A 72,089-nucleotide genomic window follows, 5' to 3' on the forward strand; every position below is an offset into this window, starting at 1 on the left:
AGAAAAAAATCATGGATAATTTGGGTTACAATCAATTTTGCGTGATTTTCATCTGTTTCGTGACTTGGTCGAGTGAATTTTTTATGCAATGAGAGTGATCAGTCAATATTTTTTAAACATTAAACCTGTCAGTTTCATCTATTTTATAACCCTATACACATATTTATGTTAGACTTATCTTTTTAAATTTATACAACATACAGCGTAAAGCCAAAAAAAAGAATTTGAAGACGATTCTTACCTTTTGCATGTGTGTTTATTGTTTTGATCACTCGCAAGAGGAAGACGGGTAATACAGTCGTTTATAGGGTGTGGGTACCGGATAAGCTCAACGTCTCAAGCTAATTCTAAATGTATTAGCGCAATATTATTTGTATATTTACCTCGGTCTAAAGTTGAATTATAAAATTTGAAGACAAAACAAATATTGGGAGAGAATTATTCACATATATTCTCATGTGCTTGTTCCTTCACGAACACCCGGAATAAACTTTGGCGATAGCTGTTTTTCTATAGTTTTTTTAAGCAGAATATGTCAAATAACATTTCTGTTCAAGAGATAAATGTATTATCTACAGCAAATTAAAATATTTCTTTCGTTTTTCATACTATAGTAGTATAAGAAAGGATGGTGCGAGGACATATCTGACCCCACTTGACATATGACCCTTGACCTAAACCGACCAATGCTGACCAATTTCAACAAATTTAAAACAAATTTTAACAAATTATTGTTAAAACCTGTAGTAAAATATGATTAAACACTTCTGTCAAATTTTTGCCAAAATCCTGCCAAGTGGCAGCAATGTGACAATGTCTGCCAACTTGGCAAACTTTTGGCAAAACTTTGGCAAACACAAATTCAACCAATTAAAAACCTGCCATTTTTCTGCCAAGTGGCAGCAATGCGGCAATGTCTGCCAACTCGGCAAACTTTTGGCAGAATGTTGGCAAAGTTATTTAATGTACTTAAATTTGATAAAACATATATATTTAAATTTCTGCCAAATTTCTGCCACGGAGACAACAATGTGGCAGTGTCTGCCAACTTGACAAACTTTTGGCAAACTTTTGGCAGATTATTTTTATTGATAAAATGTAAAGGTATTTAAACTTATTTTGAATTAATAACTACATTATTAGTCTTTAAATAATTTTAAATACATATGATATAGATGAGTTTACAGAATAAAATATATTGTTTGAAAGAAAGAAGATTAACTGATAATATAAATCCTCATTATGTTATAACAAAAAACGGGAGAAAAATGATAAAGGCTACTTGTTCATCTTGTGGAAAAATGAAATCAAAGTTTGTTAAAAGTACAGGGGGTAATTTAGATATTCACAAAGCAATGTTACCTTTATTACCTAAGAAAGGTTTAACACTTCCAGGATATAATTATTGTGGGCCAGGAAATCCCCTAGATAATGGACCTCCTGTCAATGAACTGGATGCAGTATGTATGGACCATGATTTTTGCTATGACAGTGGTGTAAAAAAGGGTACATGTGATAAGCAAATGCTTTCCAATTTAAATAAAACTAAATCAAAAACATTTGGAGAAAAGATTGCAAAACATTTAGTTGTAAAACCAGCTATCAAAACGAAATACACACTTGGGTTGGGACAAAAACAAAAGTCAAAAAACGGGAAAAGGGGGTAGAGTATACCCCCGGAATCACATGGAGCGATGAATTAGCAGAAGAATTACACAAACCAATTAAAAGAAAATTTAAGAAACGAAGAGTGATTGTTAATGATATTGATGATACTTGGTCAGCTGATTTAGTTGACATGCAAGCTTTTTCAAAATATAATAAAGGAGTAAAGTACTTGTTAACCGTTATTGATATATTTAGTAAATATGCTTGGGGTTATTCCATTAAAGAATAAAACTGGAGAATCTGTTACTGAAGCATTTGAAAAAATAATTTTAGAAGGACGATTACCAGTAAATTGTATGGGTAGATGAAGGAAAAGAATTTTATAATAAAAAGTTTGAATCATTTTGAATAAAAATAAGATTAATATGTACCATACATTTAATGAAGGAAAGGCTGTAGTAATAGAAAGATTTAATAGAAGTTTAAAAAGAATAATGTGGAAATATTTTACAGCAAATAATACTTATACTTATTAGATAAGTTGCAGGATATGGTTGATAAATATAACAAAACAAAACATTCTAGTATAAAAATGACACCAACCGAAGCTAGTAAAAACTTAAATAAAGGTACTGTTTACTTTAATTTATATGGTGATTTAAAAATACCAAAAAGTAAAACAAAATTTAAAATTGGTGATCGAGTTCGTTTAAGCAAACTTAAAAGACATTTTGAAAAAGGATATACACCAAACTGGACAGAGGAAATATTTATAATTTATAAAATTAATAATACAAATCCCAGAACGTACACTATTAAAGATTTAAATAATGAAATAATTCAAGGTTCCTTTTATGAACAAGAACTTTTACCTACTACACAAGAAGTTTTTAGAATAGAAAAAGTTATTAGACGAGACTATAAGAAAAAACAAGCTTTAGTAAAATGGAAAGGTTACAATGAAAAATTTAATAGTTGGGTTCCGTTTAGCGATCTTGAACAAATTTAATTTAGAAAATAAAAAAGTTTAATTATATAAATGAGCAATAAAAATCTAATTTCTAATAATGGAATAGAAACAATAGATCAGTTAATCATTCACTTAACTAAACTAGCTGCTGCTTACAGAAAAAGTTATAAATTTTGTGGGAGAGTAAGTACCGGATTATATATTACAGCAGGTGTTTTTGGTTGTTCAGCTGCATTAGCACTTGTTCCAGCTATTCCTATATTTGTAGCAGTTGCTGGCGCTGTTCCATCAGTAATTACCATATTTACTAACAGACTAAAACTTGACGACAAGAAATTTATTTTAAAAGCACATCATCACAAAATAAAACAACTAATAACAAAAGCACGGATTGGAAAAGTAAATAAAGAAGAAGAGAAACAAGTTATTCAGGATATTTTTACAATACTATTAGAAATGCAGGAAGAAAAAAAAATATTCAATGCCTTTTGAAACGTATATGAAGGAATTTAAACTTAACGGATATAAAAGTAAAAAAGAAGAAGAGCTGTATTAAATTTTACGTGTGTTTTTAGAGATTTTTTTCTATAAGTATATTATATATAGATGGTTAATAGAAAGGTAGATAGAATGATTATGTCAAAATTATCTAGCACTTTAGGAGAAATAATGAATCCAGATAAAAATTCATATAAGAAAGTTCTTAAAAGAAGAAATGTTATTAAAATCAAAACTTGATCAAATAGTTAGCGATGAATATAAAAACCATGTCATTGATAATTACAAATGTTATAGATCCTTATCTTTTAAAAAATAATTTATTTGAATGGGACTGTGGTTGTCTATTAACTGAAGAAGAAAATGCTGTACCCTCGAGTACTAAAACCTCTAGTTTTAAAAAGTTATGTGATTGTCCCAGACCAAATAATATTCGAAACAATCCTAAAAAAGTTATTGTAACCGACTGTGATACTAATGAAGAAAAAACATATAAAAGCAATTATGCAGCTTCTAAAGACCTTGGTATTAATTCTGGGTTAATAACAATGTGCTGCAAAGGAGAAAACCGAGTAAAATGTGGAATATCAAAAGTTAATGGAAAAAGATATAAATTTAAATATTTTATTTCTTCTTAAAGATAATTTAAAACTTTATTTATTTTATTATTTTTTTAATCCTTTTTTGCTTAACGAATTTTATTTTCTAAATATAATATATAGATGGAAATCGAGAGATCTACAAAACAATATTATAAGAAATTTGAAATTAAAATTACATATAGACAAGATCCAAAGAATCAATTATATTTAACTATAAACGACTCTTATGAAATACTTAAATCTGAACTTAAAACTTAAAGGTTATAAAAATAAACGTTGTTTTAAAAATAACTTTTGCAAAAATGGATAAAACTGATACAATATATAAATCAGCTTATTTTCAATCAAAGGCTTTAGAAATTATTAACACAAACGAAATAAAAAAAACTTTACATCAAGCTTTTGATGAAATAATAAATAGAATTGGTAATTGGATTTCTGAAGGAAGTGGCTGGAGAATAGAGTCAGTTGATGCTCATTATATAAATAGATATAAGTATAGTCCATTGGCTGCTTCAAGTTATTTAGAATTACCAAAACCATTACAAAATTCAATGAAAGGATTAATAAATATAAAGAATGATGATAACGAATGTTTTAGATAGTGCCATTTAGCTTACAAATTTCCTGTAACAAAACATTCTGAAAGAGTTTCAAATTATAAAAAACATATAAACGATCTTGATTATACTGGAATAAAGTTTCCTGTTACATTAAATCAAATACCTAAAATTGAAGTTTTAAATGAAATATCATTTAATATATTTGGTTATGAAGAAAATAGTATTTATCCATTGTACATATCAAAATATCAATACGAAGAACACTGTGACATGTTGCTAATTACTAATGATAAAATAAATGATAAAATAAATGATAAAATAACTGATGATGACTGTAAGCCCTCAAGAACTGTAGTCCAACATTATGTTTGGATAAAAGACTTTAATAAATTAATGTTTAACAAAACAAAACATGCAAATAAAAAACACTTCTGTAAAAGCTGTCTGCAACATTTTTCTCAAGAAAGAATATTAAATGAACACATACCAAATTGTTTAGCTATTAATGGTATTCAAGGTGTTAAAATGCCAAAAGAGGGAAGTAAAGTACAATTTAAAAATTATCATAAAGGTTTAGCAGTACCTTTTGTAATTTATGCTGATTTTGAATCAATAACTAAGAAAGTTTTAACTGCTTTACCATCAACTGAATCTTCATTTACTGAACCATATCAAAATCATATAGATTGTGGTTACGGCTATAAAGTTGTTTGTTGTTATGACGATAAATATACTAAACCAACCCAGATTTATAGAGGTCCTAATGCAGTTTATAAGTTTATTGAAAAAATGCTTGAGGAAAATGAATATTGTAAAGAAATATTTAGTGTTAACTTTAACAAAGAACTAAGAATGTCTAAAAATGATTCAACCGAATTTAAAAAACAAAAGTTTTGTCATATTTGTGAAAAAGAATATATAGAAGATTCAATCAAAGTACGTGACCATTGTCATATAACAGGAAAATTCAGAGGAAGTGCTCACTCAGAATGTAATATTAATTTTAAACTAACACACAAAATTCCTGTTATTTTTCATAATTTAAGAGGTTATGACGGTCATTTTATTATGCAACAAATAGGAAAATTCAAAAAAGAAATTAATGTTATTCCTAACAATATGGAAAGATATATGGCATTTATGATTTCCGACTTAGTCTTTATTGATTCATTTCAATTTATGTCTCAATCATTGGATAACTTAGTAAAAAATATTCCAGAATTCAAATATTTATCTCAAGAATTTGATTATATTAATTTATTAAAAACAAAAGGTGTTTATCCATATGATTACATGGATTCATTTAAAAAGTTCAAAGAAACAGAATTACCTTCTAAAGAAGAGTTTTATTCAATTTTAAATGAAACACATATATCTGACAACGAATATGAACATGCTAAAAATGTTTGGAATAAATTTAAAATTAAAACAATGGGAGAATATCATGATCTATATTTAAAAACTGACGTATTACTTTTAGCTGATGTATTTGAAAATTTTAGAAAACTATGTTTAGAGTACTACAAATTAGATCCTTGTCATTATTTTAGTAGTCCTGGGTTAGCTTGGGATGCAATGTTAAAAATGACTGGAATTAAGTTAGATTTAATAACTGATATTGATATGTATCTTTTTATTGAAAAGGGACTGAGAGGAGGAATAAGTTATATTTCAAACAGATACAGTAAAGCAAACAATAAATATATGAAAGATTATAATTCAAAAGAAGAAAGCAAATACATTACGTACCTCGACGCCAATAACCTTTACGGTTGGGCCATGTGTCAACCTTTACCCTCTGGAAACTTTAAATTTATATCCGAAAAACAATTCAAGAAATTAATTGCAAAAGGTAAAACTAACTTTATAGTTGAATGTGATCTTGAATATCCAAAAGAATTACATAAAACCCACAACGATTATCCTTTAGCTCCTGAAAAAATTAAAATACCAGATCAATGGCTTTCTGATTATAGTAAAAATATTAAAACAGAATTTGAAATAGGAAAAAGTAATGTAAAGAAGTTGGTTCCAACTTTAATGAAAAAGCAAAATTATGTAGTTCATTTTAAAAATCTTGAACTATATACACAATTAGGGTTAAAAGTAACAAAAATACACAAAATATTAACTTTTGATTCATCTCCTTGGTTAAAAAAATATATTGACTTTAATACTCAAAAAAGATCTAAAGCAAAAAATTCATTTGAAAAGGACTTTTTTAAGTTAATGAACAATTCTGTATTTGGTAAGACGATGGAAAATTTACGCAAGAGGGTTAATATTAAATTAACTCATGATGAAAATATTTTATTAAAATACATAGCCAAACCTTCATTTGTTAGTTCAACGATGTTTAACAAGAATTTGTTTGGTATTCATAGAATAAAAGAAAGTTTGTTATTAAACAGACCTTGTTATGTTGGAATGTGCATTCTAGATTTATCAAAATATTTAATGTATGATTTTCATTATAATTACATTAAGGAAAAGTACGAGGATAATTGTAAATTATTGTTTACTGACACTGATTCATTATGTTATGAAATAAAAACCAAAGATGCGTATAAAGACTTTTATAAGGACAAAGATTTATTTGATAATAGTGATTATGATAGTAATTCAAAATTTTATTTTGATAATAATAAAAAAGTAATTGGAAAATTTAAAGATGAAGCTGCTGGCATTCCCATTGTTGAATTTGTCGGATTAAGAAGTAAAATGTATTCTTATTTATTAGAAAATGAAGTTAATGTTAAAAAATGTAAAGGAATTAAAAAACTTGTTGTTAAGAAAACAATAGTTCATAAAAATTACAAAGATACTTTGTTTAATTCAACCCAAACTAATCACACCTTTAAAGTTATTCGTTCTGATAAACACAATCTTTCCAGTTATGTTATAAATAAAACATCTTTATCATGTTATGATGATAAAAGATATATTCTTGATAATGGTATTGATACATTAGCTTATTCTTAAATTAATTCTTAAATTAAAACTTAAATTAATTCTTAAATTAAAACTTAAATTAAAACTTAAATTAAAACTTAAATTATAGAACCATAAATTGTTAACTGAATATTCATAACGTTTAAAGAATTAATATAAATAACATCATTTATTTTAAATTCATTTGCATAATTAATAGAAATAGATTCATTTTTTCTATTATTTTTTACATGATAACTTTGAAGAATTACATTTTCTTTATTTTTTATTTGTAATTTAGCTTCTCCTTTATCTAATTTAATTGCATCAACAAGAATAATTAAGATGGAATTTTGTTTAATTGTTACATTATTACCATTTTGAACTAAACCAGGACTAGCATTTACAGTTTTCCATTGAAATAATCCACCATCGGTATCTTGGGTATAACATGTTAAAAACAATGGAGGTTTTCTTATTAATTGTCTTTCTATTTTATTTACTTTCTCATTTATATTATTGAATATTCCCATTATATTAATTATTCCAGTTAAATAAATGTCCTTATTGTTTAAAATAATTTATAATAGTTTGTTCATTTTGTTTTACATTATTAATTTTTAGTATTTTATACAATAAATCATACAACGGTACTCTGTCTTGTAACATTTTAATGAAAAATAAACAATAATATCCGCAAAGCATACTTGTTTTGTCTTGATATTGAACATTGTTGTATTTTACATTTGGTATATACTTAATTACTTCTTTTGGTGGAGGAAGTCCAAATGGGTCGAAATACATGTTATTTACATAACAAACCCAATGTGTTCCAGGACCAACAGAGTCGTCCAAATTTATAATTCCACACTCGTCCTTTTCTTTTAATTTTGGTAGACCTGTGGTCTCCGAGAGTTTCACTCTTGGTAAGTTATTTCTACTAAATACACCCCTAAAGTTTTTAATTTTTAATTGTTTTACCCATTGTTCAATTTCAAAGTTAGAAATAGGTTTGTTTATAAATTTTATTTTTTTTTTACTAAATTTTATTTTTTTTTTACTAAATTTTATTTTTTTTTTACTAAATTTTATTTTTTTTTTTACTATAGGAATTCGTCTGTAAGGTCTCCGTTGAGAATCAATCTGTAGTCCTTTTCCACTTAACAAAGATGTAATCAAAGGTATTCCTAGACTAGCAGCCAACATACCTAAAAACCCACCGTCTTGTTTTTGTTTTTGTGTTAATTTAATCACTCCAGATCCTACTAGTTGCTTTCTTTGATTAGGTGTAAGATATGGTGATATCATATTTCTCTTATCATTAGCTACTGAAATCATACCATTTCCAAGTATTTTACTAACACCAGTACTGGCTAGCCCAGACAAAGCGCCAATGCCTAAAGGGGCTAATATTTTTGGAGCTATTTTTGCTGCCATTGGAAGAATTGTTTTTCCTAACAAACCAGCTAAAGCTCCTAAAAATCCACCATTTTGACCTTGACTGGACATTTGGCTTTTTGAAATTGTAATTTCTAATCCCTTATTATTTGCAACAGCTTTTTTAATTTGATTAATTTGTGTTTTTGTTAAAAGTAAAGGAAAGTTTCCATGTAATTGTTCATGTTTTAATCTAAAAGTATGTGGAATTTTGTTGTTGTAGGCTCGGGCTAAATTTTTCTTTTGTCCATCTGTAAGGTTAACTTTATATTCAATATAATTTGATGTCATTATATATAATTTATATTTATTTTATTTAATTTATATTTATTTTATTTAAACAATGACAATGACAAGTTCATTTAAACAATGACAAGTTCATTTAAACAATGACAAGTTCATTTAAACAATAACAAGTTCATTTCCAATAGTATTTATTTCAACTGTTTCCTCATATAATACAATTGCGTAAATACGAATATTAGCTGCTGGTGGAATATTTAATTTAGCTGTTAATGTAATATGCTTAGGATCTTCTGTAGTTACTTCCTTTTTATATTCCAAGTTAAAATGAATAAATCCAAAATATTTATAAAAATTTGATCTATTTAAAAGACTTCCAGTAGTCTTATTATTTTGTTTATAATAATAATTAATTACATCATCATATATTCTTGATATACTTGTGTATTCTGTTTCTGGATAAAAAACACCATTACCAACTTCAAGACGACAGGAGCTCAAAGTGCAATTTTCATTTGCTGCATTAATTTTAAATGTATCTAACAAATGTGGATTATGTTCTTGTGAATTACTTTTATCAGGTCGTTGTAAATAAACAAATACATGTTGTGGTTTTGTTACACCAGCTGTTATTCTAAAGGTTATATTAGTTTGTTGTGTATCAGTTGATTGCGTCATCATTTCCCTAAGGTATGACCATCTTGCTTTTGTAAATCTTTCAGTAGCAATTAGTTCAAACCCAAATTCATTAAAAACCAAACGTGGAACCCATAGAATTAATTTTGTTACAATTACCCTACCTGGATCAGCAGCATTAGCTCTAAAAATTAATTCATCATCATCTGTCAGCTGCAATGTTATTTGAATTTGACTTGGAGGTATAATATTAGTTTCTAAACCCTGAAAAAATGAATAATTATTTAATGGAATTTTAGCATTTACCTCTTTACCACCCTGGATCAATAAATTCCTAGAAGCAAAACCAGAATTATATTTAGCTTGATCCTTCCTGCTCTCAGCATTCTCATTTATATCTAAATAAATAAACTCATTTGTTCCAGTTGATTCTGCATAATCATTAGATAGTTCAACCAAACTCTTTACATTTGTTACTTTGTATAAATTATTACAATCATATACAATTTTTCCATTTTGTTTAACCACTAACTGATCAATTAATGAAGCTGCATTATTAATTAAAGCAATTTGATTATCATCTCCACCATCACCGTAATTATTACCATTAGCAAGCTTATTTACTTTAAAACTTACTTCAAAATAACCATTAAACCAATCAAAATATGAGCTTCTATCATTAATTGTAAAGTGATAACCGTTTTTTTGTTGCTTAACATTATTTCCCAGGACAGATATTAAAGCTGTATCTAATTGAATAGGAGTTAATTCATATCTTTCGCAATATTGTTTTGTTCTAAACATGTATATATTATATATTATTTTATTTTTTATTTTATTTTTTATTAAAGTTAAAACTTTAGTTTTTATAAATTAATCTGTTAATACGTTTACGTGTCCCAGATCCTGACAATATTCTATTTATTCTCATATGAATATCCTCCTCCTCCTTACTATTTTTACTGTTATTCTTTTCTTGTAATTCCTTGGCAATTAAATTACCAACTGCCGGAGCAGGTTTCTTTTTAAGTTTTTCAACAATTTTATCAGCAGCTAAATTTCCAACTTCTGTGCCAACCTTTTTTGTTCCACTTTCAAGTGCTGCTTTTCCTGCTGTTTCCAAAGCTTTTTTTCCAGCTGTGCCAATTGAAGATGCAACTCCGCTTGAAAACAATTTCGTTAAAGTGTCAAAGATACCTGTTCCATGTATGATTTCTTTTCCTGTGTGAGCATCAACATAAATAAATATTCCTTTATTTTTGTCATAAACTTTCTTGTACTTATATAAAACTAAAATTTATAATTTCATAATTTAAAGTTTTAAAAACTTTAGTTTTAATTAATTTCTTTTAAAATTAGTGTAAAACTTGTTTCAACCTCATTAAAATTAATTATTCTACCAAATCACTCTGTAATATATATTCTAATTGAATTTATAATATATTTATTAATTTCAGAATATCCAACTCTTTGTGGTTCTTTTGTAAATGGATAAGCTCTTGTTAAATCTGCAGTACTTAAAGCATAGATAATATCACTGAAATTACCGTCAACAAGTGAATTATCAATAAGATCACAATGAATGTAAATTGTATCCACAGAGTTAGTTATATTTGGTGTTGTAGTTCCCCATTCAGTATTTCTCAATTTTTTTTTCTCAAATCCAAGCAATGTATGAAAATTTGATACTTCCAAATCCAATCCAAAATTATCTGTAATTGAAATCAAAATCTTAAAACTACTTAAATCAAATTCCAAACTTATTGGAGCAATTTCTGATTTATTAAATTCAAAATCATCATTACTTATTAATGTTTCCCTAATATAATTATTAATATCTGTGTAACTGTAAGAACCATTTGTAAATATAATATCTTTCCATTCTTTACCATTATGATAACGAATTTTTTTATTGTCATATTCATCACTAATATTATGCCAAGAGTAGGTCATAGTGTTAATACTATCCAAACCAACAACATAAGTTTTATTTTTATCTAAAATTAAAGAACGACTAAATCTGATTGTAAAATCACTCGGTTTATTTTTATTATCTTTAACTGTTTCAGAACTTAATACTATTTTTTGTTCCATTTATATAATTATTAAACATATCTTTTTAATTAAAAACTTTAATTAAAGTTTAAATTCAAGAAAAATAATTTTTATATAACATTTCATGTTGTTCTGGTAATAGTGAATTCATTTTTAATAGTTCGTCAATTATTCTAATACCTTCATTTTTTAGTTCTTCATTATTATTTCCAGCATCAATTGAACCACAAATTAACTCCAAGTCATTAACCAATTCTTTTGGATTACATGGACAAACGTCATAACCTTGTCCTCTAATTACTTTTTTAAATTTCATAGATCTTTTATTGATAGGTAATCCTGATTTTTCTGTTAATTCTTTAAATATTTTTCTTGAATGAATTGAATGCTTTTTCTTATTGTTATATCTTTTATTAATCAAATCAATCAAATCATTATCTACTTCAGTATTAATTACTTCTTTTCCAGTTATTCTATCCTTAGCAATTAACTTATTTTGACCATAAAGTTTATTTAAGTTAATAATTAAATTACCATATTGTCCATTTGGTAAAACTTTATATGGATTGTGATATCTTATTCCTTTTCCTTTTTTAAATACCTCTTACTCATAAATCATTTTTGATAAGCGTTCACCATATATTTTAAGATTTTTTTTGTCTGATTCTAACTCCGAAACATACTCATCTGCAGTCATAGGTTCTGCATCTGTAAATTCAATTATTTCATCTGGTTTTTCTTTACTATATTTATTTATATTACGAGTACATTTCTTTAATTTTTCGGTAACCTTTTTTCTTGTTTTTATCCAATCATCTTTACCTTTGTTTATTACTAACTCTGATAATACAGGTAAATTCCAATCTGATAATACATCTTTATCAATATTTGCATCTAAATTTATCACAAATTTTTCTTCTGATTCTTTAGTTGTATCATCAGTGTCTTCAAACACATCATCTTCATCATCCAAACCCATATGATCTTTCGGCGGTATTAATCGTGTCGATTCTCGGAATAGCTCTTCCAAACCCATAGTATCTTCCAGCGGTAATGGTTGTAATGGTTGTGGTAGTCCCGGAGGTGGTGGTTTTTCCATTATCTCTGTCGCCATTTTTAGATTTTCTATTTCATGTATCTTATCAGCAAAACTTTTTGGAAGTAACGCTAATTGCTCCTTAATTCCAGGTAATGCTTTTAACTGACTTGATAATTGTTCTTTTTGACTTTCTATTTTTTCAGTAATTGGCTTATAAATTTCAGTGTACATATCCCGATTTGTAGCTTTTCTTATTTTTTCTCTCATTATTTCTTCTCTAAGAGCTCTCATCTTTTGCCCAACTAATTTTTTTCTTATTATCATTTCATTAAGTTTTGATTGCATTTATATAATAATGTAAGATAATGTAAAATAATGTAAAATAATGTAAAATATTGTAAAATAATGTAATATAAAGTTTTAAAACTTTAGTTTTTAATTATATAAATGGAAATTCCAAATTATGATACAAAAAGTGATAAATCCAATAACTTTAAACAATTTTATCCTTTTATGCCAGATTCATGTTTTAGAATGTTAATATGTGGATCTTCTGGATCTGGAAAAACAAATACATTAATGCATATACTTCGAAAACCTCTTATATATTATGATAAATTATACTTGTATGCTAAAAACCTAGAACAATCTAAATATCAAGATTTAATTAACCACTTAAGTCAAATTGCAAAAAAAATTAAAGTAGATCCAAATGAAATACTTGAATGTTCAGCTGATCCCAACCAAATTGAGCCTTGTGAAAATCTTGAATCAGAAAAACAAAAAGTAGTTATATTTGATGATTTTGTATGTGAAGATAAAAAAGTTCAAAATGAAATAACAAAATACTTTATTCAAGGACGTCACAAAAACTGTTGTGTTATTTATTTAAGTCAGTCTTACTATAAAACACCAAAAGATATTCGAATTAACTGTTCACATTATATTTTGTTTGAAAGTCCAGGTAAACGAGAAAATGATATGATTTGTAATGAACAAAATATAGATCGTGATTCTTTTGCTAATGCAACAAATCAAAAATATGATTTCTTATATATTGACAAACCAAGGAAGTTTTTAAGAAAAAACTTTACTGGTAATATATAATGGGAGTTTTTAATAATATAGAACAAATAAGTGAACCTGAAAGTGTAAGTAAAGTTAAATTTGATATTGATTTAAGTGATTATGCTACTAAAAAACAATATAAAAAGCTTAGAAAGGACATGGAATCATATCTTCACAGAAATAAGGAACTTGATAACACAATGAACAGAGCATTAGATATGGGAGGTAATAAAATAATTAACCTAGGAAATCCAGATAAATCCACCGATGTAGTTTCAAGACGGTTTGTGTATAAAAAAGTTCAAAGTGTAATAGATGACTATAATCTTGAAGATATTAAAAGTATAAAACAGACATTAGAAGCAGAAGTAAAGAATATTGAAGAATTAACAAAAGATTTTAAAAAGAATTCATTATTGATAGTTGAATTACAAGGTAAAATTGAAGAAGAAATGAAAGCTATGGTTGATTCTATTAAAGAACTTGAAGAGAAATCAGATTTGACAGATGATAACATAAAAGAAGTATTTCGAGTTAATTTAAACATTTTATTCACCCAAATTCAAGAATTAAAAGATAGTATGATTAAACATGAAGAACTAAAAGACAAGATTATTGAAGCTGAGAAAAAGTTACAAAATATGTATCAGTTAGAAATCAGAACAGAAATAAATAAACTAAATACTGAAACTGAAAATAAGCATAAAGATTTATTAGAATTAATTTCAAATAAACTTGCAGAATATAAATCTGAATTGGAACAGGTAGCTCCACAAAGAGGTGATGATCATGATACAGCATTAGAGGATTTTAAAGAAGAAATTAATTCTAAAATAGATGACTTTAAAAAACAAATTCGAAATTGGATTAGTATTGTTGACAACCGTCATAATTTAAAGTATGCAGACTTAAGTAATATTACAAAAAAATTACAAGAAGATATGACTCAGCTTAATGCTAAAGTTGAAGAACATAAAAATGAACTGGACTTTGTAGTTGAAAAATCAGTTAAACAAGGAGAGTTAATTACTGCTAATACTGAAGCAATTACTGCTAATACTAAAGCAATTAACACAGTTAATAATCAGATAGAAAATTTGAAGAAACAACTTGTAGACTTGATTAATAATGTTGATGCACGTCACAATATAAAGTACGAAGAGTTAAGTAAACTTAAAGGTTTATTACAAAAAGATATTAATGAATTTAATGATAAATTTAATGATAAAATTAAAAAAATAATAAATGATTTGGACTGCAGTTAAAATATCGGATAAACAAGGAGAATCAATCACTGCTAATACCCAAGTAATTACTGCTAATACTAAAGCAATAACCGCTAATGTCGAAGAAATTGCTACTAATGATGAAAAAATTTCTAATAATTGGGAAAAAATTATAGAAGTAAAAGATGCTTTCTTAAAACAAGAAACACAATTAGCTAGAACAAAAAATACTGTTGACAATTTATCTGCTTCTAAAGTTGCCACAACAAAACGACTTGATGATTTAGCTGAAATAATTCTTAAACTTAAAAAGAAAGACAAAAAAATAAAAGAAGAATTGGAAAAAGAAATAGAAAAATTAAGACCACGTGAAGTGTTTCTTTTTGAATATAACAGCGGTTATTATGATGAATCAAAACCAGAGCCAACAAACTTTAATCAATATAATATAATAACAATAAAAAAATATTTCGATAGCCAAGGTGTCTGGATATATTCAACATATAATAATATATTTGGTAATGATGTGGTCTATTTTGATATGATTAATTTGGAATCTGGTAATGTCGCAGATTATAAAGATTTTTATAAACACAAACCAAGAATATAAACTAGTTGTACCGGTGTACTATTAAAAATGTGTTTCAGTCAAAAAAAACCGGAATGTATATAATAGTATCAGGTTTTATTTAACGGCGACCGCACAGAAGGAAAAATGTAAAGTATCACATTTTCTTTTTAGGTGGTGGCAAGATGGTTTTACAGGTACATTTCCCCATGGGAGTGTAAATATAACACCCATAGTCGGTGAATTTGGGCCTGAAACGGATAGTGTATGTTTATATCAGAAAAAAATTAAAATTTATTTAACAGAAAGGACAATGTTTGATATTCATCCTTATGACGATTCAACATATACAGAAGTATCATTTATACTTTTGTCGGATAGTTATATCAGATTCCACATATTGGAGGAATATATAAATTATAAAAAAAGTAAACTTTTGGATTAATCCCTAGTTTTAATTACTATGTGTACCCTAATAATATACTTACTAATTCAAAATAAGAACAAACACATTACATTTTATCAATAAAAATAATCTGCCAAAAGTTTGCCAAAAGTTTGCCAAGTTGGCAGACATTGTCACATTGCTGCCACTTGGCAGAAAAATGGCAGGCTTTTGATTGGTTGAATTTGTGTTTGCCAACGTTCTGCCAAAAGTTTGCCAAGTTGGCAGACATTGTCACATTGCTGCCACTTGGCAGGATTTTGGCAAATATTTGGTGGAAGTGTTTAATCATATTTTACTATAGGTTTTAACAATAATTTGTTAAAATTTGTTTTAAATTTGTTGAAATTGGTCAGCATTGGTCGGTTTAGGTCAAGGGTCATATGTCAAGTGGGGTCAGATATGTCCTCGCACCATCCTTTCTTATACTACTTACTATGAAGCTTAAAATTGATATGAGCCGCGCCATGAGAAAACCAACATAGTGGGTTTGCGACCAGCATGGATCCAGACCAGCCTGCGCATCCGCGCAGTCGGGTCAGGATCCATGCTGTTCGCTTTTAAAGCCTGTTGCAATTAGAGAAACTGTTAGCGACACTAAAATGGCTGCCTCCATTATCAGCCGTTTTCTTAAATTTCAAACTGCCACTTATTTTTCAATAGTGGTCCGATTTTAAAAAATTCTTTCAGCATTATGAAAGGCTTGATGATGGCTTTCATATCAAGTTAACTTATTTTCAGGCTTTCCTCACCCTTGAAGTATATTCTGCAAGGAATTTTCTATTATTTATAATTCATATTCTTTCGCATTCAAGTGTAGTTCCGTACCAGTAAAAAATAAAAAAAAAAAAAAATTTGATATTAGTTTGAAACAGTGAAAATATCAATTTTATTTCACTTACTAGTATTAATTTCAGTATTTTGCTAAAGAGCATACAATAAAAGTATCTTTTAAATTTCAGCTATGGAAATAATCTATGTTTTCTAAACGAATGTACACTAATGAGATATTGTTGTCGTCAAGACTTTCCATACTGAAAAGTAAACCCATTCATTGTGTATAAATGTAAAGTAAATCCCAGTGACATTTCAAAACACAGGAGATCAATGTATTACCATCGTCACCCTCTTGTTTCATATATCTCAGTTGCTCCCGTGACTTATTTTCCCGAGCACACGATATATCATCATCGAGTCAACGATACCCTATCTCCAGTGCAGGACATTGTAGTTCGGTGAAACATCGACTAGGGGACTTGAAACATAAAAATACCATTTATTTCACGACCCCAAAATACCACAAATAGATGTCTTTATTTTCTACCATAAGACTATTTCTGGTGGGAGTAAGTGATAATTAAATATTGAAAAAAAAAAACGTATCAAGATTATTATACAGGTTGTGTGAGAAAACAACAACAACAACAACAACAACAACACGAATTTATTACTATTGTGGCAAAACTTATGAAAATCCATCGTCAATTTAAGAAAAAACAAACATGTTAATACCTATTCCCTTCTTGTTGTATGAAATAATTCGCTTAATCCATGTATTGATTGACCATATAATAGTCCAGCCGTCAACATTAGGTAAATGGCTCGCGGTCAAATTGCATTCTTTTTGTTAAAGATTGAAAATACGTTTAAACGGGTTTAGATTGTCGAAGTGGTAGTGCGGTCAAATAGTATTTTATATTACACTTTTATAAGAAGTGACGGAGTAAAAATGGTTACTGGATTCATTAATAGGTAAATATTTTACTTTCTATTCTTTTCTTTTGTTTCTTAGTGGTTTTAAATGAATATCATTGAATACAAAAATGTAAAAAAACAACAACAAAAAACACATGTCGCAAAAATCATGTTCCTATAAATAAAGTATTTGAGAGATTTACATCAACATTACTTTATTCTATCAAAATATAGATAATGATGGTAAGTTTAATGCTGTTTTTAGCTCGACTATACGAAGTATAAGGAGAGCTATCCTACTCGCCCCGGTGTCGGCGTCGGCGTCGGCGTCTTTCCGCGTCCCCACCTTGGTTAAAGTTTTGGTGCACTTTCTCTTTTTTCAACTTATCTCTGTAATTACTTGATGGATTTGATTCAAACTTGAAATACTTATTCCTCATCATCATCCACATCATCTGATATAAGGGCCATAACTCTGGCACCAATATTTCATGAATTATCCCCCCTTTTCACTTAGAATTTCAGGTTAAAGTTTTGATGCACTTTCACTCTATCTCTGTTATTACTGAATGGATTTGATTCAAACTTGAAATAGTTGTTCAGCATCATCACCCACATCATATGACACAAGATGCGTAACTCTGGCACAATTTTTCATGAATATTTCCCCTTTTTACTTAGAATTTCAGGTTAAAGTTTTATGCACTTTCACTCTATCTCTGTTATTACTGAATGGATCTGATTCAAACTTAAACAATTGTTCAACATCATTACCCTTATCATGTGACACAAGTTGCATAACTCTGGGACCAATTTTTCATGAATTATTTCCCCTTTTTACTTAGAATTTTGGGTTAAAGTTTTGATGCACTTTCACTCTGTCTCTGTTATTACTGAATGGATTTGATTCAAACTTAAAATAGTTGTTCAACATCATCACCCACACCATATGACGCAAGGTGCATAACTCTGGCACCAATTTTTCATTAATTATTCCCCCTTTTTACTTAGAATTTTGGGTTAAAGTTTTGATGCACTTTCACTCTGTCTCTGTTATTACTGAATGGATTTGATTCAAACTTAAAATAGTTGTTCAACATCATCACCCACACTATATGACACAAGCTGCATAACTCTGGTACCAATATTTAATGAATTATGCCCCTTTTTGCTTAGGTTATACTTATATAGTGTTTTGATACATTTTATCTTTACCTCTCTTATTACTTTAAGTTGATATTTTTGACATAGACTCAGGCTATTGTGCAATATCTTCATCCACAATTGGATAGTTAAACACTCCTGTGACAGCTCTAGTTTCCTCAGATGTGCCCAGTTTCACTATCCAGCATCGAAATAGTCGAGCGCGCTGTCTCCTGTGACAGCTCTTCTTTTTTATGTTGTTTATATCTTCGTTTTATTTGGTAATTATGGTGGCATAAAACTGCCACAACATAGCTATTAGTTTTCATGAAAACTTTCGCCAAAATAAAGGAAGTTGTCACTTTAATAATGGAAGATTTCATTAACATAGAACATGTAAAAATATCTTAACGCGAAATTATGCTACTTAGAACTATGAAACTTTGCAAATACGTGGCTCTGAGGCTGTGATTTTGATGCCCTGTGCTTCCGAAAAATCTACCCTTACCTATTATCTTTTGTTTTTATTTCTAGTAAAGTAGACTAATTTATTTCTCACGAAAAACTTTTCTCAGAAAGTAAAAAATATCATGACAAGTTTACTTTCATGAAAAGTTAACTGGTATCTTAAAACTTTATCTTGTACGTATGGTGCCATATTTCTGACACGAGATAGCTAGGTAGCTATCGCGATAATATTGTTAACGTTCAAGGAAATATGATATTTTCTAGATATTTTATTTGTTTCCTGAAAGTATTTTAGCGCAAAATTTCGCATAAGTGCTTGAAACTACAACGAGATACTTGGTAGCTATCATGATAATATGCTTAACTTTCCAGAGATGTTGTGCATTTTTCTGAAAACATTATCGCAATAAATTATTCTTCTCAATATCCTTTTTTATTTCCGCGAAACTTTTGGCAATTAATATAAACTTTTCAGAAAATTACGAAATATCAAGATAATTTTAGAAAGTATCGAAATAGCTAATCTAGGTAATAAATGGCAGTTGTGGGCACTTACACAAAAGGTATTGTGATTATAATGCAAATTATCGCAATAACATTTCCAGGAAACCTTCCAATATTGAAAAAATCTTTTCAGAAAAGTTCGCTTTATCAAGATAATTTATTGAAGTATCGCGATAGCTATCAAGCTATCTCGTGGGAGAAAAATGCCACCATAAGTATGTTGTGGCAGTTTAAAGCACCAAGCACTAACTAGCACATTTTCATGTTAAGATAGTTATCTTGCATTCATGAAAGATGTATCTGTTTTCACGATATTTTTTAGTTTTCATTAAAACTAGATCTACTATCGCGAAATTTTTCATTAAAAGTGATAGTTAAGTGGTGGCAGTTTTATGCCACCATAGGTAATGCTAGGTATTTCTAGCCATATGAGCAATCGTGAAACATCGTGTATTTCCGTATCCTCCGAATTGCAACAGAAGCTGAGCGTTTTAGCGTTATGTAACCTTTTTAACCATTATAATGCCGGACATGATCAGTTCTGCCTTTGCGGCCAATGTAGAACATGATCAGCCTGCACATCCGTGCAGTGTGATCAAGACCTGCACTGCTCGCCATTTATTCAATACCTTTTTGGTAAACACCCCCTTTAACAGTTAATGGCACTGTCCAAATTTGAAAGATGGACAAGTTCATTATAGATATTTATCTCTGTTAAAAATATATCTTTGTAATAAATTAGTTTAATTGGTCAGCAGCTCCAGCCGCGCAAGGAATTGACCAGCAAAATGTAAACAAATGGACATTTTTTAAGATTTCTCTAAAACTACAAAATGTCATGTTCTCAAACTTTACAAAAATGTTAAGAAATCTATTTACAATATATTAATATCATCTTGTAAAATAAAAATATGCATTTAGGAACATGTATTAATTTTGGTTTTTACAGCAACAGTGTTTCCGAGTCGCAATATGTTTTTGCCTATAACTTTATCAATACCAGCCCGATTTACTTGAAACTTACAGTAAATTTGTGTAATAAGATGCTCTCAAAGCTACTGTCCTTTATACAATGCAAAACAGTGACTTCTTAAAAAATATTCACTGAAAGCAAAATATTTCTTTGCCAAAACACAGGTTTACCACAATAAGCACGTTCTGTCACACGCCTCATTGTTTAAAAATAGTTCCTTTGGTGTCTAGCTATGTTGTAGTAATAATCAGTACTGCAAAATAACCTAACTCTTGTGGCTAAAGTGCTTTATATGTGGACAGTAACAATTGCTTTCTATAATTTCAGAATATCAACAAAGAGAGCTTTGTTCATTTTCATCGCAACCACTCTGGTATTTATACTCACACTGGTAGTTGACAACAGAGACAACTCAGGCTCAAGCTTTTCAATTCATCAAATACCATCATCAACAACAAAAACAACATCAATACCAAGAAGACCAGAAGCGACCGGACGGTTTATAAGGCAAGTATTTGTTCTTTCATGAAGAGATTAATCCTGACCTTCATATATTAGGTTTCTTTGCACATTAGTCGTTAAAAACTAAGGAATGTTTTACTGAAACGTTTTGTTAAATTCTTATTATACTTGTCATCTCACAACTGAATGAAACTTCACACAGATTTCCGCTTTTACAGTTTAAACGCAATGAAGTACATATAATATATAATATATAGTATATAAATAGGGTTATAATTTTACCAAAGCCATTTTTAAAACCATATACAATGTATATGTATATGAAACCCTTTTTGTATAAATATATATGCTCTATTAAGTTGTATTAGTTGTCTATACTCATTTTTATAAAAAATCTGTTCACAAAGAACAAGCCAGTATCTATATCTTCACCCATCTTATATGACACTAGTGCCATTACTCTGGAATCATTTTTGAATTTCACGTTAAATTATTTATGCACTTTCACTCTCCGGTTAATACTAAATGGAATCACATCACCAGTAGCGTCGGGGGTATTAATTTGTTTGTGTGTTCGGGTTTATCGTCTTTTTCAACAATTTTTCAGTCATATGAACGACAGTGTCTACTTGTAGCAGTGAGCACAATGCCCAACTTTATAGTGCTGCCTCACTGGGATATCACGCCGTAGACACATGACATGATACCCCACACAGTCACATTATACTGACACCGGTCTGAACAGTCCTAGCGAGCGCCAAGCGAGGAAGCTACCAGTACCATTTTTTTTTCATCTTTGGTATGACGCGGCCAGGGATCGAACCCACGACCTCCCGCACTCTAAGCGGACGCTCTACCATAGGCTACCGAGGCGGTTAATTAGTTTTCTCAAATATGCCCAATATTATAGTCAGGCATCGAAATAATCGAGCGCATTGTCTCCTCTGACTGTTCTTGTTTGTTTTGTTTTGGAGGTTTAAATGGTCTTTAAAATACAGAAGCTATGTTATGTTCCGTCCGTCGAACCGCGTTTTCGCGTATTAGCACAGTATCATCGCAATATGATGAATATCTTCCTTTCCGCTTAAGAACGATATATTACACTTTCGTATCGTTATATCACAAAGAAAATATTATAGATTATTTTCTATACATAAAAACGTTTACGCTTAAATAGAATTGTGGTATTTATCGTATATCGCAAAAAAAATATTATTCATAAACAGCGCCAAAGCCTTTATGTAAAGGAAATTATCAGGAATTCTATTTAATTCTTGTAATACAGAAATATTTTATTTCGCCCTCTTCGCGATAATACGATGCGAAAGTGTGATATTGATATCAGGTCTTCGCATCATGTTTTCGCATTTTCGGATCGTAATATCATGTCATTTCACCGTAACTCCGCGTCTTGGCATCGTATCATCACAATGTCATTCTTACTAATATTAGCCGGGGAGCCAAGGCATGAAAAAATGGATTTACCTGTCCGGTCATGCTATAGTCAGTTTCTATACATATTATGAAAGTGCAAAGTCTCGCGGATCAGAAAAATCGGGCCTGCAAAACATAAGCGCTTGCGAAATTCGAGAATATCAAGGGGAGATAACTCTGTATATTTGCAGTTTTTTAAGATTCAAATCTTTTTTTTACTAACAAAACCTGGCATCATGTTTCTAAAATCAGTTCAAATATATATATTTCAACATTGCTTTTACGCAAAAGGCTTGTGGTTTAAAATTATGCAAAATAACTATGGCCATAATGGAACCCCGTATGAAACGTCTTAGTAAAAACTTTCTTTAATTTCATTTAGATCACAACCGTTCTACTATGGCGTTGATGGCCCACGTGATCCAAGGTTTTACAATATCATACCTGAGGAGGAAGCATTGACGTTTCCACCATGCAAAGATATAAATCAAGCGGCTTCAACACAGTACTCAAAAGTATCACTAGCAGGTATTGTTTCATTTTCGCTTTCGGTTGATTGAATTGGAGACTGAAGGAGGCGGAGGTGGGATATTGTCATTTCTCATTAGTATATCATATAAATCTATTGGTCAGTTAACGCGCGCTGTTTATTTTTTATTTATTTACTTATTTTTTCTTTAGTTTGTGTCCTCTACAAGCAGATGACAACCTTCCACATATGATTTTCATTAAATACTGTTAATTGAAATTTTCATTGGCATTTCGATAGTTCAAAATAAATATATGAATGTAATTTTCGCTCAAATCAGATGCCATTCTAGTCTCGTTTATTTTTCAAGACCATTCCAAAGACACGTACGCTATTGGTGAAACAATACGAGCTGTTGTCACCTTGTACAACGGCTATGGTAAACGCAAACATTCCGGAGGAGATCAGATTAGAGCTACAATCGAAAGCAACATGTTCTTGGCGTCGGCTCCTTGCGTGGTTACAGACAACAGAGACGGGACTCATGTGGTATTTTGTGAAGCACTGTGGAGTGGCGATTCAAAAATAAACGTTTCACTAGCATATACAAGAGAGGTGATAACACGGCTTTATGGCAGAAAACTAAAGGTAATTAGTAAAAGGGACATAATTATGTAACTAGAATTTACGTTCGGTGAAATGATGTTAATGTAAGTGACCTTTATAGAGATTTTTGTCTGATATGTGAACACTTTTGAACTTCTTCAAAAATGAAAGCTCAAATATGTGCATTAATTAAAATATGAGTAATACATTTTATTTACGTGTCTTAAAATGCAAAAACTCCGCTTTGAAAATGTAACCAGATTTTTCTGATATAGACTCACCATGACAAAATATCAACTGGTCTACATAAACCATGAAAGTACAATTTTAATAGGGAGGTCTGAGGACTATTTTCCGTGCGCAGTTACATATCTGACTAGTCAGGAAGTGCTGCTTGATTAGCTATTTACTACCATGAATAAAATAAGGCTAAATTGGGATATAGGCTATTTACCGTATTTATTTTGTATCATACCACATTTATATAGCACTCTTTTCATACACATGTACACGTTCAAAAGTGCTTTACAGAATAAATTGCAAACAATACAAACAAATCATATGCGTGACGCATACAAAAATAATGCATTCCACATTATCAAAAATCACGAATGTAAAGCATAAAGATAAAACAAGATAAACATACATACATACTATTATTTAAAACTATTTAAGTGACTCTATGATAAAATACTGTTCTACGCTGTTTTATGAAGAAGAAAAAAAGCATCAATGTATCGGCCTTATATAGGCAGTGGACTGATTGTGTAAAGCCTTAAAGGTGTGGGTCAGAACCTTGTAGTGCACCCTGTATTTTACTGGCAACCAATGAAACTCCTTCAGAACCGGTGTTATATGATTGCGACGGGGCGTCTTAGTGATGACGCGAGCTGCCGTGTTCTGTACATGTTGCAACTTGTTAAGTGTGTTGTTTGGAAAACAACTTAACAAGGCATTACAGTAGTCTAACCGTGAAGTTACCAGGCTGTTGATAAGGGTGTTTGTGGCATCACTGGTAAGATACCGTCTGATGTGACCTATTCTGCGTAGTTGTGCGTGCCAGCCCGGCACACAGAGTTGACTTGTTGTTCCATATCCATACTGTTGTCCAATACTGCACCAAGATTCCTAACACATTTTGTGCATTTTATCACAGAGTCACAGACCTTCACAGAGACGTCATCAATGTACTTGGAGTTACGCTTTCATGTGAATAGCATTACCTCCGTTTTATCAGCATTGAGCTTCAGCATGTTGCAATGTCTCCACGAGACAATTTCAGCCAGACAGCTCTTAATGCGACGCAAAGCCTCGTTTCTAGCCACAGCCTCTATCGGCTTAAAGGATAGGTATAATTGAGAGTCATCGTCGTAGAAATGACAAAAAAGTCAATGACGTCTGCATATGGCACCCACGGGTTTAGTGTACATGATATAGTTCTTTGGACCAAGCACTGATCCCTGGGGCACACCGTATTTCATCAACATAGGCGTTGACAACTCACCATCAACGAACACAGTTTGATAGCGGTCACTAAGATATAATGACATTCATGCAAGTGTTTTGTCTGTTACTCCAAAATGATGTTCGAGTCGGTGTAAAAGTGTTTGGTGGTCAATCGTTTCGAAAGCTGCAGACAGATTGAGTAGCACGAGGATTGTTACAGAATTTTGGTCGAGAGATGTGAGGATGTCATTATGTACCTTTATCAAAGCCGACTCAGCTGAATGAAACTTTCTGTAAGCAGACTGCAGTCCCTCATGTAGCTTATTTTCACTCAAGTGCCGCTCAAGACGCGCATCTACTACCTTTTCTAAGATTTTAGAAATGAAAGGGAGGTAAGACACAGGCCTGTAGTTTTTGTGAATGTTTGGTTCAAGACCTGGTTTCTTAAGCAGGGGTCTTATCCTAGCACATTTAAACTCTTTTGGTACATAACCTAATTCCACTTATGTATTTATGATGTTTGTTAACAACGGCAAGAGCTCATCAAGACATTTCTTAAAAAGCCATGTTGGCAAAGGGTCAAGTTCACAGGATTTGTTAGGAGATTTTTGTATGATTTGTTTTACCTCTTCTATCGTTGCAGTAGCCAAATCAATAAGACAGTTTGCTAGTTCCTGATGTTCTGAACAATGCAAGTCTACTGAATCACAATCAGTTTGGCTATGCGAAATAATGTCATTCCATTTTTGTCAATTGTTTCGATGAAAAAATCCACTAAACATCTGCGCAAGTTCCTTTGATGACGAGTTAGAGGGACGGGAAGCATCATGGTTGTCTCCTAGTAGATTTTTGGTTATCTTGGCCAAACTTTTGTGGTCAGTGTCACACGACTTCTCCTTATCAGAGAAGTAGCCGGTTTGGGCTTGAATTAGGAGTTTATTCACGGTAGCAAGTTGATGGTCGATTGTTGGTTGAGACTTACGCCATTTGCGTTTTAATTGTTTAGCCTCATGAAGTTCGTCTGTAAACCACGGACAGCTAGGTCGAAGAATGGTAGTTTTTGTGCGTTTGATGTGTATCTATCAGTAAGGATAATCCTTTTGAATATGCACTTACTAGCTGATCCACGTCTATGCCTTCTGGAAACGTATTTAGTGCAAGGAACGCTGAGAGGTCTTGTTTGAAATAACTTACGTCAATAGAGCGCAATTTCCGAAAAGACTGAACTGGTTTTCGTATCGGAGCTGGTTTTGTGGCACAGGCGTCGAAATGAATTGCATAGTGATCCTGTGACATTTTACCGGTATTGTCACAAAAACCTGGATCAGCGACCTCGACACATGATATTATTTTGCTGTCGTTTCTGGTTATTACAACATCTAATGTATGACCGCGGGCATGGGTTGGTCCGTTCACATGTTGATGCATACCACATGACTGAAGTACACTTTTAAATCTGACATCGTCTCGGTCTGATGGAATATCGAGATGGAAATTCATATCTCCCACAATGAGGCCTAAAAAATTCTTTGTTTCCGGTAACATGCTTAAAAAAAATAGGGAAGGTTTGTCTGATTTGTTTTTTGTTTTTTTTTGAATTTTTTTTATTGAATAATTATTTTTGTGTCAAAAAATGAGTAGAAATAACGGGGTTATGCCTTTAGAGCATCAGTAAGTTGGTTTCTAACATCACCGACCATGTTTAAAGCATAAAAAGTGCAGTTTTGCAACTTTTTGAATAAAAGTTGAAAAAAATATTCTCCAAGTCCAAAACATTTAGGGTCGGGCCAAAAATTCAGGGTAGAATGGGATATCGGAAACAAACATTTTTTTTTACGCCTGATGATGTCTTTTTCAACTGTAGCATACCTGCCCAGGAAAGTAGGCCGTTCTTCCTCTAGAAACACACTAGTCTATAAATAGTTTTGTTTTGTTGTTGGTGGTCTATATATCATTGCCACTCGTGCAGAAAATCCATTGATACTCAAATAGCAATCCATGTATTCAAATTGTTTAAAATCTTTGTCACGACTAGATGCAACAACACGGAGAGTAAATGCAGATTTATGCATGAGAGCTTCATCCCCTCCACGGCTGTCGCTGCGCCGTGCAACATTTTTAATTGAATATTCATTCGGTACAACTTCGCCAATACACGTTTTATCCAGGGTAGTTCCGAGCCAAGTCTCAGTGAGTGCTACCAAGTCAAAATCATTTGAAACTGCATAATCACACAGAGAAACTGTCGTATTTTTGACAGATCTTGGGTTGAAATTGCATAGTATGAATTTTCTTCTCACTTCTTCCTGTTGTAATGGATTCATATCTAATTTTAAGTAAAGGAGAAAAGCCGAAAACTGTCCATTATGTGAAAGAATGGACAAATCGAGGCGCAACGCGCCGAGATTGTCCATTCTTTCACATAATGGATAGTTTGAGGCCTTTCTCTGACTTAAAACACGGTCCTCACGAAAAAATCAAGATTGTCGTGATATTATATAATGTCTCTAATATTGTCCTCTTTGAGGCAAAGACAAATCATTGATTTGTGTCTCTGTGCTAAATAAAAATACCAAGTCAAATGGAATTTAAATTAGATTGCATATAAATGTTTATTGCAATTAAAGGTTTTTAAACACTAATGATATTCAGTGCTGATTCTTAGGAAAGTTTCGAACATATCTCGTTTTGTCATATTTATGAATGATTTGAAGTGCCTTTACAAAAAGTAAAATTAAACTTGGCCTTATGATGTATGTATTAATAGTTGCCCATGCTTTGTTCGTGCTAAGTTTGCAGTTTTATATAAATCAAGTAATTTAATAAATGACGGGTCCAGGTGAAGACATTCTAAAATGTATGTATATGTATTTTATATCGTTATTAGAAAACAATCGTTCTTATCTCGTAATTACGAGATATTCTTTCAATTTTATTAGAAAAAAATTACTCGTATCACATGAGATCTTTACTCGTTATGACTCATATGTCGTTAATATTTCGTTGTTAAAATAAATAGCACCGTTATTGCAAGACAATTGTACTCAAGTTCAACGTAGATCATTACGGCCAAATTTTCTGGTAATACCGAAATGTGCAGATAAACTTTAGGGAAATTGACGTTGTTTTTTGTCTTTGTAGTAGAAAAGTGAAATTGCACATTTCTGGGTAGGACTGCAACAAATGTCAGTTATGTTACAAATTTAACCAATTTTACATGAACACTGCATGAGAAAGATATGTCTGCAGCATTTGAAAAAGAAAGGAAAATTATGTGTTTTAGCTCGACTATTCAAAGAATAGGTGGAGCTATTGGACTCCAGTTTGTTTAATTCTGCCCACTGTTTTCTTGTTTAGGGCACAGCCATTATTCTATCTGGGGACTATACGCCACTTTTCATGGATTTGCACTCTGTGCATCATTGAAGGTTCCATGTGCACCGTCGTATGAATACATCTGCGAATGTCTAAATTACATTCTGGTACTTATAACATGTGTAAATGTTGAGTTCTGCTCAACCCGGGCTAGAGGGCGTGGACGGTAGCTTGCACTTCCACTACCGTCCATGAACAGGCTCAATCAGACCGAGCCTGCAACATTTGCGGTTATGTCGTGTTAGGCGACCTGTGGTTTTCCACTTTTTTATTTCATCCCTGTGTCGATGTCCGCGTCGGCGTCCCGATTTGGTTAAGTTTTTGTAAGAAAGCTGGTATCTCAGTAACCACTTGTGGGATTGGATTGAAACTTCACACACTTATTTACTGTGATAAATTGACTTACACTGCACCGGTTCCATAACTCTGTTTCGTATAATTTTTTATTAAGGTTTTATATGTAAGCTGGTATTTCAGTACCTACTAATGGAAATGGATTGAAACGTCACGCACTTGTTCATTGCGATGATCTGACATGCATTACTCATGTTCCATAACTCTACTTTGCATTTTTACAAAAGTATGCCATTTTTTCGACTAAACAGTTGTTGATTAATTTTTTTGTATGCAAGCTGATATCTCAGTACCCACTAATGGGAATGGATTGAAACCTGCACATTTGTCCATTGTCATGAGCTGATATACTTTGTACAGGTTCAATAACCCTTTTTGCAATCTTACGAAAGTATGCCCCCTTTTCGACTTAAATATTCATTCAGTTGACAAGGCTGTTGAATAGTCGAGCGTTGCTTTACTCCGACAGCTCTTGTTTTTACATAACGTTGCCTGTTTTTATCTATTTTTGACTGAAAATGCCATACCAGGTGTATATCTGCGATACATTTCTATTGCGATTTAGGAGTACACAAAGAGAACATTATTACTTTCTAACGGTTGAAGATTTAAACTAACATTCTGTAATTACTTTTGGCACACTGTTTGATTTTCATTTGACTGATAATTTGTGGGGCGATTTAGGTTAAAGTCATACGTTCCTCTTCAGGTTTTTTATTGCAATTACAAGTTCTGTAAAACGTTGTAGTTAAAATTTCGAAACTTTCGAATTTCTTAGGTTAATGTACTCACACCTCTCAACGCACATGGTTGTTACTATACCTGTCCATTATTAACCTGTACCTGTCCATTCTTAAAGTATCCATTATTTTAAGAATGGACAGTTACAGGTTAATAATGGACAGGTATAGTAAAATAATCGTGTGTATAGAACGGTGTCGGTACAATAACCTATATAGTAGACAAAACTAACAAAGGATTGCATCACAACCGTGTTTTAATAACATTTAGTAACATTTTTGATATTTTGCTGCTGAATCTCAAGATTTTGGCTATCCATACAATTTGAAGTGCTTATACAGATTTCATTTCGTGGTCGAACTATAATTGTGATTGCTTTAGGCAGTACTTATAGATTATACAAATGGACGTCTACCCATATTGACTTAACTTTATATATACCCCCTCTTGTACCTCTGTATTTCAAAATACCTAACTGTTTTATTGTTGTTAGATTGTTTGTTATATGCAGATGACGTGGTTTTAGTAGCAAAAAACGATGTTAGACCATCTTTATGAATGGATAACAAATAATGGGTTAAGTATTAATGTTACAAAAAGTAATATTTTTCACTTTAGGACAAGGAGTGTTGAAAGAACTAATTTCAATTTCAAGTGTGGGGAAACATCATTAAATATTGTTGATAAATATGTTTATCTAGGTTTAACTTTGGATGAATTCTTGGACCAAGTTAGTTGGTGGAATGCCTTACAATATGTTTTCTAAACTCTTCGACTCTTTAGTTTGGTCTGTAATTGCCTATGGCACTGCCATTTGGGGTACACGCCAGTTTCCATGTATAGATGCTATTCAAAATAGAGCAATGTGTTTATTTTAGGAGTAACAAATACACTCCTTCAGCTGCTTTAATCGTCAGGCTTTGTAAAATGTCAGCTACTAGAATAAACCATAGAATATTTGTTTATACTTTTCATGCAGGTATAGATATACGTTGTGCATTCGGGCGTAAATGTACTTTTAATATTGAACTAATCCAAGTAAAGGGGTGCTATAGTTTACTGAATACATATTTTATAGTAATAAATGTCTATTGTATTGGTGTTTGACACGAAAAGTTACAAGTGATAATTGGTCAATCATTGTGTGTGAAGAGAAATCGATTGTAAATTTCAATGTGATTCTGAAAAAAAAGGCACAAATAAATTGAAAAAAATACAAACAAAATGCAAGTATTTCACAATATTTCACAGAACTATTTACACCTATCTCCTCACAATCAACTAGTACACACTCAAGACAACTTCCACATATATATGTGCAGTAATTCTCGAGAAATAATCAAATAAATGTCAGCGAGATGAAATGCAGCCTACACTTGGCGCAATGACATATTATGTAAACAAACTGGGCTATTTAGTCAAATCAAAAATGTACACAACACTATAAACACTATGGCGACTGTGTTAAATGTATTATCCTAGATTCTTGCATAAAAACTACTTTTTTTCACTGGATCCGCCCATGTATTAACGGGAGAAAAATCATGTGCAAACAAGGCAGTTCACGTGCTATTAATACTCGATTTTTATTTTTGAAATGCTTTCCCAGGGACGTATATGTAATTCCGCGCAGATTGACATCTGGTATCTGCGTCTTGTTTCTTTCATAAAAACCTCTTCTTGAAGCATTAAAAATGCAATCTAAACCATAGAATGTTTTACTGTATCAGTAACTAACGCCAAATGCGCTGCCCCCAACATTGTTCGTACTCGTTTCTTCCCTTGTTTACTCCCCTTTTAGAACTCGGCGTCAATTCAGATTTTGTAAACAACCGTGAATGTTAAAGAATCGCGTGTTTGCCTATGCGATTCTTTGTTTTTAGGAATCATATTTATGATTTTATCTAATTTCTCGAAGAATTTATATAAACAGCTTGGAAGCTTGACACTACGTTCGTACTCATCCGTACTCCAACTGCGTGTCCGTACTCAGTATAACTCGAATGTAAAGTTATTATTCTTGAAATTGTGATCGAGTCCACCAAATTGTGAAATGATATGAACAATTATTGGTAATTTTATGTTAGATAGAAATTCGCTTAAAAACCTTCAGGATGTGCTTTTGATAGTGTTGTTTATTTCCGGGCCCTGGATACGGATATTTAAAACATGTTTACCGTTTCCAAGAACAACAGGAATGGTAAATAAAAATGTACCGGAATCGTCAAGTCATCACATATGAAAACAATACATAAATCGTCGTGAAATATTTGTTTTATGCAAGAATCGCGACAATACACGTTTGTCACAAACAATCCCGTGGGCTTCTGCAGACATTAATACACACAAAAAAAAACCGTGTATTATCCCTACATAAATATTCATCACGACTTTCAATTTGAATCCTCTTTAACATATGACAATTAAGGTAGCTCTGTAGAACCGGCGTGCACGATTAATTTATGTATGGCTTTCCCACTAAATCTGACATTTTGCGGGATAATAACACATGATTATCTTTAGTGTTTAAGAAAAATGGACGCAATGGCTGTGAATTTTATATCTCTCTTAGATCTGCACGCCTTGTGTGAGTGCAAACTAGATTATATTTTGATGTTTTCTTTTTAAAGTTTCAGTTTGTTGTCAATTGTAATAATAAACTCAGTTACGTAAATCTTTCCACACAATGCAGGTTGTCATTTATGAGTCTTTTTCAAATTAGTACAAAATTCAAATTATCTTATACTTTAGTTGATGAATAATTTGTTTCCTATGATAATAAATTTTATATAATTTTTTCACAAACAGAAGTAAATGTGTTACTATTTGATCTACGGAATCTGTAACAGGATATTTCATGAGCTATGGCTATAAGTCGTAAGAGCCAGATATAAGGAGTGATACTTTTGCTTACTTTTTAAGATATCTTTTATGATATTAGTTTTTTAACCAAAAACGTTTTTCACTGTTTAAAATTCTAGCTTATAAGACTAGTAGCTTTTGAAAAAGTAAGTTTCATTTCGAAATTTGTAATACAATTTTGCTTTTATTCTAGGTAAGATATCTGACAGTTTTTATAACACTTCATCGACAAATAAAATCAAAATTGAAAAATTGAGATGCTTTTTGGTGTCCAAAAATGTCCTACATTTTGATCAAGATATTTTGAAAACAAGAATGCTCCTTTAACTGTCCTTAAATTTCCTTGCAATGAAATATGATTTATTATACTATCGTCTTTTTTTTTGAAAATCTTGTAACGGATGGTAAATATTATTTTTTTCAGACTTTATCACTTTTCCCGATATATGGAACGTATATGAAAGGAAATTACACGGAGGACACTCTTTGTCATCCAATCCATAAAAATCTTCTAACTTTAACCAATTATACAGAGATTTGTGACTTAACTAGCCAGAACTCAGGAATGCCATTTTTCTGCGGGAGACCAAGCAATGAAAACTTGTTGTGTGAAGACTTGCAGCTTTTGATTGTGGATCGAAACGGTTCTGTCAAAGAATCTTTAACAGACTGTGAGAAGAATCTGTTCCAAAGGTATATATGTTTTTTAGTTAGATTATCTAATAACTTAATAAAGCATTTCTAAAATCTGTAAAGTAGATCCCTCGGAAGCACAGAGAACAAGGCAAACAGTGAAAATTGCAGACTCGGTTTGATTGTGTCTGTTCATGCGCAGTAATGGAAAATGCAACACTGCCCACACCCCCTAGCACCGGCTTAAGCAGTATTCAATCTTCAAATCTAAATGAGTTGAAATCAATGATCCCGAAGGACCAGAAAATATAACAACACTGAGATGGAGTTAGGGCGACTTTTTAAGCACGTTAAGTTATGTTGAAAAGCAATCTCTTTCACAGAGTTGTCATTCCTGATTTCAATTTCATCTCTGTCAACGTCTATGTATACACTCAGTTCCAAAAGAAAGTGTGCACTTAGTTTTCTGTTATTTTTTCTCGGTTATTTTCATGAAAACTTATTATATTTGGTACCAAAATTTAAATCAGTTCGTAAACAAATTGGTATGCATTTTAGATTTTGAGTTATACCTGAGAGTTAGTGTATGAAAAAATGAAACAAAAACGTCGGGGATTTTTTTTTAAATATTTAAACTTAAAAAGTGCACACTTTCTTTTGGAACTGAGTATATGTACGTCCGATTGACATAACAAGAGTAGAAAATTGACTGTATGGAGCTACCCATTCGAATTAAATATATTAACAGAACCAATAGACTAAGGAAGATTTTTTTTTACTGATATGGTATTAGATGAAAGTTTCTTGCTTTCCTAGCCGGGAAAGTAAACATTTTTTTCCGATCATGTGCTAGGGATTGGATAGATATTCCTGTTTCTCTATAATCAAAGAATAGGAGAATTACAAGGCTAACTCCATTTTTCTCACTTATCGGATAGAAAAATCTCTATTTTTAGAAATGTTGGAAAATCTTATCTCACATGGGTTATCCCACACTCCTGTGACGGTCTACTTCATGCACTGACTATACATATTATTTATGTAAAATAATTAAAAATCAAGTACCTTTATCTTTTCTCTCCGTTCCTTATAGTGTATTTCTCGATTCAAAATTCATTACTTTATGATAAGAACGTAGATCTACCGTTACGCTACAAACGATAAAACTAAAGCAGAACTTTGTTATTATGCGTCACTGAAACGTCATGACGTGACTTCTGCTTACGGACGTCAATTTCCCGCGTTTTAAATAGTTTCATATTTTCATGCTTGTTTTTATTGTTTGTTTTGTGGTAAGTGAGAAATAGAATCCATCATTGGTGTTCGGCACAGCCTCGTTTAAGACTTGAGCGTTGCGCCCTCGGGTTGGGATTATAAGGATCTTACATGCCTGCCTGTGTAAGACGGGGTTTTCCCTACCCGAGGGACAGTGTGGAATGAAAAACCGAGCGTTAGCGAGGTTTTTTATCCATGCTGTCCCGAGGGTAGGGAAAACGGCTGTCTTACACAGGCAGACATGTTAGATCATTTTTCTTGCCTATCATGTTCAAAATAGATCGTGGAGACAAATAGGTTTTTGGTATTTCCTGACATTATTTATAAAGTTTATGACGTCACAATGGAACCAGTACTATGTGACGTCACCCGAGTGCACGCTATTTTAGACAAGGTTTTTCCCTAGGGAAAGACAGGAATATCTATCCCCGGCGCGTGCTCGGATAAATGTATACTTTCCCCGCTAGGTAGGCAAGAATATAAGGATCTTACATGCCTGTCTGTGTAAGACGGGGTTTTCCCTACCCGAGGGACAGTGTGGAATGGAAAACCGAGCGTTAGCGAGGTTTTTTATCCATGCTGTCCCGAGGGTTGGGAAAACAGCTGTCTTACACAGGCAGGCATGTTAGATCATTTTTCTTGCCTATCACGTTCAAAATAGATCGTGGAGACAAATAGGTTTTGGGTATTTCCTGACATTATTTATAAAGTTTATGACGTCACAACAGTGCCAGTACTATGTGACGTCACCTTAGTGCACGCTATTTTAGACAAGGTTTTTCCCTAGGGAAAGACAAGAATATATATCCCCGGCGCGTGCTCGGATAAATGTATACTTTCCCCGCTAGGTAGGCAAGAATTTCTGATCTTAACCGAAGACCAATGACAGATTCTCTATTTATTCGACGTTTCGACAATTTATTTTGTCTTCATCAGGAAGTCAACAAATATGATATGAAATAAACAACTTCATGAAAATATGACGTCATAAAAGATGACGATACGTTACAAACATTTTGGCGTAAAAATTACAATGTACAATAGGCTGCATAATTATAGGTAATTAACTTTGTATTTGCACGAGTTCTGCAGCGGTAACATTGCGCGACTTTAGGAGCGCAATATTATCCGCGAAAGAACGAGTGCATATATCCACATACACAGTTGATAACCTTTTTATTACATACCCACTATCAAATAATTAATTTATGTCTAAATTATCGTTCTGTAACGAAAGACAGGAAAACTACGTCAAGAATTTCTTCGAAATTGTGATAAACAAATCAAACTTACGCGCATTAATATTTTCTGCAAAAATTACGTCAACTTGTTGTCGCAACGTGCGCGTGAACGCCATGGACGTCACGCGATTCTTTCCATTACAACGTTAAGAAAACATTCCACGTCCGGTATGAAAGCGTTCCACGTCAAAAATATTGCACGATCGCGGTCTATTGAAACTCAATGGAAAATAATTTTAGGTATGTAATAATGTATATATCTAAAGTACTGAAGTATATTGTGACAAAAATTAAAATTGGTTTTACTTGATACATAATGAGATTATAAACATTATTAAAATAATAATGTTAATAATAATAATAATAACAGTAAGGATCAAAAAGATACGAAATCTCTATAAGGAAAACGTTGTCCTTTATGACGTCATGGACTACATATATATAGGGATGATACACATTTTCTGTGTATTAACTCTTAAGAAGCCCGAGGGATTGAGACAGAGACCGAAGATGTTAAATTTATATCAAGATTCTAAAACAAATTCGGACTGTGACGTTGGCAGAGATGAATGCTTCTGAATTTAAATCAGAAGAATAATTTTGAAGAGCAGGATGCGATATTACGTTACATCGTAAAACGGTTCATCGTCGCAACTCACTGAGCATATATAGACCTAGTTAATCTTTTTTTTTTTTTAAATAAATAAATAAATAAATAAATAAATAAATAAATAAAAACATTTAATTAAGGTAAACTTTAAAGGGAAGGGATCAAATTTAGGAATACTATTTATAACATTTCCATTTATAAACCCCGCTGATTTACAATTTAGCCTCAAACGTCAATATATTTCCTAACTCGTCTTTCGCGGTTAATATTGCGCACCTAAAGTCGCGCAGTATTACCGCTGTATAACTCGTGCATATATCCACATACAAAGTTAATAACCTATAAGTATATACATTTTTGTGTGTATACTTGAATATAATAAGAAAAAACTGCATCGGACTAAAATCCTGCAGCCCAGGCAGAATTGGAGCATTTTACCCGGATGCGAGTATTCGGGTATTGTAACCGGTAATAAGCCGGCCATGGATCAATGACGTCATTTTACAGTGTCGCCGCGATAATTAATTGTATGGTAAACAACAGAGCGCTTGAAGTTATATCATAAATATATGCATTATCTTATCCCACCTTCTTAATGATTATACTACTATCAAGAGATCTACCCTGCATAGATAGTTTTGATTAAGCTTCAAACTATGGCATGTCAAACGTTGCTTTACATAATTCATTTTATTACTATTGTTTGTCTGTTATTGTTATTCAATGTCGTGTCATTCATATTCTAAATTTTACTGTTGTTATTGTATTACTATATGTCGTTATTCTGTCATTGATATTTTATTCATTTGACTAACATATAAAAAGTATATTTGTGCGAAAAAGAGGGTTTTTTTTCATTTTAAACAAAAATATACACTGGACCCGTGCCTGTGATTTTAATAATACTTGTCACAAATGTTCCCCATGATGAGACAACGTGTCATGCGCAAAACCTGGACCCCTTGCTCAAAGGTCAAGGTCACAATTGGAGATCAAATGTTAATGGGACTTTTACCAGTCCGGTCTATAACTATGTCATGCAAAACTGGATTTAAATACCTGTATCAGTTTGCACAAATGTTCCCCCGAGTGAGACATTGTGTCAAGCGCAAAATCCGGACCCTAAACTGCAAGGTCAAGGTCACACTTGGAAGTCAAAGGTCAAAAGAGCTTTTACCTGTCCAGTCTGTAACTCAACAATCCTTAAAGGAATTTTAATATTACTTGGCATAAATCTTCACCATCATGAGACGGAGTGTCCCTAGGTCTAAGGTCAAGGTCATACATAGAGGCTAAAGGTCAGATACAAGAATGACTTTGTCCAGAACATTTCTTCTTCATGCATGGAGGGTTTTTGATGTAATTTGGCATAAATGTTAACCACTATGAGACGGATTGTTATGTGCAAGAACCAGCCACCTATGTCTAAGGTCAATGTCACACTTAGAGGTCAAAGGTCAAATTCAAGAGTGACTTTGTCCGAAGCATTTCTTCTTGCACGGAGGGATTTTGATATAACTTGGCACAAATGTTCACCACCATGAGGCACCCTTGTTTTTAGAATAACGTTCCTTTGTTTTACTATAAATAGGTTATAAATTGTAACTTATTTATTACTGGCCGTAGGGAAAAAATCGAGACCAGTTTTCTGTGGTACAATATGCATGTTACATCCAATTTTATGTGTATTTTGACCTATCTCTACCTGGTAAAGCGTTTCTTGTGGCCTTATATCATATAGATATGTTTAGGATAATTTTCCCTTGGTTGTTACTTATATGATAATCGGCCAAAAGACTGCCATATGAAAATAACTATAGGTTTTTTTATATACAAATTTTAATCCAAGTGTTGTGTTATAACATATTGTATTTATACATCATTGTCAGATATTAGTTCATTATGTTATACTGATGTAGAGAAAATTAGGTGCCTTCCAGTAGAGACTTTGTCTTGCTTGACAATACTTCACTCACTTGTTATATTTAGGTACATAATAAACAATTCATTGAACTGCAATGTTTATTAGCACTCTTTAACCAATATCGGCACTCGGAACGTATATGCTTCAGGAATATATACTAGATTCTAAATGCCTCATAACTCCTGATGTGTTTACCATCTCCTAATAAATTGATAAAACTGGATAATATATAAATCAAACGAACAGCCTAGTCTTCTTACGTACGCCATGTCAATTCATGATATTCCGAGTTAGAAATGACATTGTGATGATGGAAGAATCGGGAATTGTGGCTTTGGAAATCGTTACAGTTTAAAATCCCGTTCCTTTAAAAATATAAAAAAGCATATTTTGTCTTTCAGTAAATGTTTCGAGCTCAGTTATTGCAATTTATTTGCCGGACTATTCAAAGAAAAAACGGGCTATTGCACTGTCACCGGCGTCGGCGTCCACGTTGGTTACTTTTTCACGAAGTCCAACATATTTTTCATTAACGTAGATATTCAAATGAAACCTGCTCTTCTTGCTCATAGTGACAATGTTAATAAGTGTAACATGTTGCGTAGCTCTGTCTGCAATATTTCTAGAATAATGCCCCTTCTCAACTTAGAAATTTTGGTTAAATGATTTAATAATAAGTAGATAAAGACCAAACACGCTGTCAATTTCAAAATTTACTTTAGTTCCAACGTTTCAGCTACATGCCTTCTTCATGGAATATTTTTTTGTTAAATGTTTTATAATTTCCAATATCGTATTCAATTGTCAATTAAAGAGTACAATACTCCCACATTTCAGCGTACACCACATATTGGAATCGAGTTTAACAGTTTTTGTTGCAAACAGGATCGAAGAGAATTATGTGTCTGTGATAGACAAACCGTCTATACCTTGTTCACAGTACAATGTTTCCCTAACTTGGCATTCCAGAAGACCCACTGGCTTCTTTTATGGCGGAAAATGGAACTTACGTAATTGTCTAGGTAACAGTTTTAATTTTTCTGCAATTTTATTTTCAAAAATATCTTCATAACATATATTTTACATTTTCTTTATTAGATGTGGGTTTACTGCATTTATCGTTATTTCTAACACTATCATTTTTGATGTAATGATGGCGGTTTACAAATGAGCCGCGCCATAGTGGTTTTGCGACCAGCATGGATCCAGACCGGCCTGCGCGGTTGGATTCAGACCAGCCTGCGCTACCACGCAGTCTGGTCAAGATCCATGCTGTTTGCTTTCAAAGCCTATTGCAATAAGAGAAACCGTTAGCGGACAGCATTGATCCTGAGAGAACTTAAGTAACTTATTCTTCGTACGTGACTACACTGTCAGACCAGTAGCCTCGATGAAACCTGTGGTTTGCCGCAGACCCTCAATGCCTCCATACAGTTTCTAGTGGATTGAGGTATCTATCAGCCAAGCCGCAGCTTGCTCCTGGTTATACCTTTTACATTTCTGGAGTACTAGTATATCCTTCGTAGTCTGATCTTCCTCACCACGTTTAAATTCCCCACTTGGGATGAGGACGAACAATTTTAGACATATCGGGGGCGTCTGAACTGGCAGTATTGTGACTTTTCTACTGAGATTACAGGGATTTAGACAATAAGCGATTTGCTAGTATAATGTGTGCTATCTGAAGTAAATCATTGATACGTTTGTACAACATATCGCTATACAGACACAATACGGCATGATATTTGATAGGAATTTCCAACTTGCACTTATTATCATGGTATACATCAAAGCTAAAGAAGTTATTGATCTTTGAATTTTACAGATGTTGTGTATTACACTGTAAGAATTAAATACGTGCCCGGAAAACTCCTGTCACCGTTTTTAAGGGTTTAACATTTTCATAGCGAACTGCGTTCACTATATAGATCTACTTTGAAAAGTCAAATATTGTTTAATTTGCGTTCGCTTTCACTCAGGATTAAAGTCTAAACAAGCTAGCGTTTTGACCAAATCTCACGATTCAAGAAATATAAAGTTCATTTTAATTCATAATTTGGAATTAATTTATGGTATCATATGTAGTGTCCGCATGCCGGAGCAAGTATTTATTCAGCGTTATCCGGACAGATGACGTTGAACTATGACTTCAAATTTAACGAAGATATTGATCAGATCTATATCCAAATAATTCTTTTACAAGATTTCAGAATAACATATTAGGTGTGTTTTGCCTTATTGATACTATTTATGTCAGAGATACATTATAACTTGTTCGTCAATTTCAGGTACATCACAACAGCGTTTAATGTCGTGTCTTCGGAACAGACGTTTATATTTGATTGGCGATTCAACAGTGAGGCAATGGTATACAGCTATTGTTGACCGTTTTAAATGTAAGATTGCGAATAAAGATTTCTGGAAATGTCCAAAATGTCAGAGAAAGTCACAGTGTGTCAATAAAGACATTAATTTCAAAACAGTATGGCACCAGCATGGTCAGCCAAACGTTATGAAAACAGGATGGTACACTAATAACACTTGGTACTCCACGCCGTATCATATAGACAACATACCACGAGAAGAACGTGCTATTGTATTGATACATATGTATTTACATGTGAATATCTACCATAGTGATGTTTTTAAGCAAAGGATGCAATTTATTCGAAAAAGCATCGAAAAGTATTTATCGCGAAGCAAACACTCCAAAGTCCTGATTAAAGCACCACACACACAGTTTGAAAATCCTTTGGGTGACTTCAATGGCTACGTGTATAGTAAGATTTTATTTGATGTATTTGACGGTTTACACGACAAAGTCGTGCTGCTAAATAACAGAGATGCAACTCAAGCTCAGCACGAGGTATTGGCACATCCTCGGGAAAATATAGTTAATGCAATGGTTGACCAGATGATGAGCTTTGTTTGTGATTAGTCAATATTAGTAGTGAGGTTATAGATTTCTGTGGTTAGCTTGTTGTCTGTGCGTTCTATTTTAAGTTACATGAGCGACTTTGGTCGAAAATAGTCCCCTATCTTTATTGATAAAGTTTCAAATTGCCTCTCCGGACATGCTATTCGGAACTCGCGTAACTGTATTAGTTTCAAGGAAATAATCAAAACCTTGAAATGTCTGATGGTTGCGGGTTTTTGGTAAATTTATTTTCTGTTTAAATGCCAGTCTATGAATATACATGAATGAGAAATAAGTACAAATTTAATATGCCTCATATCTAAGATGAACTTTTGTCTGACCTAGCTTGTGACGTAACCATGGGCTGGAAAACCTTATCATTGATAAATCTTATATAATCTAAATGGTCAGTGTGAGTGGATACAGGTTGAATAAGAACTGCTTGTTCATTGATAATTCATCCGCATTGTTCATGAATGGGACGATTTTGTGTAGCACATGTACATGCCTTGAATGTGATTCGGAATAAAATAAAGATGCTATATGACTGTCAGAAATACACTTGTTACTTTGGTAGCGGGATAAACCCGCAGCAAAAAACGCTGATTAGGCACGAAGCTAAAGCAATAACAAAAGTTAAAAGTGGTCAGCCTGGTGATAAACATATCATATAACTGAAACTGTACTCTAATCAAAATTCCTTGAGCATTCATGTAATTTTGTAGGGATAACGCATGTTTTTTCGTGTTATAACGTCTGCAGAATCCCGAGGGATTGGTTGGTGCCCGAGCCCGTAGGGCGAGGGTACCAACGTATCCTGAGGGATTCTGCAGATGTTATAACACGAAATGAACATGCGCTAACGCTATTCTAGCATAAAACGCGGAAAAATACTAATAAACGAATACATCCTACCTCAACGTCATTAAATTTCCATGAAATGCGCGGGAATGTCTGAGTTGTTTTTTACGTTGACGTCATTTTGTTTTGAATTATCCGTTTTGGGGCCGAATGACGTTTACGCTTTGCCACGGAACTCGCATATATAAAAAGGTGTTATAACAGCACGCGAGCGCGAGAATCTCTCTGTTAACACACGTTTTCTCTCCTGTTAAAACACCCCTTAAATGTGACAAGAACAGCAGTTTTATGCTAGAATATGTATCAGCAGTAGGTATTTTTTATTATTATACCTCACTTACATTTCTTATTTCTTAGCGGTAATATTTCTTAGTGTGAGCATGTTACAACCAAAAAGGTCCATGCCGTATAAAAAAGATAAATTTTTGTTGTCTATGGTGGCATATTCAAAAAATTATCTTGATAAAACGAAATTTTCTGAAAAGATTTTCTCATTAGTGGAAGGTTTCCTGGAAATATTATTGCGATAATTTACATTATTTTCTCGATACCTTTTGTGTTATGGCCGACATACTGCCATTTGTTAGCTAGATAAGCCTTCTAGATACTTTCAGAAATTATCTTGATATTTCGAACTTTTTCTGAAAGTTAAGCAATAGCCTAAGTTCTGGAAATAAAAAGCATATTCGGAAAATATTAATTTATTGCGATAATGTTTTCAAAAAAAATGCAAAACTTTGCTGGAAACTTTAAAATATTATCGAGATACTTAACGAGCATCTCGTGGCTACGGAAACGTTTATGGGCTTCAACACTATTGAAAAGGTTCTTGAACGCCTCATTTTTAAGCATGTTTTTAACCATCTTCACGATTCCCGCTTTTTAACTCCTGTACAGTCTGGTTTCATTCCGGGTGACTCTACGGTAAATCAACTTGTCTTCATATACGATACTCTCTGTAAAGCGTTCGACAACGGTCTAGAAGTTCGTGCGGTCTTTTTCGACATAAGCAAGGCCTTTGACAAAGTCTGGCACAAAGGTTTACTACGTAAACTAGAATACGCAGGAATCACAGGTTCTCTTCACATGTGGTTTCAAGATTATCTCTCACACAGACGTCAACGTGTTGTACTGCCAGGAGTCAAATCTAACTGGGCATTTCTCAAAGCTGGAGTTCCACAGGGCTCGATTCTCGGGCCTCTTCTTTTTCTTATCTTTATCAATGATATCGTGGATGAAATCAGATCATGCATCAACTTGTTTGCTGATGATACAAGTCTATATATTCTAGCATAAAACTGCTGTTATTGTCACATTTCGGGGGTGTTTTAACAGGAGAGAAAACGTATGTTAACAGAGAGATACTCGCGCTCACGTGCTGTTATAACACCTTTTTATATATGCGAGTTCCGTGGCAAAGCGTAAACGTCATTCGGCCCAAAACGGATAATTCAAAACGAAATGACGTCAACGTAAAAAACAGCTCAGACATTCCCGCGCATTTCATGGACATTTAATGACGTTGAGGTAGGATGTATTCATTTATTAGTATTTTTTCCGCGTTTTATGCTAGAATAGCGTTAGCGCATGTTCATTTCGTGTTATAACATCTGCAGAATCCCGAGGGATACGTTGGTACCCTCGCCCTACGGGCTCGGGCACCAACTAATCCCTCGGGATTCTGCAGACGTTATGACACGAAAAAACATGCGTTATCCCTATATAATAGTTCAGCAACCGGATATTGCGGCAAATCTTCTCTAATCTGATATCCAAACAATAACATCCTGGGCAGAAAAATGGCTTGTTACATTCAATCCCTCCAAATCAGAAGCCCTTTTAATTTCAAGAAAACGAAACTTTCATCAACATCCTCCTCTTCGAATGTTTAACCAGATTATTCCCGAGGTACTTGAACATAAACATCTTGGTGTTTTCCTGTCAAACGATTGTTGCTGGCATTCTCACATCAACAACATTGTAGAAAAGGCATGGAAAAGGGTATATATAATGCGGAAATTGAAATTTTCACTTGACCGTCGGTCCCTTAAAACCATATATATTTCGTTTATAAGGCCAATACTCGAATATGCAGACGTAGTGTGGGGCAATTGTACTAAGTATGAATTGGATCAACTTGACATTATTCAAAATGAATGTGCTCGCATTGTCTCTGGAGCTACAAAACTTGTTTCCTTGGAAAACCTAAAAAGAGAAGTACCCTGGGAGTCACTTTCTGACAGACGTTACAAACATCGACTTATCATGTTTTTCAAAATGAAATCTAATCTGACACCAGCATATCTATCCTCTCTAGTTCCTGATTCTGGTGATAACCGCTACAACCTAAGAAACTCTGAAAATATACATGGTGTACCCGCTAGAACAACATTATATTTCAATTCTTTTTTGCCTTCTGTTGTACGTGATTGGAACCTACTGAGACCAGATATCCGTAATTCTGAAACACTTTCATCATTTAAAAGTAACTTAAATAAAAACAAGCAGCGCACTCCGGCCTATTATTACACCGTAAACAGGAAACTCCAGGTGCTCCATACACGACTACGAACAAAATGCAGTGCACTGAATCAACATCTTTACCTAAAAAATATTTCTCCCACACCATTGTGCCAGTGTGGACAGATTGAAACTAATTTCCACTTCTTTTCTGAGTGCAGAATTTTTAATCGTTGTCGATACGATCTTCTTGATAATCTGAGGAATTTTGTAATTGACTTGGATACTGTTCTATTTAGAAACCAGGACCTTTCTGATCAGGATAACATGACTATATTCACTCATGTACAGACATATATATCCGAAAGTAAAAGATTCTCTTAGCAACCCGGAGACATGCCAATACCTTGCCTCTTTCTCGTTTCTCTTCTACGTTTGACTTATTCTGTCATTCAAAATTCACTTCCACTTTTACGTAAATATTTCTCTTCACTATGCATTGTCCTCCCCCCTTTTTTTTCTTTTCATCAGTAATGATTCATATTTTTTTTTCTTACATATTTTAAGACTATATTCCTAGCCCCGTTACAGATTTTAGTTCGATACGCTCATACAGTTATATTTTGTCCGCTAAGGAGAAGAATTCTATAAGACTTGTCTTTCATTCTTATCCTTTCCTGTTTTGCTTTCATCACAGTATGACATTTGTATCAATATATGCACTTCATTTTGGGAATAAATATGTTTAAACTAAAACTAATGTCGCGTTAGATAACGCAAATATCGACATATTTTCGCGAGAAATCAACATATTATCACAACAAGTCAATATATTTTATTGACTTATTGCATTCATTTTTTTCAATGTTTAATAATTTTTCTCGAGATCCGCGTAAGCTATAAAGATATCTCGACATAGAATGACGATATAAAACGCCCCTTTCTTGATTTACTAAAGTGAGTTCTCGTAATATATTCTAGCATAAAACTGCTGTTCTTGTCACTTTTTGGGGATGTTTTAACAAGAGAGAAGACGTGTGTTAACAGAGAGATTTTCGCGCTCACGTGCTGTTATAACACCTTTTTATATATGCGCGTTCCGTGGCAAAGCGTAAACGTATTATGGCTCCAAACGAATAATTCAAATGGAAAGACGTCAACGTGCAAAAAACAACTCAGATATTTCCGCGCTTTTCATGGAAATTTAATGACGTTGAGGTAGAATGTATTCATTTATTAGGTTTTTTCCGCGTTTTATGCTAGAATAGCGTTAGCGCATGTTCATTTCGTGTTGTAACATCTTCAGAATCCCTCGGGATACGTTGGTACCCTCGCCCTACGGGCTCGGGCACCAAACAATCCCTAGGGATTATACAAACGTTATAACACGAAAAACATGCGTTATCCCTACATAGTAATTGCTCTCTTTAGAAGTATGAAATTTGGGTTTCCAGGCCCGTAGGAAGTATTTTCATATTGGGCGGGCATTTTCAATACCATGCTAGTAAGACAAATCAAATAGTTGGAAGTTTAATTAGTAGAATAAACGCAATTTTGGAAATTATTCTGGGAATTGTAGCACTGACCCTGTTCCTAGAAGCCTGGCTTACCACCAATATAAAGTGACCGTAGTGCAGTTTAAACTGTACTTTAACAATTACAGCACTTCGTTTGCAATTTTTGGGAGCGCAATGTCCTAAGAAGCGGTTCCTAAAAACCACAGTAACGTTACCATGGTTCCTTTGAATTCTAATAACACACAAAAGATATATGAATGTACACAAAAACAAGTTCCATATTTCCTGCCATGAATAAAAATATACACTATTCAAGTTGACCACTTATAGTATGTAAGTTCCTAATCCGTGTGAGGTGACAGATAGCAGACAGTGTTACAAACACATTGGTCCGTCAAATGCAATGCTACAGATATTTTAGGATATCCAAGCAGTCTTAATTTTCTTCATATAAAAACATCAACATTTTATTTATTTATATCCTTTAATCACCTTTTTAAGGAAATCCGACTGTATTCTAGATGAACTTATTTATATTTTTAATTAAAAAAATTGTTATTTTCTGACGTTTTTTAATGAAATCCATTCATAAAACATAATCATTGTATTTTCTTTTAATTTGAATATTTACTTTTTCTTATGAAATCCATGTTGAACCTAGATCTGTTTTATGAAAAACATCATTTTTGTTATTTAATACAAAGGTTTCTTTGTGTTCATTTATGAAATCCATAAAAATAGAAAAAATAATTTTCAAAGAATTGCTTCTCTTTCACAACATCTGACGGACGTCTGTTGTGAAAGTAAAACTGTGGATATTTTACTGTGAGGTTGTTTTCTTTTTTAATTTTCTTTATCTGTTTAATTTGTTTGCTGTTGCTGTTTTTGAAAAAAATATGCACTCAGAAAATATTTATAAAAATGTGTTATGTACTAGTGATATGTTATTTGTTCACAGACAAACCAAACTGTGTATGCAGTTATTTTCTGCTCCATACTATCTGTCAACGAATAGCATTAAAGCACTTACAAATTACCGTAAACCAGAAATAATTTTAGTCTTGTATGAACTAGCACCTTTACGAGTCCTTATAGAAATGGCAAATGATCGCGAGTGAATATGGTGCTAGTACTCGTATGCTATCCTGAATCGATTTATTTGATTACTATACGTTTTTTTTATTTTGATCATTGTTTACTCTGTTGGACAGTCGCAGCGTAGACGTAGGGGAGGCAGTTCGGAACGTGGTGTGAGTTCGAGCCCTGGGCGAGGCGTATGTTCTCCGTGACGATTTGATAAAAGACATTGTGTCTGAAATCATTCGTCCTCCACCTCTGATTCATGTGGGGAAGTTGGCAGCTACTTGCGGAGAACAGGTTTGTACAGGTACAGAATCCAGGAACACTGGTTAGGTTAACTGCCCGCCGTTACATAACTGAAATACTGTTGAAAAACGGCGTTAAATCCAAAACAAACAAATAAAACTCTGCTTGACGAGACCCAAGATCCACGCATACATACTGAATCCTTAACCCAACCTCACCTTTCCTACGCCCCTGGTCACTGTCATTGAAGTGACTTTGTTTATATATAGTCGGGTTAAGACGAGAACTTGCGTTAGAAAATCAAGAAAGGGATGGTTTATATCGACATAATATGTCGAGATATCATTACAGCTTACGCGGATCTCGAGTAACAATGATTAAACATTGAAAAAAGGAATGCAACATGTCAATAAGATATATCGACTTGTTGTGATAATATGTTGATTTCTCGCGAAAATATGTCGAAATCTGCGTTATCGAACACGACATTGCGAGGCCCATAAACGTTTCCGTACGTGGCAGTTCCAAGCATTAACGCAAAATTTTGCGCTAAAACATTTTCAGGAAATAAATAAAAATATCCAGAAAATATTCTGTATTGCTGAAATGTTTTCAGAAAAATAGCACACATTTCCTGGAAAATTTACAAATTATCGTGATAGCTACCTAGCTATCTCGTGGCAGAAATATGCCACCATAGTTGTCCAAACTCATTATGTTGTATGCATTTTCACGTATAATACAAAACATTTTCTTCTATTTGGCATCATTCTATATTTCGTTACGATAAACTGAGAATCACATTCATTTGAGTAAGTTAGTATATAAATATTAAATGCATTAAATTGTATTAGCGGAATGTGTTTACCTGAGAAATATAATGCCGATCAGATTGCCATTACTTTTTAGGTCAACATAATCATCAAATGCTAGCTTCATCATACCTAAAAACATATATACAGTAAAGAAAAAGAAATATTTAAAACATTCTGAAAAAAAAGACAGCAAAATGGTTATTTGGAAGACCTGATGTCTATTTTAAACGTGTGTGTTTTTTTAGGGGTGAAACATCATGAAGTTACATGGTTAACATTACTGGCTGTTAACAGCTGTGGAAAAATAATGTAGGGATAATACACGTTTTTTTATGTATTTAAGGCCCGGTCACACCGACCGAACTTTGTTGGAGCGTTCCTGGAGCGGTGAAAAAATTTCATCACCGCTCGTTACCGTTCACCACCGTTTAACAGAAGTTGGCCCCCTTTAAGGCAACGCCGTAAACGCTCGGCCACCGCTGATGGTCCCTCCTACCGCTCCGAAAGTTTTGAGCTGCACAAAATATTGCGAGCGGTGAGGAGCGGGCAATTTTCCGCTCCGGCAAAGTTCACCACCGCTCTAACAACGCCCAGTCAAGTTTGGCACCGAAAGACGCAAGTTCGTGGACGCTTGGGTCCGCTAGGCCAACGCAGAAATCTTGAACGCTGGACCACCGCTGCTTCGCCAGCTTTGCCCGGGCGGTGATTAAACGTTGCACAAACTTTGGTGGAGCGGTTGTAAGCATTTTACGAGCGGACACGGGATTGCTGGAACGGTGTCGTAGTCAAAAGCGGTATGCCGCTAAACCAACTTTAAAACCCCGCCGAGCCAACGCACGCATGCGCGGAACGCCGCTCTATCAACGCTCGCGTCACCGCTAAACCAACGCTCGCTACCGCTCGCTACCGTTAAACCAACGCTAAAGCAACGCCGGCTTCAGCGGTGCACCTCTAAGGCAACGCCCGTGTTTTCGATTTTTTTCCCATTTTGTGCACGGTGACGAGCGTTGTCTAAATTCCGCCCCCTCTCCCTACCGTTGAAGGAACGTTCCAACAAAGTTCGGGCGGTGTGACCGGGCCTTAACGTCTTCAGAAGCCCGCGGAATTGTTTGTGACCGAGACCAAAGGTCGAGGTCACAACATATCCCAAGGGCTTCTGCAGGCGTTAATACACAAAACAAACGTGTATTGTCGCTATTCTTGCATAAAAAAACATTACACGACGACTAAATGCATTGTTTTCATATGTGATGACTTGACGATTCCGGTACATTTTTTATTTACCATTCTAACACGATCCGATTCATTTTCCTATTAAACAAAGAAGGAAGAAAGCAATGAATTATCATACAACAAATCACTGTTCTGACGTCACATTTATTACGTCACGGCGTCAAGCGGCATAGCGGCGCGCTGGAAAAGAAACCGATTGAAAACGGGCAAATATTTAATGCATGTCATCAAGGATGTACTTTAAAATCCTTTATAACGTGTTAGAATCGAAATAATATATCTCATTTAGTGATTTGCTCTTGAATAAATCACTGCTTATCGTTCAGATGCGTATTATTATATAACTCGGGCTACGCCCTCGTGATATAATTCCTTCGCATCTGAACTCCAAGCAGTGATTTATTCAACGACAAGTCACTGGATGAGATATATTATTTCTTAATTCTTGTTGTTCTTGGAAACGGTAAACATGTTTTAAATATCCATAACCGGGGCACACATAACAACAACACTACTAAAAGTGTGATTTGAAGGTTTTTGAGCATCTTATTTTTATTTTTAGTTATTACAAACGTTACATTACACATAATTTTGCATATAACTTAAAAATTTCATAAACAGGAACGCAATTATTTTAAGAATAACAACTTTACATTCGAATTATTTTGAGTACGAACAAACTGAGTACGGATGAGTACGAAGCTAGTGACTAGCTTTCGAGCTTTATTATATGAATTCTGCGAACAATCAGATAAAAACAAATCGACTGATACTAACAAAAATCATTAATATAATACCTAAAAACGGGCAATAGCACAAATTACACGCGATACTTATTTATTCACAATTATTTACAATAACTGAACAGACGCTTTGTAAAGGGAGTGAACTCTAAGAGAAGCTAGTGCGTACATTGATGGGGGGCAGTACGTTTGGGGTTGGAAACTGATACAGCTAAACATACTATGGATTACATTGTATCTGTAATGCTACAAGAAGAGGTTATTATGGAAGAAACAAGATGCAGATGCCAAATATCAGTCTGCGCAGAAATACATACATACATCCCTGGCAAAACATTTCAAAAATAAAAATCATGTATTAACAGCACGTGAATTGCCTTGTTTGCACACGATTTTTCTCCCGTTTATTCATGGGCGGATCCAGTGAAAAAAAGTAGTTTTTATGCAAGAATAGCAAGTAATATAATAAAAAAAAATCCATTTTCAAAGAACTGTTACACATGTTCGTTTTGATGCATTTGCAATAGGCACAAGACCACAGTTAATATTTGCCCTTGGTGGACCACAATACGGAAGTGGTTACGCGGAAAATAGTTCCTCTGTTTGATGGCGAATATCTGAGTGAAAGACCTGCAACAAATGGTATGATTTAATAGAGGAGATATGAAATAGTAGGTACATGAACAATTTGACAGAATGAGAATGTCAGAATATGCATAATATGACTTTTTGATAGGGCCTGTTTGCGGCCATCTAGAGAGTATTCTTCATACGCATGTGATTTGGTTCAAAATGGTGGAAAAAAGAGCCGGTCAACCCAATGTTTACTGTGGCTGGAATTTTTTCTCTTGAATAGTTCTGTTGAGTCCAGGTATTTTTATGGGGGTTGGAATGCATGCAAAATTGCAATAGTGTCCAGTGCCTATATAGAACATATAATAAAATAACCGTGGTCTTAGGCCAATAGCGTGCGAGTGGTGAAATTTCGCATAACAAGGTGGAACACAGTTTTCAGCAACTGTTTATCTTTATTTCTTTACAAATGGCATTCATTATCAAAGAGAGACAACTTTTTCCGAATATTTTAAGTACAAATGGCATTCATTATCAAAGAGAGACAACTTTTTCCGAATATTTTAAGTACAAATGGCGTTCATTTTCAAAGGGAGACAACTTTTTTCCGAATATCTTAAGTATCCATCGATAAAAAGTTGTCTCCCTTTGAAAATGAATAAGTATCCATCGATAAAAAGTTGTCTCCCTTTGAAAATGAATACCATTTGTAAAGAAATAAAGGTAAACTATTGCTGAAAACTGTGTTCCACCTTGTTATGTGAAATTTCACCACTCGCACGCTATTGCAAATGCATCAAAACGAACATGTGTAACAGTTCTTTGAAAATGGTGAGTTTTTAAAGGCGTTTGACTGTCCGAAGTGGGGCCCCTTTAGGCAGTCCTTTTCCGGAATTCAATGTTTATATCAGTATACTGACACTTGTTTCGTAAAGTAATATACATGTTTTACATGCTATCCAATTTTCATGTTAAACAACTCTTTCCTTCTATGATTTGGTGGTGTTTGATTTTTGTTTCTCAAAGCGTAATTCTAACCCTTAAATGCATGCTGTATTTATGTAATTCTGTTATTTCTAACTTGGTTACTTAACTATGCTAGTTTGTTTTCAAACAAAAATCTATGTTGTTTTAATATAGTCCTGCACGTTTGGTTAAACCGGAAGTGATGGCGTAACGTCATTCATTCGGAAAACGCAGAATAAAACTTGGATTCGGCGTACGGAAATGAAAATAATTTTATGAATTAATGGCAACCTGTGAATAAATTTATTACCATGGCACTGTTACTATCTTTCTAAAGTTAAAATATGATATATAACATCTGACAGGTTAAAATAATTAAAATAATGCCTTAAAAGTTAAAATCAACGCGAAATGTTCGGTTCACTTAAATCCTGATCAAATATCTCAAAAATAAACACACGGACCTATACATTTTATTTCGCCACTTTATAGGCCATGTGTTTATTAACAACTGTGATAAGATTCACTAAAATCTATGCTATAGAAAAAATTCTATTTGCGAAAATGTTATGAAAGTTAAGATATTCCCATAGACTCCCATTATGAAAAATTGCGTGTTAAATTTTTCAAATCAGCCTAGCAAAAAATCAAGCACATGACCATTTTTTTTCTATCTGCTGAATTTTCTAAATATATTCTGAAAAGTTAATCAATTTCTGCATTGTAGAAAAAAATTCGATCCGAACATGCAGACTGCATTAAAAAGGAATGTCAAACACAGTGTGGAACGCCGCAGCTGTCTTATGTGTTCACGTTTACGTTATTTAAACAGTGTCTTATTCTTTTAAAAAGAGGTGTTATTTTGTCAAAGTGTGCTGTTAACTTGTCAAAAAGTGCATTATTATGTAAAAAAGCTATGTTATCATGTAAAAAGGAACCGTTCTGCTCTCTTGGACATCGCCATCGGCGTCGACGTAACACCTCGGACGAAGGTATGCGTGCAGTTTCGTATCACAGTAACCAATGGATGTAATGGATTAAAAAGATATTTACATTTATCCTGTTTTTTTTTTCAATTGAAAGTTATGACGTTCATTTTGTATGAACTGCAAAAGGTAAGGACGCAAAAGTTACAACAAAGCTGCTTAGTGATAACGGGCCGCTGTTTTGACGACTTCCAGGTATAGTCAGGGAGAACGTTCCTTAGATGACGTCACAGTTGTTCCGTCTGGTGATATATATTGTATTAGTATATCTTAGTATATATTCGTGTGGAAACGTTGGTTGTTGGGCGTGTTTTGAAAAGACTTAACTTTCGTCTTTAGGATTTAACTCGTTTGCTTTGCCACTGCAGCGGAGCAACATAGAATTTCACCGAATGTATCTCATCCAGAAGTGCTGACGATGTTGGAAGTTCAACATATTCTCAAGTGTACTCTGTAGATCTATACTCAAGTAAAACTCAGTTTAATTTCGTCGCAAACCACAGGAAATATTGCCGGAAGGCACACGTGGTACAAACTGCGCCACCTAAGGCATCCGTTCAGCAGCCGCAGACCTAGTAGCTATTGTGGCCGTCGGATTGGTCAACTAAAGTGTTTCTTCACGGTTTGCAGCTCCGATACTCAAATAGTCTAAAATAATAGGACGTTTCAGGACTGCCCGGAAACTTTGGCCTGTCGCTGTCCAGTCATGGAAGAATGGAAATTAAAAAATGTACCAGAATCGAAAGTCATCACATATGAGAACAATATTATTTGTCGTCGTGTAATGTTTTTATGCATGAATAGCGACAAACCACGTTTGTTTTGTGTATTGGTCTTTGCCACAAATATTCCCGCGGGCTCCTGTAGACTTTAATACACAAAAATGTGTATTATCCATACAGAAATATGCAGAATAAGTTTGGACGTGATTTTTTTAGCTCATATGATTTTTTGAAAAAAAAATGATGAGTTATTGTTATCACTTGATCGGCGTCGGCGTCGGCGTTGCCTGGTTAAGTTTTATGTTTAGGTCAGCTTTTCTCCTAAACTATCAAAGCTATTGCTTTGAAACTTGCAACACTTGTTCACCATCATAAGCCAATCCTGTACAGCAAGAAACATAACTCCATTCTGCTTTTTGCAAGATTTATGACCCCTTTTGTACTTAGAAAATATCAGATTTGTTGGTTAAGTTTTATGTTTAAATCAGCTTTTCTCCTAAACTATCAAAGCTATTGCTTTGAAATTTGCAACACTTGTTCACCATCATAAGCTGACCCTGTACATCAAGAAACATAACTCCATCCTGCTTTTTGCAAGAATTATTGCCCCTTTCGGGCTTAGAAAATCAGTTTTCTTGGTTAAGTTTTATGTTTAGGTCAGCTTTTCTCCTAAACTATCAAAGCTATTGCTTCAAAACTTTCAACACTTGTTCACCATCATAAGTTGACCAAGTACAGCAAGAAACATACTTCTGTCCTGCTTTTTGCAAGAATTATGGCCCCTTTTGGACTTAGAAAATATCAGATTTAATGGTTAAGTTTTATGTTTAGGTCACCTTTTTCTCCTAAACTATTCAAGCTATTGCTTTGAAACTTGCAACAATTGTTCACCATCATACGCTGACTATGTACATCAAGAAACATAACTCCATCCTGCTTTTTGCAAAAATTATGGCCCTTTTTGGACTTAGAAAATCATGGGTAGGACAATTTTACTATTATACTAAATAAAAATCAGATGAGCGTCAGCACCCGCAAGGCGGTGCTCTTGTTTTAATCTCCATTCTGTTGTTCTTGGAAACGGTAAACATGTTTAAAATATCCATAACCAGGACACAGAAATCAACAACACTACAAAAGCACATACTTAAGGTTTTTAAACGAATTTTTTTATCTCTCGTTATTACAAACATGAAATTACCAATAATTTTTCATATAACTTAAAACTTTGGTAAACAGGAGCACAATTTCAGAATAATTACTTTACATTCGAGTTATTTTGTGTACGGACACATTTAGATTACGGGTGAGTACTAACGTAGTGACAAGCTTTCAAGCTTTAATGTAAATTCTTCGAGAAATTAGATAAAAAATACCAACTGATACTTACCAAAATTTTAATTATGATTCCTAAAAACAAACATTCTTGCTTAAAAACTTCATTTTTAGCTCGACTATACGAAGTATAAGGAGAGCTATCCTACTCGCCCCGGCGTCGGCGTCGGCGTCTTTCCGCGTCCCCACCTTGGTTAAAGTTTTGGTGCACTTTCTCTTTTTTCAACATATCTCTGTTATTACTGAATGGATTTGATTCAAACTTAAAATAGTTGTTCAACATCATCACCCACATCATATGACACAAGGTGCATAACTCTGGAACCATTTTTTCATGAATTATTCCCCCTTTTTACTTAGAATTTCAGGTTAAAGTTTTGATGCACTTTCACTCTGTCTCTCTTATTACTGAATGGATTTGATTCAAACTTAAAATAGTTGTTCAGCATCATCACCCACATCATATGACACAAGATGCATAACTCTGGCAACATTTTTTTCATGAATTATTCCCCCTTTTTACTTAGAATTTCAGGTTAAAGTTTTGGTGCACTTTCACTCTACCTCTGTTATTACTGAATGGATTTGATTCAAACTTAAAATAGTTGTTCAGCATCATCACCCACATCATATGACACAAGATGCATAACTCTGGCAACATTTTTTTTCATGAAGAATTCTCCTTTTCTACTTAGAATTTCAGGTTAAAGTTTTGTTGCACTTTCACTCTGCCTCTGTTATTACTGAATGGATTTGATTCAAACTTAAAATAGTTGTTCAGCATCATCACCCACATCATATGACACAAGATGCATAACTTGGGCACCATTTTTTCATGAATTATTCCCCTTTTTACTTAGAATTTCAGGTTAAAGTTTTATGCACTTTCACTCTATCTCTGTTATTACTGAATGAATCTGATTCAAACTTAAACAATTGTTCAACATCATTACCCTTATCATATGACACAAGATGCATAACTCTGGCAACATTTTTTTCATGAATTATTCCCCCTTTTTACTTAGAATTTCAGGTTAAAGTTTTGTTGCACTTTCACTCTACCTCTGTTATTACTGAATGGATTTGATTCAAACTTGAAATAGTTGTTCAGCATCATCACCCACATCATATGACACAAGATGCATAACTCTGGGACCAATTTTTCATGAATTATTTCCCCTTTTTACTTAGAATTTCAGGTTAAAGTTTTGATGCACTTTCACTCTGTCTCTGTTATTACTGAATGGATTTGATTCAGACTTAAAATAGTTGTTCAACATCATCACCCACACCATATGATGCAAGGTGCATAACTCTGGCACCAATTTTTTTATTAATTATTCCCCCTTTTTTCTTAGAATTTTAAGTTAAAGTTTTGATGCACTTTCACTCTGTCTCTGTTATTACTGAATGGATTTGATTCAAACTTAAAATAGTTGTTCAACATCATCACCCACACTATATGACACAAGCTGCACAACTCTGGCACCAGTATTTAATGAATTATGCCATTTTTTGCTTAGGATATACTTATATAGTGTTTTGATACATTTTATCTTTACCTCTCTTTTTACTTTAAGTTGATATTTTTGACATAGACTCCGGCTATTGTGCAATATCTTCATCCACAATTGGAGTCATTAAACACTCCAGTGACAGCTCTAGTTTTCTCAGATGTGCCCAGTTTCACTATCCAGCATCGAAATAGTCGAGCACGCTGTCTCCTGTGACAGCTCTTGTTACTTGATCCGCCAATTAACGGGAGAAAAGTCGTGTGTAAACAAGGCAATTCACGTGCTGTTAATACATGATTTTTATTTTTGAAATGCTTTGTCAGGGATGTATATATGTATTTCTGCGCAAATTGACATCTGGTATCTGCGTCTTGATTCTTCCATAATATTCTCTTCTTGTAGCATAAAAGATGCAATCTAATCCAAAGTATGTTTTGCTGATACAACTAAACACACTACCCCCAAAAATGTACGTACTCGCTCCACCCTTGTTTACACCCCCTTTTGGAAGTCGGAGTCGATACCTTTTTTGTTGATAACCGTGAATGTATAAGAACTGCGTGTAACTTGCGCAATTGTTTGTTTTTAGGAATCATTTTAATGATTTTTATAAATATAAGTCGGATTGTTTTTATATAATTTCGCGAAGAATTAGGACAAAACATTTGAAAGCTTGGCCCTACGTTCGTACTCATCCGTACTGTAAATGTGTTAGTACTCAAGATAATTCGAATGTAAAGTTATTACTTTTGAAAGTGTGTTCCTGTTTACCAAATTTTTAAGTGATATGTAAAAATATGGGTAATTTTATGTTTGTAATATTGACAGATTAAAAACAAATGGTTAAAACCCTTCATTACATGCTTTTGGAAGTGTTTTTGATTTCTGTGCCCTGGTTATGGATATTTAAAACATGTTTACCATTTCCAAGAACAACAGAATGGTAATTAAAAAATGTACCGGAATCGTAAAGTCATCACATGTGAAAACAATATATTTAGTCGTCGTGTAATGTTTTTTTTTATGCAAGAATAGCGACAATACACGTTTGTTTTGTGTATTAACGTCTGCAGAAGCCCTTGGGATATGTTTGTGACCTCGACCTTTGGGCTCGGTCACAAACAATCCCGCGGGCTTCTTCAGATATTAATACACAAAAAACGTGTATTATCCCTACAATCCCTTAAGTTACTCGAGATTTTTAAGCATTCACGATTATCTACAAAAACTGAAACGACGCTGAGTTCTATAAGGGGAGTAAACAAGAGAAGATACGAGTACGAACAGTGTTGGAAGCAGTGCATTTGGCGTTGGTAATTGAAACAACAAAACATTCTGTTGTTTAGATTGCATCTTTTATGCTACAAAAAAGAGATTATTATGGAAGAAACAAGACGCAGATACCAGATGTTAATCTGCGAAGAAATACAAATACGTTAATGGGAAAGCATTGATAATATGGCTCGATTTGCTTGACAGTTAACAAATTAGTAAATCTTCAATTTTTTTAATGACCATGTAAGAATGAAAAGGTCGTCTGATGGTTTATCGTCTAATTTACCACGACTGATCGTTCAGATCCTAGATATTAACTTCTCGGGCAAACTCCTTCATAGTTAAATTCCTGCATATCGTGATAAATTCGGCGACAAACCGCTCGAAGGACTTGTGTCGAGCAATCAGTACGAAAATAAGTTTGTTTTTTTTTATAATTTTCAAAATATTTAAACCATAGTAGATTTGCACACCCTGTTTACCGCTATACTCGTATAACTTTATTTGTATACAGACTGTAAAATTTCGCCCTTAGTTGATTAAATATTTTGATACCAACTTGGAATACTTGTTCACCATCAATAGCTGACCCTGTACAGCAAGAAACATAACTCCATCCTGCTTTTTGCAAGAATTATGGCCCCTTTTGGACTTAGAAAATATCAGATTTCTTGGTTAAGTTTTATGTTTAGGTCAACTTTTCTCCTAAACTATCAAAGCTGTTGCTTTGAAACTTGCAACACTTGTTCACCATTATAAGCTGACCCTGTACATCAAGAAACGTAATTCCATCCTGCTTTTTTCAAGAATTATTGCCCCTTTTGGACTTAGAAAATCAGATTTCTTGGTTAAGTTTTATGTTTAGGTCAGCTTTTCTCATAACTTGTCAAAGCTATTTCTTTTAAACTTGCAACACATGTTCACCATCATAAGCTGACCCTGTACGTCAAGAAACATAACTCCATCCTGCTTTTTGCAAGAATTATTGCCCCTTTTGGATTTAGAAAATCAGTTTTCTTGGTTAAGTTTTATGTTTAGGTCAGCTTTTCTCCTAAACTATCAAAGCTATTGCTTTTAAACTTTCAAAACTTGTTCACCATCATAAGTTGACCAAGTACAGCAAGAAACATACTTCTGTCCTGCTTTTTGCAAGAATTATGGCCCCTTTTGGACTTAGAAAATATCAGATTTAATGGTTATGTTTTATGTTTAGGTCAGCTTTTCTCATAAACTATTCAAGCTATTGCTTTGAAACTTGCAACAATTGTTCACCATCATAAGCTGACTATGTACATCAAGAAACATAGCTCTATCCTGCTTTTTGCAAGAATTATGGCCCTTTTTGGACTTAGAAAATCATGTATAGGACAATTTTTCTGTTATACTAAATAAAAATCAGATGAGCATCGGCACCCGCAAGGCGGTGTTCTTGTTTTAATCTCCATTCTGTTGTTCTTGGAAACAGTAAACATGTTTTAAATATCCATAACCAGGGCACAGAAATCAACAACACTACAAAAGCACATACGTAAAGATTTTAAACGATTTTTTTTTATCTCTCGTTATTACAAACATGAAATTACCAATAATTTTTCATATAACTTAAAACTTTGGTAAACAGGAGCACAATTTCAGAATAATTACTTTACATTCGAGTTATTTTGTGTACGGACACATTTAGACTACGGGTGAGTACTAACGTAGTGACAAGCTTTCAAGCTTTAATGTGAATTCTTTGAGAAGTTAGACAAAAAATACAGACTAATACTTACCAAAATTATAATCATGATTCCTAAAAACAAACAGTCTTGCATAAAAACTACATATTTACTTGATCCGCCCATTAACGGGAGAAAATTCGTGTGTAAACAAGGCAATTCACGTGCTGTTAATACATGATTTTTATTTTTGAAATGCTTTGTCAGGGATGTATATATGTATTTCTGCGCAAATTGACATCTGGTATCTGCGTCTTGATTCTTCCATAATATTCTCTTCTTGTAGCATAAAAGATGCAATCTAATCCAAAGTATGTTTTGCTGATACAACCAAACACACTACCCCCAAAAATGTACGTACTCGCTCCACCCTTGTTTACACCCCTTTTGGAAGTCTAAGTTGATACCTTTTTTTTGTTGATAACCGTGAATGTATAAGAACTGCGTGTAACTTGCGCAATTGTTTGTTTTTAGGAATCATTTTAATGATTTTTATAAGTATAAGTCGGATTGTTTTTATATAATTTCGAGAAGAATTAGGATAAAACATTTGAAAGCTTGTCACTACGTTCGTACTCATCCGTACTGTAAATGTGTTAGTACTCAAGATAATTCGAATGTAAAGTTATGACTATTGAAATTGTGTTCCTGTTTACCAAATTTTTAAGTGATATGTAAAAATATGGGTAATTTTATGTTTGTATTATTGACAGATTACAAAAGATGGTTAAAACCCTTCATTACATGCTTTTGGAAGTGTTGTTGATTTCTGTGCCCTGGTTATGGATATTTAAAACATGTTTACCATTTCCAAGAACAACAGAATGGTAATTAAAAAATGTACCGGAATCGTAAAGTCATCACATGTGAAAACAATGTATTTAGTCGTCGTGTAATGTTTTTTTTATGCAAGAATAGCGACAATACACGTTTGTTTTGTGTATTAACGTCTGCAGAAGCCCTTGGGATATGTTTGTGACCTCGACCTTTGGTCTCGGTCACAAACAATCCCGCGGGCTTCTTCAGATATTAATACACAAAAAACGTGTATTATCCCTACAATCCCTTAAGTTACTCGAGATTTTTAAGCATTCACGATTATCTACAAAAACTGAAACGACGCTGAGTTCTATAAGGGGAGTAAACAAGAGAAGATACGAGTACGAACAGTGTTGGAAGCAGTGCATTTGGCGTTGGTAATTGAAACAACAAAACATTCTGTTGTTTAGATTGCATCTTTTATGCTACAAAAAAGAGATTATTATGGAAGAAACAGGACGCAGATACCAGATGTTAATCTGCGAAGAAATACAAATACGTTAATGGGAAAGCATTGATAATATGGCTCGATTTGGTTGACAGTTAACAAATTAGTAAATCTTCAATTTTTTTAATGACCATGTAAGAATGAAAAGGTCGTCTGATGGTTTATCGTCTAATTTACCACGATTGATCGTTCAGATGCTAGATATTAACTTCTCGGGCAAACGCCTTCATAGTTAAATTCCTGCATATCGTGATAGTTTCGGCGACAAACCGCTCGAAGGACTTGTGTCGAGCAATCAGTATGGAAATAAGTTTTTTTTTTTTTTATAATTTTCAAAATATTTAAACCATAGTAGATTTGCACACCCTGTTTACCGCTATACTCGTATAACTTTATTTGTATACAGACTGTAAAATTTCGCCCTTAGTTGATTAAATATTTTGATACCAATTTCTGAGTAAAATAATACAAGATCTACGCTTCTAAGTTAATGAAAAATCCAGTAGCCTGTAAAGAACTGAAAGGAAGATTTTTTAAAATACCAGTCTTTTCTGTTCTGCTAAAGTAGATTATATTCATTTAGAAGTTCATTATTCTAATAAACTACCGGTATTCCTCATGTTTGCTCTGAGAAGAAGAAGCAGCACCTTTACTTTTACCTTTTCCTGTACCTTTACCTTTTCCTGTACCTTTACCTTTTTCCTTTTCCTGTACCTTTTCCTTTACCTTTTCCTGTACATTAACCTTTTCCTGTACCTTTACCTTTACCTTTTTCCTTTTCCTGTACCTTTACCTTTACCTTTACATTTACCTTTTCCTCCACCCTTTTCCTTTTCCTGTATCTTAACCTTTACCTTTTTCCTTTTCCTGTATCTTTACCTTTTCCTTTACCTTTACCGTTTCCTGTACCTTTACCATTTCCTGTACCTTTACCTTTACCTTTTTCCTTTTCCTGTACTTTTACCTGTACCTTTACCTTTTTCCTTTTCCTGTACCCTTTTCCTTTTCCTGTACCTGTACCTTTTCCTTTTCCTGTACCGTTACCTTTTCTTTTACCTTTACTTTTACCTTTTCCTTTACCTTTTACTTTTACCTTTACCTTTACCTTTTCGTTCTGAGAAGATGAAGAAAGCGAAGAAGCACATTGGTAATTTAATCCAAATACTAAGCTACCATTTTCGTTTCTATTTAAGCTGTATTTTACGGGGCGATATATGACTTTTTGTGTCGATTCGCCGTAAAATCCAACTCACTTACACTGTATTTTACAACTGGATCTGCTATGTCAGTTGTGCAGTTTTAACAATCTGTTGTCTTGCTTTGTTCTTCTTAATGCATGAGGAATATTTATCAGTTTTGCACATCATTTTACGAAACATTTGGAGAACAATAGACATTTTCCCAATATTATTTACCGAATGTTTCCAAGTACATATCTCTCTCATCTTCTTATACAAAGAATGCGCTGCATGCGACATCTGTCTCCGCGTATTGTAGACTTACATTTTATAGCTTATTAATATTGCAACTCTTCTGACAGCTAATACATTATCAACATGTAATTGAGTGACTACAATGCACGTCTGTTGTCCGCGATGTCTGTAATTACGTTGAATGTGCAAAAAAGTAAAAATATGTTTCTACGCTTCAAATTATGAAACTCATTTATTGCATTAAGCTCGACTGTTGGGAGAATAAGGAAGGTTGTTGTACGAGCCTTGGTATAGATGTCGCCGTCATCGTCGCCATCGCAGTCGCCGTCACCGTCTCCTTTAACGTTGTTGTAAAGTTTTATAAAATGCTTCTCATATTTACTATATCTTTTTAACCGCTACTAGAATTATCAGCAAATTTCGTGTAAGGATTATTCTTAGTACGGGACAGACACATGTTTTGGTTAAAGGTCAGATAGGTCACTAGAATCTGCTTTGTTATTGTGTCTGACACAGTTTTCAATTTGACTACATGTATCTTAACTACTCCCTATTATCAAATCATCAAATTTCATATGAGGACTGGTCTTGGCAAGGAACAGACGTCTGTTTTTTTTCTGCGGTCAGGTTCCCAAAAGGTCAAGGCCACTCAGTTCAGATATTTAAATAGTGATAGTTAAAGTTTTATGGTTTGGCTCTTAACTTTTGCATCCTCTATTGCCATTCAACTTCATATGGGGACATGTTTGAACTAGAAGGAAGACATTCCAAAGGTCAAGGTAACCTAATGGAAGAACGTCCACCCCGAGAGCGTGAGGTCGTATGTTTGTCCTCTGGCCGAGTCGTACCAAAGACGTGAAAAAGTGGTACCATTGGCTCCCTTGCAAGGCGCACAGTATTAAAAGGGTCTCTAATACCCTGAAAATATTGACAAACATTTTTAAATAGTCGAGCGTGCCTTCCTTGCGGCAGCTCTTGTATGTTCGATATGTACACTGTTCAAATTGTAGCATATTTCTCATTCACAGGAGCGTGGAAAGATCGCTGTCAATTGTGCCTCTTCAGAAGTTTAAGCATAGATCGGATTTTCCAAAATTGTAAGTGCCGTTAATCTTTTATTTTTGCTGTAATTATTGTTATATTAAACTTTTATTTATATAATTACTTTTCACAACCAAATCAAACTTTACGCATGCCTTCCTCTTACATTGTAAGGTTAAAAGTGGGATATTAATTGAGAAAACTCACAGGATGTCAAAAGTCTGTATTGTTAATGTAAATATTACCCTAAAAGTGTGCACTCAGCTATTTTCAGGAAGTCAATAGCTCAGCTCGTATTAAACATCTGAACTGAACGGAAATTCATACATTTCTTCTTCTGCAATAACTTTTACTGTAGTTTCGTAAAAATGATTTCCTTTTTAATTTTTATACTTTTTTTAAATAATATTGTTTGCGATTGGTAGCAGATATATGTTTTGCTGTATTTCTTGCTTTACAAAAGTTAATAATTGTGCAAATATAAAATCGACAGACTGGAGTATCATGCATGCTGCGGTTTACTAGACCTTATCATTCATGTTTGAATATGCATGAATGTACTGTAGTAGTGCTGCAAGTCTCTCAGTAACTACCTTTACATTTAGTTTTTTGCATTCATAATGTCAAGGGTATGCTTTAGGCCACACTAGATTAAAAAGTTGTTCATCGGATTTGCCGCTTGATTATTTTCAGAAACATCAAAAAATATTTTTTTGTTTGTTTTCTTTTTTGCTTGCGCTCGTCCCATTGAAAAAGAAATCAAGGTAAAATTTGTTGGGGCGCTACTTTTTAAGGACGTAATGGTGTTAATGCTTATAATTCCAGTCCCAAATTGTTCTAAAATGGACTTTAATCACAACAAATACATTTCGTCTAAAATATTCCAGGACACTTATATCTAGTTGCTTTAAAGTTATTTCCCCTTATGCAGTTACGCCATTTTCTTGCAATGTTTACCAAAGTGAATTGCTACAAAGATCGGACTTATTTCTTTGAAAATTGGATGAAAACACTCACTAATTTAATTGATAACAGCAATATACATTATTTTGGTATATTGGTGCATGTCACTTTTCTGTTTTTCCTGCCAAAATGATCAGCATTTTTATACGAAAGTGGGTGGGGTATGGAATTTAAATTAAGAGTAGTATTCAGACCAATTTAGATCATCAAATTTTTCAGTCCTCGAGTAGAATAATGTTAATGCACATTAATCTCTATTTCAGACCTTAATTGAGACTTTTGTTTCAACAAATTTAATTCGTTAAGAAAGTTTAGTGCTCGACTCTGAATTATAGTTTTGCCAGTAAAAGTGGCTTAATAGTCAACAGCTTTGAATGTAACAGATATTGGATGCTATATAAAACTTTAACCAAAACATTCTAGTTAAAAAGTGGGGTTACTTTAAAAATTAAAATCTAGAGTTATGGGGATTGTTTCTCCTGGTGTAGACCTTGATAGTAAATAACTATTTTAAGTTTCAAGTCAAAGGCTTTTAACATAAATATTTGACTTTATCAAAAACTTAGAAAATTGGAAAAGTTGAGCTAAAAATGCTACATTTTCATAGCAGTAAATATTCAAGTCGCATATCTATTTCATGATTATGGTTTAAGGTTGTGCATTGTTGTATATTACATATTTTCTTACAGAATTTTAAAACACATACATTACTTGGTTACATTGTACTGTATGCCAATGTTATTACCTTTTTTCCATGTGTTATTAAGTTAGACTTTTAGGAAATTATTTTCGTGTCAAAAATGAACACAAATAAGGGGGTTATGCCTTTAGATCATCAGTAAGTTGATTTCTAACATCACTGACTATGTTTACAGCAAAAAAGTGTTGTTTTGCAGCTTTTTGTTAAAAAGTTTGAAAACAAAATCTCCAGGGCCATAAAAACAATTTTGGGTCGAGCAAAAAATTTAGGGTAGATCGGGATAAAGTACTGGAAAAAGTAGTAGATAAACGCATTGAGTGCCACATGACTTCGAAGAACCTACATGAACAGCATCAGTCTGCATACAGAAAGCATCACCCGACAGAAACTGCACTTCTCAAAGTTCAAAATGACATTCTTCAACCCTGGATCAAAACGAAATCACAATCTTGGTAATGCTTGACTTATCAGCTGCGTTTGATACTATCGACCATGAAACGTTGCTTAAACGCTAGGAAAAGGACTTCGGGATTATTGGCAAACCACTACAGTGGATGACTTCTTATCTGAATGACCGCTTACAAACAGTCTCAATAAATGGCGAACTATCTACTCCAGTCCATATGAAATACAGTGTACCACAAGGATCTGTCCTAGGACCGAAAAATTACATCATGTACACAAAACCCGTTGGTTCAATCTGCAGAAGCCATGGACAGAATCATCACTTTTATGCCGATGACTCACAACTACACTTATCGTTTAAGCCAAAAAATATTTTCCATCAACACGAAGCCCTATCTCGGATTGAAATTTATAGTCTCTTGGATGCATCAGAACATGCTGAAGCTCAATACTGACAAAACTGAGGTCATTTTGTTTCACACAAATCACATAAAAATACCCGAAGATATCTGCGTGAAAGTAGGACCCTCTCAGATTAAACCATCAATTTGTGTGAAGAATCTCGGTGCTAGAATGGATTCAAACATGGTCATGACACAGCATGTTAACACTCTTTGTAGAGCTAGTTACGTACAACTTCGGCAAATATGTCACATCAGGCAGTACATCACAGCTGATGCTACCAAGTCCCTTGTGAACTCTCTGGTTACATCGAAAGCAGACTACTGTATGTATGGTGTATGGAATTTCCAAAGACTCACTGCAAAAACTTCAGTGTGTACAAAACACAGCGGCCCGCATCATAACCAGGACTCCAAGATACGAACACATCACGCCGGTCTTGAAGGAGTTGCATTGGCTTCCGGTTCAGCACCGCATTGAGTTCAAAATCTTGACACTTACATACAAAGCCATGCACAATGAATCTCCTAATTACATTGTCGGTATGCTGGACATGTAAAAGCCTCGTAGAGACTTAAGGTCGGCAAATGGCCCGGTGTCTTTGGTTGTACCGAGGAGTCGAACAGTAAAGTATGGTGATAGAAGTTTCAAGCATGCAGCTCCAAAGCTTTGGAATGCCCTCCCAGCAAGCATCGGAGATTCAAGCTCACTGTCCGCATTTAAAAAATCTTTGAAAACGCATCTCTTTCACATATATTATAAATAAATAACAAAATCTGGAATACTGTTGAAAATGGCGTTAAACCAAATCACATTCAAACATGTAATAAATAAATAACAAAATCTGAAATACTGTTAAAAATGGCGTTAAAACAAAAACCATGAAAGGTTTGTTTCGTGTTGAGAAAGGGATTGGTCTCGTAATGTAATTTAACGTTGAACATAATTTATGGAAATCTTGTTTTAATTACTATTCATTTTAATCTTTTACCAATATATTTTCATGTATGTATGTGTATGTATGTGTTCTTTATGTTTTTGTAAAGCACTTTTGAACGTACATATTTTGTACGAAAAGAGTGCTAAATAAGTTAGGTATAATAATAATAATAATACCAGAAACAAACATTTTTTTTACGCCTTAACGTAAAATTCGTAAACATATATGAAACTGAAACAGGGCGATTATTTGATAGGAAATAGAGAGGAAATAATTATCAATGCTTAGGTTCAAATAAGGGTAATAGTTTTATTTCAAAACCTCAAAACGTTTATGCAAAACAATAAATAACAAGGTCTCATAATAAAAAAGGATTAAATGTTGTAATGGACCAAAATATCGACAAACAATATGATTACTCCAGAACACATTTGAAATATCGCAAAATAATAAATCAGTATAATGGAAATGTATCGGCTCCCTAATGCATACTGAATCCTCAATCCAGATACTAAAATATTTACACCACTCTATACTATAAAGCTTCTGCATTACAATATTTTTTTGTTTCTGGTGATTTAAAGATCTCAATAAAATCGTATTAAAAATGATCACCAGATAACAATTTTTATACTTAATCTTTACCTTGATGGATCGGTCCATTATTTAATTTTGGCAGCCCCACTTATTATTCAAAGGAGTGTGCACTTAATATTTACTGACTGAATAGCGAACAAAGCAGACCATGATCAGGCTGCACGGATGTATGTCTACACTGGTCAAAGAGGCAAAATATCAAAATCCGTAACAGATTTGCTAAATGTAGACATAAACCTGCAAGTTCGATGAAAAAGAATGTAATAAGCACTATCCACAATTAAACAAAATTGCAATATATAAAAGGAAAAAAAATATAAACTTGTAAGAAAAATTGAGAAAAATGAATTTTTGATATAAAAATGTCTGGAAAATCTAGAATTGTCGAAGGCAGCATTAGACAGTTTTACGGGAAAAAAAACGACCTTGTAACAAGACTAAAAAGCTAGTAATTAGAAAATAGCAAAGTGAATATGATGTTAATTATGTTATAAAATTACATTAAAATCAACTTATGTAAAGACATAATTTCGTTTATTTATTTTTTGTTGGATTTAACGTCGCACCGACACATGATAGGTCATATGGCGACTTTCCAGCTTTAATGGTGGAGGAAGACCCCAGGTGCCCCTCCGTGTATTATTTCATCACAGGCGGGCACCTGGGTAGAACCACCGACCTTCCGTAAGCCAGCTGGATGGCTTCCTCACATGAAGAATTCAACGCCCCGAGTGAGGCAAGAACCCACATCGATGAGAGGCAAGTGATTTGAAGTCAGCGACCTTAACCACTCGGCCATGGAGGCCCCTATTTCGTTTATTTAACGACCTTTTAACAAGTTTATCAATAATACAAAAAAATGTAGTGTTTGTATAAAACGGGCAAATGTCATTTAATTAAGAAATAATTTATAGCAAAAGAGTGCTTTAACACTATTTATGCACGATTGGTGGCTATACGTCGGGCGTAATAATTTCACGAGGGCGCAGCCCAAGTGAAATTATTTGAACGACGTATTACCACCCGAGTGTATAAATAATGTTAAAACACGCTTGTGCTATAAATTATTTCGATTCTTATATGCCTTAATCTAAACAGTAGATAGAATATAGAAGCGCTCTTTCTTTTTCGCAACAAAATCTTTGACGTCACCGCACGTTAACGTGACGTCATTCTAGCGTAAGAGTGGTAAGAGCGTTTTTAACAGAGACAAGCATATTAGAATAGGATTTAGAGATGTAAATGTAATAAAACGACATTTCACTGCTATATGGTCAAATATCGAACCAAAGGAAAGTATTTCAAAGCTGTGACAGGATAAAGAAATTGTCTTGTTTTGGCCTTATAATGAAATACATGAACATGAAAAGCGGCATTTCACTGATATATGGTCAAATATCAAACCAAAGGAAAGTATTCCCGAGCTGTGACAGGATAATGAAATTGTCTTGTTTGGGTCTTATAATGAAATACATCAACATTTATTCATGATTCGTTATCAACAGGTAGAGGAATCAAGAGACTATTAACAACCTATCATCGTCGGGACGGGCCAAAAAGGAAAGAATGATTGCATCCACAGTTTTGTTCCTCATTGCTGGTGTTGCTGCAGTGGATGCATACGGTAAGAATCTTTTTGTCTTATTCATATTTGTCAGAAGTTCTTGTCTTTTTAGCTAGCTATTTTCAAACAAACTTCATCGGAAAGTTCTCTTTAAATCTAAGGCATATAATGTGGAATTATGCTGCAACGAAAAATGTCTCAGAAACCGGTAGTTTGATTTCACAATATTTCCATAGCAGTGTTTTTTGGGAGACCCTCTACCGAGTTGATCAAACCATGTCGATCTATTTAAAAAAAAACACATGGCAGCCTAGGGGCTGAGCTAGTTTTTTCTATACGACTACATGGAAAACTTAACAAGTAGTGTGAATGTGTGTGCTTTTTCAACAATTTTTAGTCATATAAACGACGGTGTCTACTTGTAGCGCATTTAAAGTGCTGCCTTACATGAATATCACGCCGTAGACACGTGATATGATACCCCACCCAGTCACATTATACTGACACCGGACCAGTCCTATCACTATCTTCTTAATGCCGAGCGCCAAGCGCACTCGAAGCTACAAGTACCATTTTACGTCTTACTGGCTAGGACCAGGGAATGTTGTCATTAGATTCAACTACAGCCATTGATGTTTATGTTCTTATAAAACCAAGATATCGAGTCTCGGTCACTTCCCTGTTAGGCGGTGCGGCGTGTGGAAAATATTATAACAAAAAGTTTTTGATCAACTGAGGATTCTTAAAGAGAATACGCGGCAACTGCAATAGAGTGACGATAGTAAAATGGTATAATCATCATTATTTGCGTATTCATAATCTATATTATTCGTTTTAGAAGAAAAGATTGCTTCACTCGGTAGGAATGCTTATATGTCGAGTAGATTTAGCACAACCGAATATGGCTCTGGTTAGGCTGTAGATGGATCGTTTTATCTATGGTTAACGGAGGGTAAATCATGCTTTCATACCGACTCCGCCCCTCACAACTGGTGGTACGTGGATTTGCTGTTCATCTACGACAATATTATATGAATAGAGATATACGACAGACAAGACTGCTGTAGTAAGTAAAAAAGTATGGTTGGTGTGTGTGTGTTGGGGGGTTGGGGGGTTGGGGGGCGGTGTTTATATGGATTACTTGTCTCATCCCTGTCCCTTCCATTCATACGGGTAAATTTTTAAAACAGATTTTGAGATCATACTACAAGTTCACCTACCAAATTTCATAACTTATGTCCAAGAATTGCCATTTTCTTCAGCATGTCTGCTGCCGATTCATGCATTTGAAGCTTAATAAAGACCTTTTGTTTATCAAATCCCATAATTCTGCCTTTAATTGAAACAAAATTGTTTCCCTCTAGGATTGAGAAAACGTTGAAAAATTGTTGTTTGCTGAAATCAATGAAGTTAATGCATTTGAGCTTTAAAGCAGGTGATTAGGATCGCACCAGATCTAGTAACTGATTTTGTTTTTAAAGAATAATTCCCTTTTTGTACTGTGAAAATGTCCAATAATTGACATTTGAAAACTTATGCAGTCTTTGGATTGGAACTTCACACAAAACAAACATTTTGGGTTATAAAGCAAATGCAACTTTACACGTCAAGTTTTATAACTCTGCCTTAGATTTTGACAAATTCATTTCCCTTTTAGATAAAACGCGAAAAACTGTCATTTTCTTTAATAAGCACAGAAACAAATGAAGGTATTGCATTAGAACTTGACTTGACGTAAACATCTGCTCTCATGCAACAATTTGACATAGTAAGTCTTATGACTGTGACTCCATTTTATTTTATGCTAACTGATCAAATACATAACCAATTTCACTCACTGCATATCAGTGCGAGATGATATAATAAAGAGATATGAGGACCAGAATAACCATGACTCTCTTATGAGTATATTTGTAAGGGGTATGAATCATACATAATGGTAGCTCAGGTATTCTTTTCTTAGTTTTCTTAGACTAAACGGTGCTGCTCGTTTGTTTATACATTCCCTTAGCCAACCTGTCTATGAGTCCATACACGCTTTTGTTACGGCATCGCGTTTCAAACAGACTTTGAACGTGCGACTAAATGTTGCCAGCCTTGAAGTTGACATACACAGACTGATACAGACCCAGTGACTTCTTTAATTGGTCCCGAGTGAATGCGTAAACTTTATTTTTACTTGCCTTTAATCTTTTCAGTAATCATCAGTTTAACCTTTAGCATGCTAGATAAATTGTTGTCTGCTGGAAATGTCGTCTGCTAAAATTGTAAAGTAATATTGTCAGAGTAGCAAACAGCTTGGAACCTGATCAGACGCCGATTTAATCGGCGTCTGATCTGGTTCCAAGCTGTTTGCAAAGGCTGTTAAATTCGCCTGCAGCAGGCTAAGGGTTAAGAGTGTTTGCTATATATCTTATTGGTAAATTAGCAACTGTTAGTAAATGGTTATACAAACAAGCGATTCGTGATATATAAAATCCAAGCCTTAGAAAATTTGCTCATAAATTTGACTTTATTATATATATATTGTTTATTATAGTCTCATCCATTTACAAACATTAATAAATACAAATATACAATAACATCTATATCTGCAAATGGTCATTCTATTACAGAATTATAAGAGACTTAAAATAAATTCATACTATTGACAATACATGTTTCAGTTAAAACCCTATCTAAAATGGAAAGTTGATGTTTACTAATAAAATACATTAGAAGATATTGAAACATTTATCACTATCAATTACATGGTAGACTGATTACTGCACACATATAGATTAGTGCTAGTTTTACCAAAATTAAAAGTCCATTTCACTAAAATTTCTTATTTATACACTTAAAAAAGTATGTTGTTAAGATACGAATAAAACACCTTCATCTAACACCAGTTATGGATTTCAATTATTAAAACCATCACTATTACACTACATATGCATACTTTAACACAAAATCACCTTTATTACAGGGGGAAATGCTGCCTTGCTATCTAAGGTTCCCAAAGTTTTATATATTCTGTACATACAGTGTGAAGTCACTACTTTCGTCTAACCTCAGTGAAGCGATACTGAAGTTTTATGTAAACCATTTGATATGGATTAGGTCGATCAAACAGCAAAAAAGTATACTAAATATATTTCTATTTTCGTATTTCAGCGGAACGGTCCATAAACATTAAGGTATCCGTAGGTATTACTAAGGACAGCTACCAACAAGTGGCCTACCTTAATGAGATAACTAATCACGAGCTAGAGACCGTTAATATACCAGATGGCGTTAGAGGGAGATATGTGAAACTTGACCAGTATGCAAACACTTACTTTCACCTTTGTGAAGTGTGGGTAATTGCAGGTAAATATTTTTACATGGAAATTGAAAATTGTCTCGTTGTTGCTCGTATTTGTACAAGATTTTATGAAACAAAGTTATAATCCTTGCAAATGTTACATATATATTATTTCGGATAGCTTACTGCATGTGTGAGACGATTAAGAGATTGCATTATTACCAAACTATAGCTATTACTGATGACTATTTCAAAGTCGCAGAATAAAAAACGACACTGCATTATTCTAGATGTTTGCTCGACTCGACGTCAGTGACGTCAGCGTCAGCGTCGGCGTTGGTTAAAGTTTTTATGCGCTTTTCACTTTTTCTCTGTAGTTGCTCAACGTGTTTGCTTCTGTGTTGAAACAATTCTTCATAATAATCT

General features: G+C 33.5%; 1 protein-coding gene across 1 annotated transcript; it reads left to right on the forward strand.

The window, feature by feature from the left end:
• The first annotated feature begins 17,618 nt into the window (after nt 1-17,618).
• On the forward strand, nt 17,619-41,540 carry LOC123530294 (NXPE family member 4-like). The gene is made up of 7 exons (XM_053520928.1): nt 17,619-17,641; nt 21,000-21,179; nt 22,951-23,096; nt 23,408-23,685; nt 32,846-33,114; nt 38,942-39,126; nt 40,393-41,540. Exons 1-7 carry the CDS (start codon nt 17,619-17,621, stop codon nt 41,040-41,042), a joined length of 1,731 nt encoding a protein of 576 aa, XP_053376903.1. The 3' UTR covers nt 41,043-41,540.
• The last annotated feature ends 30,549 nt before the right edge of the window (nt 41,541-72,089 follow it).

The sequence above is a fragment of the Mercenaria mercenaria genome, chromosome 13 (genome assembly GCF_021730395.1).
Source record: "Mercenaria mercenaria strain notata chromosome 13, MADL_Memer_1, whole genome shotgun sequence".
In the NCBI taxonomy this organism is placed as follows: domain Eukaryota; kingdom Metazoa; phylum Mollusca; class Bivalvia; order Venerida; family Veneridae; genus Mercenaria; species Mercenaria mercenaria.

Excerpts from the sequence above, each read along its gene's own strand:
- LOC123530294 (XM_053520928.1), top strand. The coding sequence starts at position 17,619 with ATGGTTACTGGATTCATTAATAG. Across the intron at positions 23,686-32,845 it reads TTTATGGCAGAAAACTAAAG|ACTTTATCACTTTTCCCGAT; the intron begins GTAATTAGTAAA and ends TATTTTTTTCAG. Across the intron at positions 39,127-40,392 it reads GAACTTACGTAATTGTCTAG|GTACATCACAACAGCGTTTA; the intron begins GTAACAGTTTTA and ends CGTCAATTTCAG.